The sequence below is a fragment of the Bos taurus genome, chromosome 21, assembly GCF_002263795.3.
Source record: "Bos taurus isolate L1 Dominette 01449 registration number 42190680 breed Hereford chromosome 21, ARS-UCD2.0, whole genome shotgun sequence".
Lineage (NCBI taxonomy): Eukaryota > Metazoa > Chordata > Mammalia > Artiodactyla > Bovidae > Bos > Bos taurus.
In genome coordinates, this window is record NC_037348.1 from 25144237 (window position 1) to 25215906 (window position 71670).

Genomic DNA, 71670 nt, shown 5'->3' on the forward strand with positions numbered 1-71670 from the left:
CCTTCAGGAAACGTCCAGAGAAGAATATTGCAGACAAAAATATAAACACAATTGACTTTCAAAAAATCAACTAAACTTGTAAATTTTCCTCACAACCATGAAGGAGAAAAAAACAATCTCACAGGACAGGATGCTGAGCATCCCTAATTACTACAGGAGGAATGCCAACCAAAATGACAATGAGAAATCAAATATCACCAGAATGGCCATCCTTACAAGTCTACAAACAATAAATGCAAGCTAAACCTACCATCTGACATTCCCACACCTGGGCCTGTATCCCAGGAAAACCATCTTTCAAGAAGCCCCGTGCACCCCAATGTTCACTTCAGCACTAGTTAAAGCAGCTGAACACAGACCCAGCAAAATGTCCACCTTCAGATTAAAGCTTAAAAACAATGTAGTACATATAGAAAATGAACTATTACTCAGGCATGAAATACTACTACTGAAATCATGAAATTATGCCCCTGGTAGTCACAGGGATAGACCTTAGAGGATCAAACACTAAGTGAAGTCAGCCAGACAGAGGAAGACTAGCATGCGATGTCCCTTCTAGGTAAAAGAAAAAAAAGAGATACAAAGGAATTCAATTACAACATAAAAAGAAACTCAGAGAATTCAAACACAAAGAATTCCAATAAATAAATAAATCAAACCAAAGGGCCAGGGATGAATTAGGAAGTCAGGACTAACATATACACAAAAACGTGTATGTTAGTAGATAATCCACAAGGATTATCCCCTTCCTTTCTTTCTTCCTTCCACAGCAATCTGTATCTCTATCATATCCACAGAAATCTGTACCTCTACCATATCCACAGAAACCTGTACATGTTAACAGATACTCTGCAAGGACGTGATGTTCAGCCCAGGGAACTTTGCTCCACTTTCTGCAATAACTTCTACAGCAGATGAATCTGAAAAAGAAACATATGCTTTACATACATGACATAGGTCAACCAGGTGGCTGGATACTGACAACAGGCGCAACACTGCACACCGACCATACTGCAGCATACCACAGGCATGAAATGAAAGAAGAAAGAAGAAAAGCCTTGCCCAGTTTATTCCTGCTGACATCCTGACCCAGGCTGCTATCCCATCACTGCAGCCTGAACAGGCTTTGGTCCAAAGGCTGGACTGGGGTCGGGTTGAAACCACCAGGCAGGGTGCCCTTAATTGAGCCCCTCTTAAACTTACACCTTCCGGTTTGCTCTGACAGGGACCATAGTCCCCAGTGCACCAAGGGATGTTGTGACGACCGTCTGCCCTCAAGGACCTTGGAAATGCCACCTAGCTTTCAGTTCTCCTGGGGCTGGGGTTCACAGCTTAAGCCTCCTCCTTGAGAGTGCAACCTCCTAGCACCTCAGCAGGGTGCTGTGGCCCCCATTGGGATAAGGAAATTCTGAGGAAAGGGGTGAAGCTTTAGGGGGAACGAGTAGTGAGACACGGGCCCTTGGGTGTTTGCTCAGGCACATTCCACTCCAGTTCACAGCCTAGGAAGCCAAGTCTTCCTTAGGTTCTGGTTGCCCCAAGAACCAGAGTTGGGAATGAAAACTGCTGCCACCATGTGGACATTTTCTGTAACTACAACTTGACCCCCCGTGCTTACCTGCCAGGCCCGTCTGAACATGGGATTTCCCAGGCAAGAACATTGGATTGGGTTGCCATTCCCCTCTTCAGGGGATCTTCCTGACCCAGGGATCAAACCTGGGTCTCCTTCATTTCAGGCAGATTCTTTACCATCTGAGCCACCAGGGAAGCCTGAACTGTGCTTACTGGCGCCTCTAATTCACAAGGCCTTGGGGCCGTTAATGACAGTTACCCTCAGGAAAAGTCCTAGGGAGAATACTCCAGAAACAAATTACAAATACAACCCACTATCAAAGAGTTAACTGCAACAGGTATATTTTCTTTGCAACCATGAAATAGGGGAAAAAAAGAAAAAGAAAAAACCATACCTTCACAGGACACGATGCTCAGCATCCCGAATTATTACAGGAGGAATGCCAATCAAAACAACAAGAAATCAAATTACACCAGTTAGAATGACCACCCTCACAAGTCTACAAACAGTAAAGGGGGGAGAGGGCCAGGAGGAGAGGGAACTCCCTACACGGTTGGTGGGAAGGGACACTGGCAACAGCCACTGGAAAAGACAGTCTTCACATGCCAAAAAAAAAACTTTCAAGGGAACTATGCCTAGGATCTGACATTCCCACACCTGGGCCTGGTATCCTGATAAAACCATCATTCAAAATGACACACACACCCCAACGTTCACTGAAGCACTACTTACAAAAGCCGAGACAAACACCTGACCAAAATGCCCACTGACAGGTCAAAGCTGTAAGGAGACGTGCGGTACCTCCAGGCATGTGGAACCTTGCTCACCCTTCTGCAGTAAATTCTATAGTAAAAGAATCTAGAGAAGAACAGACATCCCGTATGCATATGTCAATACTGAATCAAGTGTTGTACACTGACAGTAAGCACAAAACTACAAATTGACCATACTCCAACGTGGGATCGGCATGAGGAAAAGAAAAGGAAAAAAAAAAATCAGTGCCTAGTTTATTCCTTGCAACCTCCCTCTCTTTGGCTGCTATCCCATCCCTGGAGCCTGAGCAGGCTGTGTCTCATATCTGAACTGGGATGGGGTCAAGAAAGCTAGGTGAAGACAACCAAAATTTTAAAAGAAATGGGTCACCCTGCGATTTTGGCCCCACTATATACCACAGCCAAGACAGTGAATAAAATTACTTGCAGAAGAACAGATGAATGGATACAGACAATGGGGTACATACATAATACAATATTTCTCAATAAGAAAGAAGTAGGAAATAAAGCCATGTTCAGCCAAGGGAAAGAAAGTAGAGATGATCATTCCAAGTGAATTAAGGCAGATGGGGAGAGACAAGTATCATATGATGTCACTCCTAGGTGGAATCTAAAGATGCATAAAAATGAATTTCTTACCTGGAGACACTGCCTCACAGACTTAGAAATTTCCAGCCACCAAGATATAAAGATGTGGGGCATGGAGAAATGAGCAACTTCAGACTAATATATGCCCAATACTGTTTATAAAATAAATGACCAGGACCCACTGTATAACACAAGGAACCTTACTCCACACTCTGTAATAACCTATATGAAAAAATATATATATACACATTTATGTGTTAGATATATACACATTTGAAACAAGTTGTGGTACAAGGAAAAGGAACAAAAAACACTCACAAGATAGTAATTCAGCTACATACTCCAGTTCAAATGGTGGAAAAAAACAGAAATAACAAAAAAGAAATGCTGACTCTGATCAGAGACATCGATGTAAAGAACAGACTTTTGGACTCATTTGGGAGAAAGGTGAGGGTGGGATGATTTGAGAGAGAGAATAGCAATGAAACATGTATATTACCGTATATAAAATAGATGACCAGAGCAAATTCAATGAAGCAGGGCACCCAAAGCTGGCACTCTGGGACAACTCAGAGGGATAGGATGGGGAGGGAGGTGAGGAGTGTTCAGGATGTGGGGGACACATGTATACCTGTGCCAATTCATGTTGATGTATGGCAAAAACCATGACAATATTGTAAAGTACTTATTCTCCAACTAAAATGAAATTAATTTAAAAAAATAAAAATTTTTAAAAAGAAAAAAAAAAAGACTTTAAGTAGGACAGGGTCAAAAAAAAAAAAAAGGCTGGTGTCACATCCCTGGAGCCTGATTGGCTTGGGTCCCAAGGCTGCAGTGTCCTGGGGCTGAGAGAGCTGGGAGCATGTGGCAGGCTGTGTGCCTCCACAATGGATCTGGAGTGCCTGTGGTCCTCCAGATGCAGGCGGGATAATTTAAGGGATTGGAATTAACATATACACATTAATGTACATCAAATAGATGATCAACAAGTACCTATTGAATAGCATAGGGAAGTTTATTGAACACACTCTAATCACCTATATGAAAAAAGAATCCAGATAAGAATAGATTAATATTATGTATTAATATTAACTGTGGAAAATTCTGAAAGAGATGGGAATACCAGACCACCTGACCTGCCTCTTGAGAAATCTGTATGCAGGTCAGGAAGCAACAGTTAGAACTGGACATGGAACAACAGACTGGTTCCAAATAAGAAAAGGAGTACGTCAAGGCTGTATATTGTCACCCTGCTTATTTAACTTATATGCAGAGTACATCATGAGAAACGCTGGACTGGAAGAAGCACAAGCTGGAATCAAGATTGCCGGGAGAAATATCAATAACCTCAGATATGCAGATGACACCACCCTTATGGCAGAAAGTGAAGAACTAAAGAGCCTCTTGATGAAAGTGAAAGAGGAGAGTGAAAAAGTTGGTTTAAAGCTCAACATTCAGAAAACTAAGATCATAACATCTAGTCCCATCACTTCATGGCAAATAGATGGGGAAACAATGGAAACAGTGGTTGACTTTATTTTTGGGGGGTTCCAAAATCACTGCAGATGGTGATTGCAGCCATGAAATTAAAAGACGCTTACTCCTTGGAAGGAAAGTTATGACCAACCTATTAAAAAGCAGAGACAGAGGTTCTCTTACATCGACCGCCTAAGAGTCGCGCTGTAAGAAGTAACAACCTCTTCTCCTCCTCTCCGCCATCTGCTCGGCAGCTGCAAAACAGCAGCTGCGTGTGAGTGCATCTCCAGGCTGGTGTCCAGATCAGCAATGCCTGCTGGGAGCTCTACTGCCTGGAACACGGCATTCAGCCTGATGGCCAGATGCCAAGTGACAAGATTATTGGGGGAGGAGACGACTCCTTCAACACCTTCTTCAGTGAGACAGGGGCTGGCAAGCATGTGCCCAGGGCAGTGTTTGTCGACCTGGAACCCACAGTCATTGATGAGGTTCGCACCGGCACCTACCACCAGCTCTTCCACCCTGAACAGCTCATCACAGGCAAAGAAGATGCCACCAATAATTAGGCCCGAGGTCACTACACCATTGGCAAGGAGATCATTGACCTCGTCTTGGACCGAATTTGGAAACTGGCTGACCAGTGCACAGGTCTTCAGGGCTTCTTGGTTTTCCAGAGCTTTGGTGGGGGAACTGGTTCTGGGTTTACCTCCCTGCTGATGGAATGTCTTTCAGTCGATTATGGCAAGAAGTCCAAGCTGGAGTTCTCCATTTACCCAGCCCCCCAGGTTTCCACAGCTGTCGTTGAGCCCTACAACTCCATCCTCACCACCCACACCACCCTGGAGCACTCTGATTGTGCCTTCATGGTAGACAATGAGGCCATCTATGACATCTGTCGTAGAAACCTTGACATTGAGCGCCTGACATATACTAACTTGAATAGGTTGATAGGTCAAATTGTGTCCTCCACCACTGCTTCCCTGAGGTTTGATGGCACCCTGAATGTGGATCTGACAGAGTTCCAGACCAACCTGGTGCCCTATCCCCGCATCCACTTCCCTCTGGCCACATACGCCCCCGTCATCTCTGCTGAGAAAGCCTACCATGAACAGCTTTCTGTAGCAGAGATCACCAATGCTTGCTTTGAGCCAGCCAACCAGATGGTGAAATGTGACCCTCGCCATGGTAAATACATGGCCTGCTGCCTGTTGTACTGTGGTCACATGGTTCCCAAAGATGTCAGTGCTGCCATTGCCACCATCAAGACCAAGCGTACCATCCAGTTTGTGGACTGGTGCCCCACTGGCTTCAAGGTTGGCATTAACTACCAGCCTCCCACTGTGGTACCTGGTGGAGACCTGGCCAAAGTACAGCGAGCTGTGTGCATGCTAAGCAACACCACAGCCATCACTGAGGCCTGGGCTCGCCTGGACCACAAGTTGGACCTGATGTATGCCAAGCGTGCCTTTGTTCACTGGTACGTGGGTGAGGGCATGGAGGAAGGAGAGTTTTCTGAGGCCCGTGAAGACATGGTTGCCCTTGAGAAGGATTATGAGGAGGTTGGTGTGGATTCTGTGGAAAGAGAAGGAGAGGAAGAAGGAGAGGAATACTAAAGTTAAAATGTCACAAAGGTGCTGCTTTTACAGGGAAGCTTATTCTGTTTCAAACATTGAAAAGTTGTGGTCTGATCAGTTAATTTGTATGTTGCAGTGTATACGCTCATATACAATTACTGACCTACGCTTTAAAACATGATGCTTTGTTACAGACCCAAGCTATCCATTTCTCTGATGGGTTTGAATAAAGTATTCCCTGTCTTAAATGAAAATATAAATAAATAAATAAAAAATAAAAAGCAGAGACATTACTTTGCCAACAAAGATCTGTCTAGTCAAGGCTATGGTTTTTCCAGTAGTCACGAATGGATGTGAGAGTTGGACTGTAAAGAAAGCTGAGCGCTGAAGAACTGATGCTTTTGAACTGTGGTGTTGGAGAAGACTCTTGAGAGTCCCTTGGACTGCAAGGAGATCCAACCAGTCCATCCTAAAGGAGATCAGTCCTAAGTGTTCATTGGAAGGACTTATGTTGAAGCTGAAACTCCAATACTTTGGCCACCTGATGCGAAGAGCTGACTCATTGGAAAAGACCCTGATGCTGGGAAAGATTGAGGGCAGGAGGAGAAGGGGATGACAGAGGATGAAATGGTTGGATGGCATCACTGACACAGTGGACATGAGTTTGGGTAGACTCCGGGAGTTGGTGATGGATGGTGGGCCTAGAGTGCTACAGTCCATGGGGTTGCAAAGAGTCAGACACAACTGAATGACTGAACTGAAGTATTAATATAACTGAACCAAGTTCCTGTACACTTGAAACAAATACAAATCACTAGTACAGCTAAATATGAACAACAACAAAAAAAACTCAATAAAAAAATCGCTCAAAGATCTAAATGCACGTTTCTCCAGAGAGGTCATAAAGATGGCCATAAAGCACACAAATAGATTCTCAGCATCCTGAGTTCTTAGAGTAAAATAAATATTTAATGAGGTGTCACCTCACACTGATCAGAATGGACCCATCAAAAAACCTACAACAATGAATCCTGCAGAGGGTGTGAAGAGAAGGCAACCCTCCTACACTGTTGATAAGAATATAAAATGGTACACTCACTAGGGAATACATTATAGAGGGTCTTAAAAAACTAAACACAGAAGTACCAAGTGATGCAGCAATTTCATACCGAGCCTTACACCTAGAGAAAACCAAAATTTAAAAACACACCTGCACCCCAAAGATCATCGCGGCACAGGATACAATATCCAAGACAAGGAAGCAACTCCAGTATGCTAGGACAGATGGATCGATACAGGAAACGGGGTACATATACCCAGTGCAGTATTACTCAGACACACATAAGGATGAAACAATGCCGTTTCCAGTTACAGGGAAGAAACCAGAGGTGATCATACTACATGAAGTGAGTGAGAAGGGGAAAGACAGATAATCATAGAATAGCCCTTCTGGTGGAATCTAAAAATGGATACAAATGAACTTCATTACAAAAGAGAAACAGATTCACAGGCTTAGGAAAGAAAGTTATTGTTGCCAAAATGGAAAGGAGGGAGCAGGGAATAATTAGCTGGTTCAGATCAATACATAAACCTTAAAACAGGTGCTGTTGCCCTTTAGTCGCTCAGTTGTGTCTGACTATTTGTGACTCCATGTTCTGCAGCCCATCAGGTGCCTCTGTCCATGGAATTCTCCAGGCAAGAATACTGGGGTGAGTTACCATTTCCTTCTCCAGGGGATCTTCCCAACCCAGGGATCGAATCCATGTCTCCTGCAAGTCTATATACCTAAAACAAACAAAACACCAGAAATCAACTCTGCTCCAATATAAAATAACAAATTAAATTACCCGAGTTCAGTCTAGTGGACACCAAACAGTGGTTATCCCTCTGATTAGATATGGGATAGGCTATGATACTAATATGACACCATCAAAGATTTTCACTCAGCATAACACAGAGCAGCAACCCATCCAAAGGTGCCTGACCCCATATGAATGCAACAAGGTGAAGGGAAGAAAAAGGAACACAGGTTAATCAGGGCAACACCCTCAATTCAGACGTTGGGAATCTCCAAGGGGACAAAACACACTGCAGGTAAGAGCAGATATGGGGTCTCCGGGTTCAGGATTCTGACCCATGTGGATGGAGTGAGACCCACACAATCCCCAGACCTGGGACCACACGACCCTTGGTTAGGACACCAGGTCTCTGCTGCTTGGGCAGCTAAAGTGGAAGTGAATGGGTTTCTGTAACCCTCTGTGATGGTAGAAAGAAGTGTAGGGCTGGTCTCCTCTCCCCACACTGTCCCAGAGAAGTCTTCCTCTTCTCCCTTTGGGTCTGTATGATATTAACTGTTTTTACAGCTGTCGTGATAATGTTGAACATACTACCTTGGTTCTCGCAGGCTCAGTCCTTTCTTGGTTCACTGATGTGCTGAGAAAACACACCAGACACAGGGCTGGGAGACGAGGGGCAGGTCTGGTCTCTGCTGAGTAGGGAAGGTCGACTGGAATGAGATCACAGCAGCAACCTCACCTGCTGCCCATTGGGCTTTTGCCTGATCCATGTGCACTGCAATCAACTCACCAGGTGAACCTGCCTCCCTTCTCGCCATGCTTGTCCTGGTAAACTGGAATAATTACCAGGTAGCCACCTGAGAAGTCCCCAGGAGCCCCAGGGAGGGTGAACCTCCCAGGGGTAAAGAGGCAAACAGGCACAGGCCTGTATAAAGTGAATACCATAAAGTATTAATTCCTAACACAAGTGAAGCTCTCATGTATTCTTCCTTTTTTCTTATTTTTTTGTGTGTGGTCTCCCCGCACACATAATCCTGACCCATGCAGATGGGATAAGACTCACAAAGTCCCCAGAGCCCCCACCTGGGGTCACACATCCCTTCAGTCAGGACACCATGGCTATGGTCAGAGGGCCACCAATGTGTAAACAAGTCAGTTCTCTGGGACCCCCTGGGATCCTAAAAAGAAGTGTAGGGACCATCTCCTCTCCCCTCAATTGTCTCTGAGAAGTCAGGCCCCTCCTGTTTTCACTTTGATTCTCTGTGATTTTTTTACTGGTTTGAAACTCATGCTAGAGTTGAACACACTACCTTGGTTCTGGCAGGCTCTGTCTTTCTTGTTCCGCTGAGGTGCTGAGAAAACAGGAGAGCTGGGCTGAAAGATGAGGGGCAGCTCTGTTCTCTTCAGAGGAGAGTCGACTGGAAGGAGGTCACAGCAGCAACCTCACCTGCTGCCCATTGACTTTATGCCCGATCACTGTGCCCTGGAATCAATTCACCAGGTGAACCTGCCTCCCTACTCAACCTGAATGTGCTGGAAAATTGCAATAATTACCAGGTAGCCCACCTGAGGAGTCTTCAGGAGCCCAGGAAGGTGAACCTAGCAGGGAGAAAAGGCTAAGAGCTCTACCGTAGCATTGACCCCTGGGAGGGCCATGGAACCCCACTCAGAGAAGAGCACGGTTCCCCAGAGAAGCCCACCTCAGCCCCAGACCTCAGACATCTGAGCACTGACATTCAGAAGCAGGCATGGAGTTTTCCAGACAGAGGCCAGGCCAGGTCTCCACCCGGGTCTCCATGTTTTAGTGCACACAGAACACTGTCAGGTCTAAATGTTATTGAAGAAAGCACACGGTCTCGTTAAACATAATCAATGTGTACAGAGAACTTGAAAAGTGAAATGAAAGTGTTATCATATCTGACACTTGTGACCCCATGGATGGTAGCCTGCCAGGCTCCTCTATGCATGGAATTCCCCAGGCAACAATATTGGTAGTGGGTAGCCATTCACTTCTCCAGGAGATCCTCCCAACCCAGGGCTCCTGCATTGCAGTCAGATTCTTTACCATCTGAGCCACAAGGGAACCCCTAGACAGGACTCGGAGAGATGTAAATCCACCATGTAGACAGAACTTGGTCAGGTTTAAACTAGCTGGAAAATGCTCTCCTAGGAGGTACAGGCCACACACATGCAGGGTCTATCATTGCTGGTCAGAGGAATCACCCTTATGTGGCAACTTAAAGAAATCATCACTGGGCTCCACACTTCAGCCACATCAGGAATTGAAAGAACCTTTGTCATTAAACATTTCAACAGGCAAAACAAAACTGGTACCAATTTCTGTGGCCCCTTGATGGTCCAGATCCTAGGGAGAGCCAAAATATTCTTAGAGTGCAGCCCAGTGTCTTGTAAAGACAGACAGGAAGTCGCCTGATTCCAGCATCCCAGGCCTCCAGCAGGAGGTGGACACTGGAAGCCTTCTGGAAAAGCTTATTATTTATCAGAGTAAAAATATACTCTCGGAAAAACAAGCATGCTGCTGCTACTGCTGCTAAGTCGCTTCAGTCGTGTCCGACTCTGTGCGACCCCATAGACGGCTGCCCACCAGGCTCCCCCGTCCCTGGGATTCTCCAGGCAAGAACACTGGAGTGGGTTGCCATTTCCTCTTCCAATGAATGAAGGTGAAAAGAGAAAGTGAAGTTGCTCAGTTATGTCTGACTCTTAGCGACCTCATGGACTGCAGCCTACCAGGCTCCTCCGTCCATGGGACTTTCCAGGCAAGAATACTGGAGTGGGGTGCCATTGCCTTCTCCAAACATACTAGTTATTATTTGCAAACCGAAAATATTCTTAAAAGCTTGGCATCCTGATCTTTGCGGTTTTCATTGGTTCCTTTGTGTTCAGATTTTCTGAGTAGAAGCAAGCCATCTTTTCAAATTAGTTTCTTCAAATTCTGTTATTTGTTATTATAGGAATGAAAGATCACACTTGAAAAAAAGACAAGAAAATTCCTGCAAACAATGAGTGACTCAAAGAGCCCACAAGCTGCATGTACTTTGTCTTCTAACAGATTCCTTTCTCTCCCTAAAGAAACCTGAAAAACTTGGCCCCCTCACTTTTTTGCTTCTCTGTTCAAATTGAACTAAAATGAAATTGATAATCATAACAACAAGTAAGAGTTTCTGAATTTTGAGATGTCATACCAAAGTAACAGGAGCTAGAGAAAATGGAACATTCCTATGCTGCTGGTAGGCAAACCACATCCTTAAAATAAAACTTTGTTTCTAATAGTATTTAATTACCACACTACATGGTTACATGGAGTATGAACCAAGAGTCTAAAAATAGCAGAAAATGTGTGAAGACAAATTTGAGAGTAAAAGCTACTTGTTTTTCCAACAGTCATATATGGATGTGAGAGTTGGACCAAAAAGAAGGTTGAGCAGTGAAGAATTGATGCTTTCGAATTGTGGTGCTAGAAGACTCTTGAGTCCTTTAGACTGCAAAGTGATCAAACCAGTCAATATTAAAGGAAATCAACCCTGTATATTTATTGGAAGGTCTGATGCTGAAAATAAAGCTCCAATATTTTGGCCACCTGAGGCAAGAGCCGACTCAATGGAAAAGACCCTGATGCTGGGAAAGACTGAGGGCAAGAGGAGAAGGGGACAACAGAGGATTAGATGGTTGGATGGCATCACTGACTCAATGAACATGAGTTTGAGCAAACTGGGAGATGGTAAAGGAAAGGAAAGCCTGGCATGCTGCAGTCCATGAGTTCACAAAGAGTCAGACATGACTGAACAGCTGAAGAAACGTTTGTCATAGCTTGTCTTCCAAGGAGCAAGTGTCTGTTAATTTTATGGCTGCAGTCATCATCTGCAGTGATTTTGGAGTTCAAGAAAATAAAGTCTGTCACTGTTTCCATTTTTTCCCCATCTATTTGCCATGAAGTTATGGGACCAGATGCCATGATTTTAGTTTTTTGAATGCTGAGTTTTAAGCCAACTTTTTCACTCTCCTCATTTTAGTTCCTCTTCACTTTCTGCCATTAGAGTGGTATCATCTGCATATCTGAGGTTGTTGATATTTCTCCTGGCAATCTTGATTCCAGCTTGTGATTCATCCAGCCCGGCCTTTCTCATGATGTACTCTGCACATAAGTTAAATAAAGCAGAGTGACAATAAACAGCTTTGACGTACTCATTTCCCAATTTGGAACCAGTCCATTGTTCCATGTCCAGTTCTAACTGTTGCTTTTGACCTGCATACAGGCTTCTCAGGAGGTGTAAGTAAGATCATCTGGTATTCCCATTATTTAAGAATTTTTCACAATTTGTTTTGATCCGCACAGTCAAAGGCTTTAGTGCTGTCAATGAAGCAGAAGTAGATGTTCTTCTGGAATTCCCTTGTTTTCTCTATGATCCAACGAATGTTGGCAATCTCTAGTTCCTCTGCCTTTTCTAAATCCAGCTTGTACTTCTGGAAGTTCTTGGTTCGCATACTGCTGAAGCCTAGCTTGAAGGCTTTTGAGCATTACACTGCTAGTATGTGAAATGAGTGCAATTGTGCAGGAGTTTGAACTTTCTTTGGCAATGTCTTTCTTTGGAATTGGAATGAAAATAGACATGTTCCACTCCTGCAGCCACTGCTGAGATTTCCAAATTTACTGGTATATTGAATGTAGCATTTTAACAGCATTATCTTTTAGAATTCAAAATGGCTTAGCTGGAATTCCATCACCTCCACTAGTTTTGTTCATAATAATCCTTCCTAAGGCCCACCTGATTTTGCACTCCAGGATGTCTGGCACTCAATTCAGTTCAGTTCAGTTGCTCAGTCGTGTCCGACTCTTTGCGGCCCCATGAATCGTAGCATGCCAGGCCTCCCTGTCCATCACCAACTCCCAGAGTTCACTCAGACTCATGTCCATCGAGTCAGTGATGCCATCCAGCCATCTCATCCTCTGTCGTCCCCTTCTCCTCCTGCCCCCAATCCCTCTCAGCATCAGAGTCTTAGGTGAGTGACAATACCATCATAGTTATCCACATCATTAAGACCTTTTTTGTATAGTTCTGTGTATTCTTGCCACCTCTTCTTAATATCTTCTGCTTCTGTTAGATCCTTGACATTTCTTCCTTTATTGTGCCCATCTTTGCATAGAACGTTCCCTTGGCATCTCCAGTTTTCTGAAAGAGATATTTAGTCTTTCCCATTCTTTTGTTTTCCTCTATTTCTTTGTATTGTTCACTAATGAAGACCTTCTTATCTCTCCTTGCTATTCCCTGGAACTCTGCATTCAGTTAAGTGTATCTTACCCTTTCTCCTTTGCCTTTCGCTTCTCTTCTTTTCTCAGCTATTTGTAAGGCCTCCTCAGACAACCATGTTGATTTGTTGCATTTCTTTTTCCTTGGGGATGGTTTTGATCACGGCCTCCTATACAGTCTTACAACCCTCCATGCATAGTTCTTCAGGCACTCTATCAGCTCCAATCCCTTGCATCTATTTGTCACTTCCACTGTATAACCATAAGGGATTTGATTTAGGTCATACCTGAATTGTCTAGTGGTTTTGCCTACTTTCTCCAATGTAAGTCTGAATTTGGCAATAAGGAGCTCATGGTCTTGCTTTTGTTGACTATATAGAGCTTCTCCATCTTCAGCTGCAAAGAATATAATTAATCTGATTCAATATTGACCATCTGGTGATGTCCATGTGTAGACTTGTCTCTTGTGTTGTTGGAAGAGGATGTTTGCTACGACCAGTGTGTTCTCTTAACAAAACTTTGTTAGCCTTTGCCCTGCTTCATTTTGTACTTCAAGGTCAAACTTACCTGTAACTCCAGGTATTTCTTGACTTTTGACTTTTTCATTTCAACCCCCTATGATGAAAAGGACCTCTTTTTTCTGCTGTTGGTTCTAGAAAGTCTTGTAGGTCTTTACAGAACCATTCAACTTAGCTTCTTTGGCATCAGTGGTTGGGACATAGACTTGGATTACTATGATGTTGAATGGTTTGCCTTGAAAATGAAATGAGATCATTCTGTCATTTTTCACAGAATATCAAATTTTTGACCCTTTAAAAAGAATCTCATGAAAAGATGTCAACATTGTTAAATATTAAATATCACCTCACACCAGTTAGAGTGGCCATTCTCAAGAAACTCTGCAAAAAATAACCGCCGGTGAAGGTGTGGAGAAAAGGGAATATCCTCCCTTGATGCTGGCAATATAAATTGGTAACAGACACTGTGAAGGATGGTGTGGTGGTTACTGAGGCAAAGAAAATGAGGTTAGAATACTCCCTAACATCATACACAAAATAAACTCCAAAGAATATAAAGATCTAAATGTGAGGATGGATACTGTGAAAGCTTAAGGAAAACAAAGGCAGGACACATATAGACATAAATCACAGCGAGGTTTTTATGGATACACTTCTTAGATGAATGAAAAATAAACTAAAAGTAAGAAAATGGGACCTAATTAACCATAAAACATTTGTACAGCAAAGGAAACCCTAAAGGAAAGACAATCACAACCCAGAATGGGAAGAAACATTTGCAAACGAAGATACCCACAAGGAATTCATCTCTGAAACACACAGACAGCTCATACAACTCAATATCGAAAACAAAAACAACCCAAGACACAAATGGGCCAAACATAGAAATGGGTATTTCTTAGAGGAAGACATACAAACTGTGATTAGGCGCATGAGAACATGCTCAGCATCACTAATTCTTCACTTCAGGTCAGTCGCTCAGTCGTGTCTGACTCTTTGTGACCCCATGAGTCGCAGCATGCCAGGCCTCCCTGTCCATCACCAACTCCCGGAGTTCACTCAGACTCACATCCATCGAGTCAGTGATGCCATCCAGCCATCTCATCCTCTGTCATCCCCTTCTCCTCCTGCCCCCAATCCCTCCCAGTATCAGAGTCTTTTCCAATGAGTCAACTCTTCGCATGAGGTGGCCAAAGTATTGGAGTTTCAGCTTTACCATCATTCCTTCCAAAGAAATCCCAGGGCTGATCTCTTTCAGAATGGACTGGTTGGATCTCCTTGCAGTCCAAGGGACTCTCAAGAGTCTTCTCCAACACCACAGTTCAAAAGCATCAATTCTTCGGCGCTCAGCCTTCTTCACAGTCCAACTCTCACATCCATACATGACCACAGGAAAAACCATAGCCTTGACTAGGTGGACCTTTGTTGGCAAAGTAATGTCTCTGCTTTTGAATATGCTATCTAGGTTGGTCATAACTTTCCTTCCAAGGAGTAAGCGTCTTTTAATTTCCTGGCTGCAGTCACCATCTGCAGTGATTTTGGAGCCCAGAAAAATAAAGTCTGACACTGTTTCCACTGTTTCCCCATCTATTTCCCATGAAGTGATGGGATCGGATGCCATGATCTTCGTTTTCTGAATGTTGAGCTTTAAGCCAACTTTTTCACTCTCCACTTTCACTTTCATCAAGAGGCTTTTTAGTTCCTCTTCAATTTCTGCCATAAGGGTGGTGTCATCTGCATATCTGAGGTTATTGATATTTCTCCCAGCAATCTTGATTCCAGCTTGTGCTTCTTCCAGCCCAGCGTTTCTCATGATGTACCCTGCATAGAAGTTAAATAAGCAGGGTGACAATATACAGCCTTGACGTACTCCTTTTCCTATTTGGAACCCGTCTGTTGTTCCATGTCCAGTTCTAACTATTGCTTCCTGACCTGCATACAGATTTCTCAAGAGGCAGGTCAGGTGGTCTGGTATTCCCATCTCTTTCAGAATTTTCCACAGTTTATTGTGATCCACACAGTCAAAGGCTTTGGCATAGTCAATAAAGCAGAAATAGATGTTTTTCTGGGACTCTCTTGCTTTTTCGATGATCCAGCGGATGTTGGCAATTTGATATCTGGTTTCTCTGCCTTTTCTAAAACCAGCTTGAACGTCAGGAAGTTCACGATTCATGTATTGCTGAAGCCTGGCTTGGAGAATTTTGAGCATTACTTTACTAGCGTGTGAGATGAGTGCAATTGTGCGGTAGTTTGAGCATTCTTTGGCATTGCCTTTCTTTGGGATTGGAATGAAAACTGACCTTTTCCAGTCCTGTGGCCACTGCTGAGTTTTCCAAATTTGCTGGCAGATTGAGTGCAGCACTTTCACAGCATCATCTTTCAGGATTTGAAGTAGCTCAACTGGAATTCCATCACCTCCACTAGCTTTGTTTGTAGTGATGCTTTCTAAGGCCCACTTGACTTCACATTCCAGGGAGAACAGTATGGAGGTTCTTAAAAAACAAAATAGAAGAGTACCTTCAGACCTAGCAATCCTATGACTGGGCAAAGACACGGAGCAACCTAGGTACAGAAGGACAGATGAACAGATAAGGCAGATGGGGTACAGAGACACAAAGCAACGTCACTCAGCCATGAAGAAGCAGAGCGTAATGCTATGTCCAGCCTCAGAGAAGAAAGTAGAGATGACCATACTAACTGAAGTGAGGGATACAGGGAGACATATTAGCATATATTACTGAAATCTAAAAATGGATACAAATGAACTTCTTTACCAATGAGAATCAGTCTCACAGACTTAGAAAAGAAACTATGGTCCCCAGAAAATAAAGGTGTGGATCAGGGAGAAAAGAGCTGTTTTAGTCTAACATAGGGAGGCTAATATTATAAAATGAAGCCACCAGGAACCACTGTGTAACACAGGAATCCTATTCAACACTCTGTAATATCCTGTACCGGACAAGAACACAGAAAAGAACATATGTACATCTATGTGTAAGTGAATCTAGTTGCTGTAGATCCAAAATGGAAGAAAAAAAAAACCCCACAACCTTGTCATTCAGCTATATATTCCATTTCAAATTAGAGAAGAAAAACACAAAAAAGAAAAGAAATAAAGAATGCTGACTCTTGCCCTCACACCATATGACCTGGCCTGGTGTCACATTCCTGGAGCTTGAGCAGGCTTTGGTTTCAAAACTGGAGGGTCTCGGGGCAGACAGAGCTGGGAGCATGTGGCAGGAAACGTGCTCCCTATGATGGACCTGGAGGGCGTCTTGCTATCTGCATGAGCGCCCAATCTACAGATCCAGGTGGGCTCAGCTGCAGAGAAACCACACCTACTTCACCCCAAAAATGGTGGAGCCTCTGGGCTGGAAAAGCTTCGCATGGTCCCCTGGGCACCGTGTGTCCCCTATTTCCCAACTCCAGCCTCCGTCCTTAGGGCTGCCCCACTGACAGATGATAGCACCCTCTGCAGAGTGGTGTTCCAAAAATTGGTGTGTTCTGGGGATAAAGGGTAAGGGGGAAGAGAAAAGAAACCCAAGCCTTGGGTATTTCTTCCGGCACATTCTCCTTAGTGGATGATCCAGTAGCAGAGTTTTCCATAAGACTCATTGCCTGAGGACCAGAGTTGTGCAGGAAGTAATGCTGTTTCCTCAGGACCACTTTTCGGACAACTTTAAAATTGGTGCTTTTAGGCTGTTAATATTCACAAGGCCTGGAGGTCTGTAAATGACACCTGCCCTTCAGTTATGTCTTGGGATAAATCATCGTAAAGGAATTCAAACAGGGCCAACTTTCAAGAAGAGAATTTCAAGAGGCAAACTGTACTCATGCTGTACAAGATCAAAAAACACCAGGAAAGGTACTCTGCTCACTAACTACTAAGCCCAGGCAAATTAAAACTACCATGAGAAGTCCCCTCAATAGGTCAGAATGGCCACCATCTAAAACATCTAGAGAGAATCCGACTGGCAGAGCTTGGGCAAAAGGGAATACTCCTACACTCTTGGTGTGGATGTAAACGGGTGCAGGAACGATAAAAACCAGCAAGGAGGTTCCTTATAAACTAAACATCCAGAAACCATATGGTCTGACAATCCCACGTCTGGGCTTAGACCCAGAGAAGATCAGAATTCACAATGACCCGCGCACCCTTCTTTTCAGGCAGCACGGTTGACAATGGCCAAGAACGAGAATTGCTGCTGGCCAAAATCTTGAGTTTCTCTGCCAGGTGAAGCCAAATAAAAAATATGGAGACAGAGTTTGGAGGAAATAGAAAGTGGCTTTAATTCTCAGCTGGTGAAGCGGGGAACACAGTAGGCTCGTGCCTCAAGAACTGTGCCCCCCATGAGGAGTTTGTAAGAGGAGGTCTCACAGTCAGTGATGAGGAACAAAGGTGACAGGATCTTGATTTCCTCCTCTTGCATCGTTTCAAAGACAGTCATAAACTGGTGTCAGTAACTCACTGATTGAGTCTGGCAGTTTGGTGGCCTTTCTGATGTGTAACTACAAGGGGAAGGGTGTTGTAAGAGTAAACACCAGATAGGGGATGTATTTGGTGTAGAGTCAGATGCCGTACAGACAAATGGGTGGGGGGAACACAGCAAGATGACTGGCCTGAGGGAAGGCAAAGACCGTGAGAACTACCCCCTTAGAAAGGATTTAAACTTTTAAAGGCATGCCTCTTTCTCTGAGCTCACTCGTGCACCTTTCTGTCCGTAGCTTTCTTTTCAATAAACTTTTTACTTTACTTTTTACCTTCTGGCATAGAGCTGCTTAGGATGCAGATTAAAATCAGCTGAGGGCAGAGGTCAAGCGCAAGGTCGGGGTCCCTCCGGTGTGGACACGCAGAAGTCCAAGCTTGCTTTGCTCCCTGCATGACACAAGGTGTGGAGGCAAGGAATAGGACTGCATTCTGAGGGCTGGCTGACAAAGAAGATGGCCAATTAATGTCTCCAAATAACCATTTTGTCAGGGTCTGGATGCCAGGTTCTTTCATGAATTAAAGATGGAGGAGGTGAGGAAACAAACTAAAAAGGCCGTTAATCATATCTTATAGAACAACAGCAAGCCTCAGGCAGAGGATGTGTTAATTTCTCCTGAACAAAGGCACTTTATTTTAATAGTCAAGCAGAGGGGCAGGATTCTCTGAGGCGAGCCATTATGTGAGATTATAGTAACAAAATTAACAGAGAGCAAGTCAAAGAAACAGTTCCAACATGGAATCAGAACTGGCTTATTCCTGAACATCCTAAAATGCAGGGTTTATCGAGGCCCTCCCATCGCCCTTCCCCTCCCCCAGTGCCTAGCACCACTCACCCACCTCTTTGGGTTTGCCTGTTCTGGATGTTTCTTGTAAATGGAATCATATAGTTTGTGGTTATTCTGGGCTGAATGTTGGTGTCCCTCCAAAATTCACATGGTGAAACCTAACCTCCAAGGTGATGGTGGGAGGAGGGGGGGTGGCTTGAGGAGGTGATGAGGTCATATGAGTACAGACCCCATGAATGTGATTAATGCTCTTATAAAAGAGACTTCCAAGGAGCCCCCTCAGCCCTTCCTCCATGTGAGGATGCAGTGAAGACCCCGGCCCCCCACCAAGAACAGAACTTCACCAGAACCTGACCATCCAGACACTCTCATCTCAGACCTCCAGAGCTGTAGGAAACTCATTTCTGTTGCTGAAGCCCCAGCCTTCTATTTCGCTAAGGCTGCCCAATCAGGCTAAGACAGTGTGTCCTTTTGTGTCTGCTTCTCTCACTAAGCATTGTGTGTTCAAAGAGCATCCACGTTGTAGCCTGTGTCAGAGTTTCACTCCTTTTCATGGCTGTGTCATATTCCACTGTGAGCACGGACCACACATTCTGCTTATCCATTTTTCCACCCATCCCATCTCAGCCTTAGCCTCCCCTCTCTCACTCTCATCTCGTCTTTCCCCCCCACCTCATATTTTGTAGAAGAAGAAACATAGACCAGCACCATGGAGGTGACTTACAATAGAGGGTAAAGTTCCAAAGGAACTTCCTCCAAAGATTACACGTAGAATTACCATGTGATCCAGTAATTCCGTTTCTGGACAGACACCCAAAGGAACTGAAAGCAGGGAATCGACTGGATATCCGTACACCACTTTCAGAGCAACAGGATTCACAGAAGTCAAAGGTGGAAGCAGGGAACTTCCCTGGTGTCCAGCGGCTAAGACTACGTACTGCCAACACAGGGAGCCAGGGTTTGACCCCTGGTCAGAAACATGCCAGAAACAAAGATGGAAGATCCTGCGTTTCTTGACTAAGACCTGGAACAGCCAGATAGGTGGTGGTGGTTTTACTTGCTCAGTTGTGCCCGACTCATTGGGATCCCGTGGAATGTAGCTCACCAAATTTCTCTATCCATGAGATTCTCCAAGCAAGAATACCGGAGTAGATTGCCATTTCCTTCTCCAGCGGATCTTCCTGATCCAGGGATCAAATCCAGGTTTCCCACATTGCAGGCAGATTCTTTACCGCTGAGCCACCAGGGAAGCCCCTGGTGCAGCCAAATAAATAAATATTAAAAAAATAGAATGGTGGTGGCCAGGGGCAGAGGGGGAATAAGGAGTTATTTAATGGGTGATGGTGGTGGTGGTTTTAGTCGCTCAGTCCTGTCCAACTATTTTTGACCCCATGGACTGTAGCCTCCCGGACTCCTCTGTCCATGGGATTCGCCAGGCAAGAATCCTGGAGTGAGTTGCCATTTCCTTCTCCAGGGGATCTTCCTGACTCAGGGATGGAACCTGGGTCTCCTACATTGCAGGCAGATTCTTTACTACTGAGCCACCAAGGGAGCCCTGTTTAATGGGTACAGAGTTCCAATTTGGGAAGATGAAATAGTTCTGGAGTTGAGCTGGAAGGTGGTGATGGTTGCACAACAATGTGAATATACTAATGCCCCTGAACTATGCACTTAAAAATGGTTAAAATGGTAAATTTTGTTTTATTTATTTTACCATAATGTAAACAAAGGAACACATAGACAATACAGAATGGTATCTGACCCAAGATCACCTATTGCATCTGATTATTATGGCCACTCTCTTTTAACTTAGAAGATAGTTTTAGAAAATACAGTACTTACTTGTTGAAGACACCTGGTTGGTTGTCCTGCAGAATTTCCCACTTTCTGATTTTTTTGCTCTTGCTTCCTTGTGCTGTTGTTCATTTGGTTTCTCATCTCTCTTTATTTCCTATAACTGGAATTAATATCTAATGGTTGATGGATCCACATAAAACATTTTTTGGCTAGCATAAATAATTACCATTGGGCTTGTGTACTTTGTTATATCACCACTAAAGACACACAATCTCATTGAAGATTAGCAAACCATTGGCAAAACCTTTTTGGCACCAGGGACTGGTTTTGTGGAAGACAATTTTTCCATGGTCAGGGGTCAAGGGGATGGTTTTGGGATGATTCAAGTGCATTAATGTTTACTATGCACTTTATTTCTATCCTCATCGCATCAACTCAGCTCAGATTATCCGGCATGAGATCCCAGAGGTTGGGGACCCTGGTCTAGGAAGTAACCTGTGTAGTGTTGCTTTGACCCTGCCTGAACCTTATCGACTAATTGAGGGTTTAACCTCAATGGATAATCCTGGGATTTGCCAATTTATGCTTTTTCTAATCCTACATTCCCCCTACCCTAAAAGTAGAGCACTCCCTCATCAACTGGGTCTGTTTGATTACTGGAAACTGCAGTTCCTACTGAAAAAGCAGAATAAATGTCTAATTTTTTTTCATTTTAGTGGAGAGAGGTTTGGAATAATGGTCCCTTCCCACACACTATAGGATAAATGTCTTTACCTTTTATTAATTAGCTCTATGTGTGAGCAACCATCATAATTAATTCAATTTATTTCTGAGATTTCATTAGCTTTTTTTTTTTTTAATGTTTGGTACTTCTGTTTGTTTTCCCCTAAATACTGGATTATAGCAATGCCTTTTTTAAAAATTAATTTTTATTGGAGTATAGTTGCTATACAATGTTGTGTTAGTTTCTGCTGTACAGCAGAGTGAATCAGCTATATGTATATACGAGGTGGTTTTAGTCACTAAGTCCTGTCCAACTCTTTGCGACCCCTTGGACTGTAGCTGTCAGGCTCCTCTGTCCATGGGATTTCCCAGGCAAGAATACTGGAATGGGCTGCCATTTCCTCTTCCAGGAGATCTTCCAACCCAGGAACCCACATTTCCTGCATTGGCAGACAGGTTCCTTACCACTGAGCCACCAAACAAGCCCCCATATGCATACATGTATCTTCTCTTTTTTAGAGTTCTCCTCTCTCCCATTTAAGTAACCACAGAACATTGAATAGAGCTGTCTGTGCTGTGCAGTAGGTCTTCATTAGTTGTGTATTTTATATATAGTAGTGTATACATGTCAATCACAGTCTCTCAGTTTATCATTTTTAATAATCTTCTTATATGTGAACAATGAGGCATAGCTTCATGAAACCACCTCCTGCGACAGAAAAATTCCAGAAATCACAAAGCCACTCAGGGCCTAGAGAGGCCAGCCCGCTCTGCAGCTGTGTTTTGTATTCTGATCTTTTCTAGAAAGTGGAAAAGATCGGTTCTCCTGGCAGTAGTTCAGAATTGCCTGCATCAGCCGGCTTCACCACTGACCACTAGAGGCCTGCTTACATACTTTATTAAACAATAAAAGTTTATGTGCACAGAATCAGAAATGAAACACAATTCTGAGAGTAGTAAAAACTGTACCCAAAAAATTATGAGAAAAAAAGTTAAATGGAAAATATAAGTCTTGGAACAAGTTAAACTGACCTTATTACTTGGAGAAGACATAGGAAAAGGACCATTTTTAGCTCCTTGGCTAGCTCAGTCAGTAGAGTGTTGAACTCTTAATCCCAGGGTTGAGGGTTTGAGTCCCACTTTGGGTGGTTGTTCTCCCAAACTTTTCAAATTCACTATCAATTCTCATCCTTCATAATAATTGATCTCAATCCAGAGGATCTTATTTTCAAACAACTCAACATATAACTGATTTCAGTTCAGAGTTTTTTATTTTCACACAATTCAGTGCATTAAAAACTACTACAACTGAACAAGTTAAAACAGGGAACAATGAAGCTAGTAAACAATTTCATATGATATATACACAGTTAAAGATTATCTGTGTAGGAAAATATTTGTTATGGAGTGGCCTATTCCAAGGGCAGCGGAATGCCAAAGATTAGGAGACAGAAGACATGAAAGAGTAATGAAATTGAAAGGGTTCATAAATATTTCTGAAGTGATTTTTGTCAAAATGTTTGAAACGCATAATTTTAACTTTATGCTCTCAATACTGAAAATTAGTTCAGAGATCAACTCTAATTCACAGGGTTTATACTGTGCATATTTACTTCATATCCTTGAATTCCTCTAAGTAAATCAATTTACTTTATGCCTTTGGGAAGGGATAGTGACTATTATAGGCTGTTTAAATCACTGTGAGATTATTTCAGTGTTTCAGTGATTAATCAGGGAGCTATTAAGAACAGACACAGGGCATTCTTAATTCTTTTTTTTTTTCCCTAAGTTTTTAACCCAAACTGAACATATTTCCAGCAGCAGTACTGGAGTCTCAAAGCATATCTCATTCAATATCCTGTGATGAACCATAATGGAAAAGAGCATAAGAAAGAATATATATATATATATATATATGTATAACTGAATTGCTGTAGAACAGAAATTAATACGTTATAAATCAACTAGGCAAATAGATGGGGAAACAGTGAGAGACTTTATTTTTGGGGGCTCCAAAATCACCGCAGATGGTGACTGCACCCATGAAATTAAAAGACGCTTACTCCTTGGAAGGAAAGTTATGACCAACCTAGACAGCATATTAAAAAGCAGAGACATTACTTTGTCAACAAAGGTCCATCTTGTCAAGGCTATGGTTTTTCCAGTGGTCATGTATGGATGTGAGAGTTGGACCGTAAAGAAAGCTGAGCATTGAAGAATTGATGCTTTTGAACTGTGGTGTTGGAGAAGACTCTTGAGAGTCCCTTTGACTGCAAGGAGATCCAACCAGTCCAATCTAAAGGAGATCAGTCCTAGGTGTTCATTGGAAGGACTGATGCTGAAGCTGAAACTCCAATACTTTGGCTACCTTATATGAAGAGCTGACTCATTGGAAAAGACCCTGACGCTGGGAAAGATTGAGGGCAGAAGGAGAAGGGGATGACAGAGGATGAGATGGTTGGATGGCATCACCGACTCAATGGACATGAGTTTGGGTGGACTCCGGGAGTTGGTGTTGGACAGGGAGGCCTGCTGCTGCTAAGTCGCTTCAGTCATGTCCGACTCCATACGACCCCACAGACGGCAGCCCACCAGGCTCCCCCGACCGTGGGATTCTCCAGGCAAGAACACTGGAGTGGGTTGCTATTTCCTTCTCCAATGCATGAAAGTGAAAGTGAAGTTGCTCAGCCGTGTCTGACTCTTAGCCACCCCATGGACTGCAGCCGACCAGGATCCTCTGTCCATGGGATTTTCCAGGCAAGAATCCTGCAGTGGGGTGCCATCGCCTTCTCCAGCCTGGCCTGCTGCAATTCATGGGGTTGCAAAGAGTCAGACACAACTGAGCAACTGAACTGAACTGAACTGAACTAAGACTTCAACTAAAAAAAAAAAACATATCTCAAAACATGCTTCCACGGTGTCTCAGTGGTAAAGAATCTGTCTGCCAATGCAAGAGACCCGAGAGACTTGGGTATTACTCCTGCTTTTATGTTCAGAACGATAAATTCTTTTCTTATCTGAAATATTTTCTGTCATTCCCAGTAATTATCAAACATTCTCCAAAATTATCATGTTATTATCAGCAGTTCAAGATACAATTTCAGACTTTGAAAGTAACACATGGAAAAATTTGCAATTGAAAATGAAGATCCCTAAGTACTTCTATTATTACAAAAGAACCCTCCGTCTCTAGGTGATGCGAAGTAAGGTACAATTTTTCAAAAGGCAAACTCTGTCAGAGAAAAACCAAGCTGGTAAACTGATGAGAAGTCAATGAAGATAATATATTACTTTTAAGTATACATCTATTTTAAATTGAAGATCAGTGATATGGGTTGAATTTGTGTTCTCCTGATATTCATTCATTGAAGTCCTAACCCCTAATATTTCAGAATGTGACCTCATTTGGCAATAGAGTTGTTGCAGATGTAATAAGAAGAAGGCATATCAGAATAGAATGTACACTTAATCCAATATGACTAGTGTCTTTATAAAAGAGGGAAATGACACAGGCATGCCCCTAGAAATGCACGTTTGGACACATAGGAGAGTGCCATATGAAATGAAGGCAGAGATCAGGGTGATGAGTTTATAAACCAAGACATGATAATGATTGCTAGCAAAAAAACACAAAAGCTGAAAAAAAAAAAAAAACACAAAAGCTGGAACTTCCCTGGTGGCTCAGTAGCTAAGACTCCGAGTTCCCAATGCAAGGGGCCCGGGATTCCATTCCTGGCTGGGGAACTAAATGCCAAATGCTGCAACTAAGGATTCTTCATTCCACAACTAAGATCCAGCACAACAAAAATAACTAAATAAATATTTTTTAAAAATAAAAAAGCTGAGGGAAAATGCTGGGACAGATTCTCCCTCAGGGCCTCCTGAAAGAAGCAACCCTACCAACACCTGGCTCTTGAACTTCTATCCTCCAGAACTGTGAGACAATACATGTGTTGTTTAAGCCATCCAGCGTGGTATTCTGTTATGGTAGCCCCAGGAAGCAAATGCAGTCAGTGTTCTACTGGGGAGGTGATTTTTATTTTAAATTTATTTTAGGATACCTTGCATTAAGTAGTTGTCATTAATTTCAGCTTCCCAGGTGGCTCAGTGATAAAGAATTTGCCTGCCAAGCAGGAGACTCTGGTTCCATCCCTGGGTCGGGAAGATCCCCTAGAAGAGGAAATGGCAACCCACTCCAGTATTCTTGCCTGCGAAATTGCATGGATAGAGGAACCTGGAGGGCTATAGGGGTTGAAAAGAGTTGAACAGAACTCAGCATGCACAGGCAAGATCTAGTAACTTTAGTAATTTCAAAACAATGATAACTGTAAATAATATCTCTGAGATATATGCAAGAACTAAAGTGATAATGAAAAAAACCTATTTTTATTGTGATAAAAACACAGGTGCTGCTGATTTTATCATGGTTTGTTACCTTTATTTATAATGAAAAGAAATGCTAAATTTCACCTTGAATTTGATGACAATAAAATGTAATTTTTTTTCCCATCCAAGTTCATGGACCTTTTGATGGTATCCATGGACTCCTACATTAAGAACTTTCTGTCTAGATTAAAAGATTTAAGAAATTTAACAGCCAAATGCAATACACTGTCATTTAATAGATCCTGTTTTGGAAAAAAAAAGCAACAAGCAAAGAAACATAAAAAATTTTAGGAACAGGTGAGGAAATGTGAAACAGGAATTACCTAATTTTAGGGAATTATGGTTAATTGGGTTGGGTGTGATAATGGTATTGTGGTATGCAGGAGAATGCCTTTCTATTTCAGAAGTACACACCAAAGAAATCCGGCATAATAGGCCCTGATGTCTTTATACACACACACAACACACACACACATATATAAAGCAAATATGGGAAAATACGCACAGTTGTTGAATTAAAATGATATGTAATATCTTGTTCTATTTTTTTGTACATTTGACATTTTCATAATAAAATCTAAAGGTGATTTTTTAAGGTATTTTTATGGTATGATATAGGTGTGGTTTTCCTCTATTTCTTTGCATTGATCGCTGTGGAAGGCTTTCTTATCTCTCCTTGCTATTCTTTGTAACTCTGCATTCAGATGCTTATATCTTTCCTTTTCTCATTTGCTTTTCACTTGTCTTCTTTTCACAGCTATTTGTAAGGCCTCCTCAGACAGCCATTTTGCTTTTTTGCATTTCTTTTTCTTGGGGATGCTCTTGATTCCTGTCTCCTGTACAATGTCACAAACCTCCATCCATAGTTCATCAGGCACTCTGTCTATCAGATCTAGTCCCTTAAATCTATTTCTCACTTCCACTGTATAGTCATAAGCTATTTGATTTAGGTCATACCTGAATGGTCTAGTGGTTTCTTCAATTTAAGTCTGAATTTGGCAATAAGGAGTTCATGATCTGAGCCACAGTCAGCTCCCCATCTTGTTTTTGCTGACTGTGTAGAGCTTCTCCATCTTTGGCTGCAAAGAATATAATCAATCTGATTTTGGTGTTGACCATCAGGTGATGTCCATGTGTAGAGTCTTCTCTTGTGTTGTTGGAAGAGGGTGTTTGCTATGACCAGTACTTTCTCTTGGCAGAACTCTATGAGCCTTTGCCCTGCTTCATTCTGTACTCCAAGGCCAAATTTGCCTGTTACTCCAGGTGTTTCTTGACTTCCTACTTTTGCATTCCAGTCCCTTATAATGAAAAGGACATCTTTTTTGGGTGTTAGTTCTAGAAGGTCTTGTAGGTCTTCATAGAACCATTCAACTTCAGCTTCTTCAGCATTACTGGTTGGGGCATAGACTTAGATTAGACTGTGATATTGAATAGTTTGCCTTGAAAATGAACAGAGATCATCTGTCGTTTTTGATATTGCATCCAAGTACTGCATTTCAGACTCTTTTGTTGACTACAATGGCTACTCCATTTCTTCTAAGGGATTCCTGCCCGCAGAAGTAGGTATAATGGTCATCTGAGTTAAATTCACCCATTCCAGTCCATTTTAGTTCACTGATTCCTAGAATGTCGACGATCACTCTTGCCATCTCCTGTTTGACTCCTTCCAATTTACCTTGATTCATGGACCTAACATTCCAGGTTCCTATGCAAGGCAATATTGCTCTTTACAACATTGAACCTTGCTTCTATCACCAGTCCCATCCACAACTGGCTTTGGCCCCATCCCTTCATTCTTTCTGGAGTTATTTCTCCACTGATCTCCAGTAGCATATTGGGCACCTACCGACCTGGGGAGTTCATCTTTCAGTGTCCTATCTTTTTGCCTTCTCATACGGTTCATGGGGTTCTCAAGGCAAGAATACTGAAGTGGTTTGCCATTCCCTTATTCAGTGGACAACATTATGTCACATACCAAGGGAACATTTCATGCAAAAATGGGCTCGATAAAGGACAGAAATGGTATGGACCTAACAGAAGCAGAAGATATTAAGAAGAGGTGGCAAGAATACACAGAAGAACTGTACAAAAAAGATCTTCACAACCCAGATAATCATGATGGTGTGATCACTGACCTAGAGCCAGACATCCCGGAATGTGAAGTCAAGTGGGCCTTAGAAAGCATCACTACAAACAAAGCTAGTGGAGGTGATGGAATTCCAGTTGAGCTACTTCAAATCCTGAAAGATGATGCTGTGAAAGTGCTACACTCAATATGCCAGCAAATTTGGAAAACTCAGCAGTGGCCACAGGACTGGAAAAGGTCAGTTTTCATTCCAATCCCAAAGAAAGGCAATGCCAAAGAATGCTCAAACTACCGCACAATTGCACTCATCTCACATGCTAGTAAAGTAATGCTCAAAATTCTCCAAGCCAGGCTTCAGCAATATGTGAACCGTGAACTTCCTGATGTTCAAGCTGGTTTTAGAAAAGGCAGAGGAACCCGAGATCAAATTGCCAACATCCACTGGATCATCGAAAAAGCAAGAGAGTTCCAGAAAAACATCTATTTCTGCTGTATTGACTATGCCAAAGCCTTTGACTGTGTGGATCACAAGAAACTGAAAAATTCTGAAAGAGATGGGAGTACCAGACCACTTGACCTGCCTCTTGAGAAACCTGTATACAGGTCAGGAAGCACCTGTTAGAACTGGACATGGAACAACAGACTGGTTACAAATAGGAAAAGGAGTACGTCAAGGCTGTATATTGTCACCCTGCTTATTTAACTTCTATGCAGAGTACATCATGAGAAACGCTGGGCTGGAGGAAGCACAAGCTGGAATCAAGATTGCTGGGAGAAATATCAATAACCTCAGATATGCAGATGACACCATCCTTATGGCAGAAAGTGAAGAAGAACTAAAAAGCCTCTTGATGAATGTGAAAGAGAAAAAAGAAAAAAAGAAAGTGAAAGAGGAGAGTAAAACAGTTGGCTTAAAGTTCAACATTCAGAAAACTAAGATCATGGCATCCGGTCCTATCACTTCATGGCAAATAGATGTGGAAACAGTGGAAACAGTGGCTGGCTTTATTTTGGGGGGCTCCAAAATCACTGCGGATGGTGATTGCAGCCATGAAATTAAAAGATGCTTACTCCTTGGAAGGAAAGTTATGACCAACCTAGACAGCATATTAAAAAGCAGAGACATTACTTTGTCAAAAAAGGTCCGTCTTTTCAAGGCTATGGTTTTTCCAGTGGTCATGTATGGATGTGAGAGTTGGACCATAAAGAAAGCTGAGCATTGAAGAATTGATGCTTTTGAACTGTGGTGTTGGAAAAGACTCTTGAGAGTCCTTGGACTGCAAGGAGATCCAACCAGTCCATCCTAAAGGAGATCAGTCCTGGGTATTCATTGGAAGGACTGATGTTGAAGCTGAAGCTCCAATACTTTGGCCACCTGATGTGAAGAGCTGACTCATTGGAAAAGACCCTGATGCTGGGAAAGATTGAGGGCAGAAGGAGAAGGGGATGACAGAGGATGAGATGGTTGGATGGCATCACCGACTCAATGGACATGGGTTTGGGTGAACTCCGGGAGTTGGTGATGGACAGGGAGGCCTGGCGTACTGTGGTTCATGTGGTCACAAAGAGTCTGACACGACTGAGCGACTGAAGTGAACCGATAGGTGTTGTATTAAAGCGCATTACTAGTGAGTGTACAACTTGAAAAATTTTTTCATGTGTAAACACCCATGGAACCACACCAGATTAAGGTCATAGAACATTTCTAGCACCCTGAAGTTCCCTAATGCTCCTTTCTAGTCAGTTCCCCCTTCCAACCCAGCTAACCAATATCCAGACTTCTAACGCCATCGTTGAAGTATATTGTCTTTGATGTCTGGCTTCCTGTGCACATGACTTCCTCTTTTATTAAAACACGTTTTGAGAGACAGATAATACCATGTTTGGCAAGGATGTGGGGATCAGGTCCTCTTTTAAATTGTTGTTTGAAATGTAAGTTGATGAAGACTTTGACAAATTTAAATTTATTTTTTATTATGTATTCATTAAATTTAAGTTTAGGACCCTACATCTAGGGTCCTGAAAGTGTAAAAACAACAGGCACAAAGATTTAGGTTGAAAGGCATACATTTCTAACAGTGAAAAAGCTACAGGCAACAGAACCAAGGTTGGGTAAATATAGTCTACTTATACTACATCACAATCAAAAATGTGAGACGGACACATGTAATTTCAGTAACTCCCTAGCCATATTATGAAGTTAAAAAAGAAGACAGAGAACAATACATACAGTCCATTTATGGTAAAGAGAAAAAAACAATTAGAGAGAAAAATGTCCCTGCAAAATGATGGGGAGGAAAATGAGGAAAAATAAAAGGTTCCTCAAATTTTGCCCTATATTTTATGTCTCTAAATTGTTGCACTGTGGGAGACTCAAACAGTAAATATTATTTTTATAATTAAAACATAAAGGCAAAAAGATTAACTTTAAAAAATTTGGAGAAAGAAGGCAATGAGGCTGCTAGGATACTAAACAACTTTTAATAGCTTTACCTTTGTTGGAGGTAGGAACAGATAAGGGACTGAGGTGGGAAAGGGTCTTTTTTCTATCTTCACTTTATTGTTTTTAAAGCTTCAAGCATAGTACCTGATTTTTAAGCCAACGAGGTATATTTTGCAGATAAGTAAAGAACATAAGGGGCGGGGGGGGGGGGGGGGGGAGAACATAGGGCTTCCCTGGTGGCTCAGATGGTAAAGAATCTACCTGTAGTACAGGAGACTTCAGTTCAATCCCTCCAAGAGGCAGATCCCGTGGAGCATGGAAGGGCAACCCACTCCAGTATTCCTACCTGGAGAATTCCATGAACAGAAGAGCCTAGAGCCTAGAGCAATAGCTGACTAGTCCATAGCCTTGTTTTGTTTTTCTGCTTTTTGTTTGCTTGTTTTTTGGTTACCTAGGGTGGCCTGCAGGATCTTATTTCCTTGACTAGAGATTCAGCCTGGGTCCCTTGCCCTGGAAGCACAGACCCAGGGCAAGTCTCACTGTCCTCATTTTTATATTAAACGTGTTTTGAATTATTGAATAATTTAAAAATATTTTGTATTCAAAACGTTAAAACAAGTCGTGTACTTCAGAGTTTTGGTGTGGTGGTGGCGTCGGCAGGAGGCTCCTACCCCTTTCTTCGATATTTTCAGGAGTAGTGCAGAGCAGATGCTATACAGACAAATGGAGTGAGGGTTCTTTGTGGGTTTCTGTGGTTAGAGAAGGGGCTGTGTTAAGGGAAGGTTGAAGGAGAAACTGGAGTCAGATAAATGGAGAGGGGTCTGGAACTCATTGGGTACACCGTCTGTTCACGGGGGGGGGGGGGGGCAGAATTTAGAAAGGCATGGGGACAAGTATAAAGTCTGGAGGGACGGTTGGGGGCTATTTGTGCAAGGACTTCAAATGCCAAGGTAAGAACTTTGGTATGTATCCTCCTTAACTGTGTGTTGAGCACCAGTTCACCATTCAGCCTGTGCAATTCTCACAGGGAACCCATGGGAAGGTGGTCTTATTCTCCCCGTTTTGCAGCTAAGCACACGACAGACTTTTTGAACAGGTGAACCACGGGAGAAAATTCCTTTAAATCCTGTGTATATTCAATAGTTAGTGCTCAGTCTCTCAGTCTTTGGGACCCCATGGTCTGGAGCCCACCAGGCTCCTCTGTCCGTGGTATTTTCCAGGCAAGAATACTGGGGTGGGTTGCTATTTCCTTCTCCATGGGATCTTCCCGACTCAGGGATCGAATCTGCGCCCTCCGCATCTCCTGCATTGCAGGCGGACTCGTGTATATTCAGTAACAGCAACTAACTGTGCCCTAATAACAACTAGATGACAAAAAATTGCACAAGTAGGGTAGGTGCAGAACCCCGACGTCGGTACGGTGTACGTGTAGTGTTATTCACGGTCGCCTCTTTCGGCGGCAAGCCGAGCTCCAGCATCTCTAAAAGCCAGAGGTCGACCCCTCAGCCTGCCCAGTGTCGCCCGCTTCGTCCCATTTCCGCAGGTCTCGGGTGGGGAAGGGGAGGCCCAGGACCCCACAGATGGCCGTCAGCACCATCAAACAAACTGTTAGTGAGCTTGCTGAACGAGGAAACATCCAGACGCAGACTCCATGACCTACCCCGTTTCTGGCCAAGATTGCTGGACCTGAAGCTTCCCTGTGCAGAAACTGCTCAAGATGCTACTGGAAAGGGGTTTCAGAGGCCGCCATTTCTCTCTGGCCATTCCCAAGCCCATATCGTTGCGGCCCTATATTGCCCATGGACCTCCGCAACTGAGCCTTTCCCAACTTCTTTTGTGTGGGTTAGGCAAAGCCTTGCTGTCCCTCGCTAAGACAAGAACTTAAAATCAAATCTAGGAGAAAAAAAAACGCCGCCGCCCCTGGGATGGGGGTGGGGCAGGGCGTTAAGGGTGGGGGAGGGGAGGAGGCCACCGCCCCGCCCCCGCCCCCGCCCCTCGGCGCCTCCAACGCCTCGGAACTACCAATCCCGGCGTGCCCCGGGGCGGCGCGGGCGCAGGGGCGCGTGCGCGGCGGGCAGCCGTTGGCTGGAGTGGCAGTTGCGCCGGTCGCGGTGCTGGGCGGTCTGTGGGCGCTGGCAAATCGGGCCCAGGATGTAGAGTTGGCGGTGCCTGACGGCGCGTCTGACGCGGAGCTGGGTGGGGTAGAGAGTAGGGGGCGGTAGTCAGGGGTGGTGGGAGAAGGAGGAGGCGGCGGCGGCGGTGGTAAATCTTTTATAAATGGCGCCGAAGCAGGACCCGAAGCCTAAATTCCAGGAGGGTGAGTTTGATCCCCTGGGGACAAAGCATGTAACGGCCCGGAGAGGGAGGCGGTCTCGGGACGGTTGAGATTTGGGGACCGGGGATGGCGAGGGCCGTGCCTCGAGGCGGCGGCGGGCAGGACTTTGTGCGGAGAAAGCGCATTGCGGCGAGGTTTTTCTGTGCTTCGTGAGGATAAAAACCCTTTGGGAGACGAAATCGTTAGGCAGGCGTTAGAGTGCGAGAGGGAGCCGTTGCCTCGTGGCACAGCCTTGGCGCTGTGTTTGTTGTCGTTGAGAGGAAGAGGGCGCTGAGAAAGTAGCCTATTGTAGGGAGGCGGCGGGCGCGCCATGGCGGCCGTTAGGGGAAGTGATGTGGCGTGGGGGAGGGGAGGCGGCGGCGGCCGTTCCGGCTCCCCCGTCCGCGTGGGCGTCCGAGGGTTGGCGCTCCGGGGCGACCTCGAGCCGCGAGCGGGTAGCTCGCGGTGGAGCCGCGGAGCCGCGGCAGGAGGGGGTTGGCTTCGTGTCTCGGGGCGGGAGAACTGCGTTGTAAGATGGCCGCTGCAAGATGGCGGGCGCATCATGGCCGCCGGCGCCCGGATTCCCGGCTCGCGGCCGCAGACGCCGCTTTAGGGCAGAGGAGCGCCCCCTTCTTCCCCCGCCGCTGATCGGGAACCGGTTTTTCGGCGCTGGCCCCGGGGAGGTGGGTGGGGACAAGAGGAAAAAGCGCTAGCGTCCTGGTCGGCTTTGTGTCGCCCGAAGGCATCCCTTTGATCTCGGAAAAGCGGAGTGTCGGTGTCCTATGGGAACGTGAACGCGCTTTGGCTGTGCGATGGCTTGTAAAGCGATAATTAAAAACTGCCTTAATGCGGTGTTACGTCCTCATTTATGTGAAGACCCGTTGCCTTGATGTCAGCCTTTTAAGTACGGCAGTGGTTTAATTGCAATAATTGATTAACAGTGATTTGAAAGTTGAGTTTTTATTGTCTCTGATCAACGTGAAGGCTGACTGTAGAGAGCTTGATTTCCAGAGGAAGACAGCTCTGTAATTTTCACAATTACTGCATCTATTAATTTATATAGTGGAGGTTTAACAGTAAACTAGAGTGGACATAAAATTATGTAAGGCAAGCAAGAACACTTTAAAATCCTCATTCACATTATTGTGGTTGTACGTGATACCACGGATGTCGAGACGTCTGCAAAAAATTGTAGGGATGTTCAAACTTTGATGTGCGTTAGAATTACTTTGAGTCATACAAAACCCAAGCGTATTGTAACAGTATGGAATATTTAAAAGATTGCCGCGGAAGTTTTCCCTGTAACTGGCCCTTAATACCTGCTTTCTCTCACTCTGAGAAGCTACGTGACGACTACTGTGGATTGCTTTTTTTTAAACTAGATGTTTTAGAGCAAGGATTCTTGATCTGGGGTGTTTATAATTCAGATCACCCCTTGTACTTGGACAGGAAAAAGGTTCTTCTATTTTCTAACTAAAATTAAATCTACAGTTATGATTACAGATTTCCTCCCCCACAGAAAAGCAAAACAAGACCCTCCCACAGTAGTATTAGCTGTATGTTTTCACATCCCAGCATTAAAGTTGTAGAAGATACATTCAGATGTAATGTACGCTTTTCGTTGTTTCAGAATTGTGGTAGTTCCCTGGATCAGCAGCTAAATGTTGATTGTATCAATTAAGGAGCTCGTATAATACCATAACACATGATGTTTTAAATGTTTTTATAACTGTCTCAGTATAGTTCGTTTCTTTTGTAGTACGGTTTTACATGTTTGTAGAAACATTCTGAGAAAAGGCCCAAAGACTTAACCAGACTGAAGGGTCCATTGCACAAAAAAATTAATCCTCACTGTAGGACATCAAAGGAAAATGACACAGACTTGGAACAGTTAAGGATGGCTTTCTGGAGGAAGTGCTTTAGTTCTAAACTGGATGGGATGGTAGAGTGAGGGACAATCCATATGCTGCTGTAGCAGTGAATTGGAGAAGAGGGCGGCCGAGGATGAGTTGGTTAGTTAGCATCACAGACTTAAGTGGACATGAATTTGCGCAAACTGTGGGAGATGGTGAAGAACAGGGAAGCCTGACGGTGCTGCAGTCGATGGGGTCGCAGAGTCGGACACGACCTAGCGACTGAACAACAAAAGGAGCCAATGTAGCTCTATGGTTTTGAAAGCTACCTAAGAGTCTTTGCACTTTGCAGACATGTTTTCTACTCTTGTGTCAAAGTTGGGTTGTATAACCATCTTTTAAGACATTATTATTATTTTGGGGCTTCCCAGGTGACCCTAGTGATAGAGAATCCATCTGCCAGTGCAGGAGACGGGAGAGCTGAGGGTTCTCTGCGTGGGTAGAGACGCTCCCCTGGAGAAGGAAAGGCTCCACTCCAGTGTTCTTGTCTGTGGAAAATCTCCATGGACAGAGGAATCTGGTGGGCTACAGTCCATGGGATTGCAAAGAGTTGGACAGGACTGAGTTATTTAGAAGAGAATATCTTGTAAGGAGAAAGGAATATTCTGTTGGCACTAGCAGAATTATATTAAAACACTGCAGAAGAATTGAGCTTCTGTAATGGTAAAAATACGAATGATGGGAAAGTTTTTTTTCCTGATTCTCTTTTAAACTGGAAAATTTCTCTTGTTAAATAATGGTGCAACATATGTTACAAGCATTTTTTCAGCACAGTGGCTGTTCTGCACAGCACTTGGTCTTCCACTTGAAATGTTAAAGCAAAAAGTAAAGAAAACTATCGGGCACCTAATAATGGGGGCAGGGGAGGGGAAGGGAAGACCTTTGGGCTTGTCAGGAGGGTGGCTGATGCTGGAATTTGAGTAGTATTTCTAGTAAGAAAACCAATGAGAGGATGAGGAATTGGAATCTCATCACCGTTGAATTTGAGAGCATTGGGCAAAATTAGCTTTGCATTTTGAATACTATTAAGGATGGAAAAGTTCAAAAAAAGTGAGACAGTGGTTTGCTCCTTCCCCAATTAACAGTCTTTCCACTTCCAGGAGAAATTAAGCACTTGTTTTGTTGGGTCATATTCCTCAACTTACTGTATATTTTTTTCAGCGGGATATTAGGGATAGATGGCTAGAATGGATGTCAAAGGGCTGTAGCCTCAGTGTGGTTGTCTTTGGTGGCAGCAACCAAAAGGAGGGAGACACTGGTAAGGCTATTTTCAGGGTGCCTTTTAAAGAAAGACTAAAATTAGGCACACAGGTCTCCCATCTTTGGTGCTTCGGAGTAGGCTGTATACCTTCCTCTGTCCTTGTGGTCTCATTCTTGTCCACGGTATTCAGCAGTGGCTCCAGCCCAGCTTTCTCTTGATATGTGTACTCAACTGCTTACTAGATGGCTCCATTTTGGGTGTCCTGTAGCTACTGTAACTTACTCCAGAATTGATCTGAAACCCCCTCTTCATTTCCTTTTCTGGATAATACTTCCACCATGCTGGAAGTCAAGTTTAAACTGTTTCTACTTTGGCTTAGTTGTCCTTCTCACTGCCTTTGTTTCATACCTATTTCTGTTATTATTCCTGACTTTGAGCGGAGTCACTGGTTTCCCTGTTGCTTGTCTTCACTTAAGCTCGGCATAGACTTAGCGTCAGGCAGTGGTTCCTCACAGTGGACCACTGCACAAGAATTTATGTGTTTCATCTGTGCTTTTGTATTGTTTTCCTCAGCTTGGGCCCTTGAAAAATAAATCAACCCTGTCAGTAGATAGCTATAGTAGATTTTATTTGCTTAGCAGGTGATAGATGATTTGATGATTTAAATAGATTGATATCTTAATTGTTTTTGTTTCCATCAAATGCTGAGGTGTTTTTTTGTCTTGAAATTTGATCTGAAGTGTTGATGTATACATTCCCTTATCCACTCGCTTATTAGTTTTTTGAGGAACACCATAGTACAAAGGTGATGGCTCTCCTAGATGTGAATATTCTTATATATGAAGAGAAATCACAACTAACAGTGCTTTTCCCCCGTTTTTTCCTTTTACAGGTGAGAGAGTGCTGTGCTTTCATGGGCCTCTTCTTTATGAAGCAAAGGTACAAAACCCGTTTTCTTTTAAGAAGTTAGTTGAAACTACTGGTTTGATAGTTGAAACTACTGGTTTGATAATTAGATTTCAATGATGGGTAGCTTTAGTGAGAGCTACCTTTTTCGTAGATTTTCAGGTTCATAGTTCCTCATCTCTTTTATTGTTGTCTTACTGCTTGCTCAGTGGTTCACATAAAGCATCCTGCCATTCGTGTTTCCCATCTGCTAAAGGCAAGTAGTTGGAAAATGTTTGAACGGAAAGGTAGAGGTTTGACTATGGAAGCAAAATAGCATTATTAGTTAATGACTTATGAGAAAATACTGCCAAAGTCAATTTTATTGGCAAATATAATATGCTGAGTAAGCACTGAGTAAAATTACGTCGAGGGTAAAGCTAACATTTCAAATGAGTACATTTAACTTTTATTTGTTAGATTGGCAAAGTTTGAATCCTGGGGCATTCCTTTTCTGTGTATCAGTGTTGCGCAGAGGTTATAAAAACTGATTTTACATTTAACCAAAGATAAATTGGATGATGCATTAATGTTTTTAGTGTTTTGTTTCTGTTAACTTTTAGCACAAATATTTAAGCCGTGTCAACTATTTTTGATAATTGTTTTTAAGAAAATAAACGGTAAAGCCAATTTCTGTGTATGTTCTTGGTGAATAGTTTTTGTCTGTGAAAAAGTCGTAACAGTTGTAAAGTGTCAGTGTTACTAACCATTTTACTTATTTTGAATACATAATAGGTGTATGTTTTTAAAGCTCTAAAATGACTGAAATTGGATTTATGGGATGGTCAAGAACTTCATGTATGTGTACATAGATCTTAATGGTATAATACCAATACAGTTATAAATGCGTTTTAAGTCCCAGTGATCATTTCTGTCATTGAATGTTGTTTCTGTTGTTAACTAGCTTCTAGCAGGCTCTTCTAAACTGGCAGCTTTTTCTGCTCTGGCAGCAGAAACACACCAGGGAACAATTTTAAATGGCAATTGGAGTAACTTCAACTATTGTGGTTCTCTTGGTTTGCCTCTGATAAAAATTTTTAAAATCCAAAACCAGATAGTCATCGCTTTTTCATGGTTAATGACTTCCACTAATCAGTTTTAATTTGTTTGGCTGCTTTTAAGAAGAACACGGGGCTTCCCAGGTACCACTAGTAGTAAAGAAGCTGCCTGCCAATACAGGACAGATAACGTTTGATCCCTGGGTTGAGAAGACCCCCTGGAGAAGGGCATGACGACCCACTCAGTATTCCTCCATGGAGAATCCCATAGACAGAGAAGCCTGGGGGGCTGTGATCCCCAGGGTTGCGAAGAGTTGGACACGACTGAAGCAGCTTAGCACACAAGATGACAAGATGTTTTTCATCTGTCACTTTGTTGCTGATAATCAGAATAGCTTATTGCCTTGTGTAAACTAGTGAGCTTTTAAAATAATGTGGTGTAAATATTTTTCTTGAGCTGAATTTGTTTTTCCAAATGTAGCTTTTGACTAGCTGGACTTTGAGAAAGCACAACTACAGCTTTCATTAGCTGTTCTTAGATAGCCTGTGTAGCCCACTGATTTAAGGTTTAGGGTAACCTCCAGTGCTTACTGTTCTTTAGATTTGTTGGACTAACTCCCAACAAATGACACTATGACTGTTTGGCAGTATAACTTTGAATACTAGTCTAAAGGCTTAAATAGTGTTCTTTTCAAGAGTCTCATTAGGTTTATTTTGGCCACCAAAGAGTTACAGTGTTGGATAGTTCAAAATTAACCAGGTAGTCTTTTTTTTTTTTCCTCCATTATTTCTGAATAAATTTTTTTCTTTTTTATTTCAGTGTGTAAAAGTTGCCATAAAGGATAAACAAGTCAAATACTTCATCCATTACAGTGGTTGGAATAAAAAGTGAGTATTAGATTTTTTTAAAGCAATTTTTATTTATAATTAACAAGTTGGCTTTGTGTCATAAACGGATAGAAGCCTGTGCTTTTTAATTTTTGTGCAGTTTTACTGTAAGTACATACTGGGGCAGAGGTGAACTTTGTAGTATGTTGAAATATAGAAATTAGGGTTTACTGCCATTTTGTTTTACATTCTGTGGCCTATTTCTTGTGTTCTGGTATAACGTCTAATAGTCATTAACCAGATTATTTTCTAGTTTTGGTACATTTTAGGGCAGCTTGAGTTTTTTTTCTTATTAACAGACTTAGCGACTACAAATGATATTTCAAGCAGTTACACTCAAAACTAGTTGGGTTTTTCTACTAAGGAAGGGGAAAAAGATTTAAAAATTGCTTTATTTGGTTGGATGTATTGACCAAATCATGTTTTGAACTTTGAAAGCATAATTAATAACAGTGAATTCATGTGGTTCACTTTTAGCATATGGTTTATAACACAGGTACAGAAATAGAATTACAGAACCTAGTTTTCCACTCTGAAGAGCTATTAAAAAAAAAACAAACAGTGATGTATTGATGTTGCTGGGAATGGACAGTGGTTGTAGACTGAACACATTCTAGAATATTCAGCTTGTGGAGCTCTGTCAGTGATGGGTCTTTCTTGGATCTCACAAATACCACATCTGACAATTGACTCATTTTTGGTGCTTGTAATTGAATAGCTTGTAATATTTACTCTGAGAGGTTTTTAATTTTACTAATGGTGTTTTGTCCTTCAAAGATAGCACTTACCAAAAAAAGTAGTTCTTGAGGGTTTTTTTTTTTTTTTTTTAAGCTTTATGTCAGCTCAGCCATGCCATCCGATTTGATGTATACTTTTGTTTTGGAAGGGTTTTTTTTTTTTTTTTTTTTTTGACATTTACTGATCTGTTTCTGTGGTCTTTCACACAGTCCCTTAGCCAGTGAGTTAGTTTTATTAGAAGATTTTTTCACAAGATAGTTCTAGCTAAGAAATAGTATCAGTTTCTTCCATTAGTATAATTGTAGAAAAGTGGAAATCTGAAATGTGTAGAAGCACATTCAATAAGTTGCTTTTTCTTCCAGTTAATAATTAAAATATTCCTAGTAATGACAGTAATATAGTAACTCAAAGTGACCCTGTGAGCTTTGAATCCCTTTGGTCTTAACAGAAGTAAACTTGTCTCTGATTTTAAATGGGATTTCAGGATTAATACTAAATTGAAATATCCAGGAACATTTATCTTCTGGAACTCCATTTTACAGCTTTCCCTTCCCCTTTAAAAAAAATGTTGAAACTGTGTCTTTCATTCGGAGAAGGCAGTGGCACCCCACTCCAGTACTCTTTGCCTGGAAAATCCTATGGACGGAGGAGCCTGGTAGGCTGCAGTCCATGGGGTCACTAGGAGTCAGACACGACTGAGCGACTTCACTTTCACTTTTCACTTTCATGCATTGGAGAAGGAAATGGCAATCCACTCCAGTGTTCTTGCCTGGAGAATCCCAGGGACGGGGGAGCCTGGTGGGCTGCCGTCTATGGGGTCGCACAGAGTCGTACACGACTGAAGTGACTTAGCAGCAGTGTCTTTCATTACACTTAGGTTTTATATAAAAATACTCTGGTAAAGTTGAGAGTGTATTAGGTATCATGAAAATCTTAATTCTGTATAGGAAAGCAAATATTTATGCATATCATGAATGGGAACTTTAAAGGAAATAAAAGAAAAACAGATAGCAGATTCATGGACTAGGTCTGTGCCCCATCTCCAGGTACACTTTAAAATAATTTAGGATTACATCTTAATAGCTGTGAACACAACTTTTGTGCTTTCATGTATAGTATTTTCTGTTAAATTCCATGTAGATGTGTATAACTTCAAGACTGGGTTTTAAGTGACATTTCCAACTTAAATTGTAGAAATACATAAAAAGTTTGTATTTTTTGATAGTATTGCCTGAAAATGTTTTTTCCTTTGTTACAGTATCTAGTAACACAAATAAATGATAGGCTGCATAGTTTTTTGTATCTTTGTAGAGGATGTGTTTTTTGTAGTTGTCTTGTTATGTAGATAAATATATGTAATTTGTAATATTGATCGTTAATAATTATTTAGAGGGGCCTTTAAATTTGTACAGAATGTTTTTTATTTAGTGCTGTGTAAGTGAAAGCCGTAGATCATTGTGACTTTGGGAATTAATGACAAGCTACCTTTAGAAAGTTCTGAAATTCTTTTGTTTGAGTTGCATGGAAAAATTTCTGGATGTTTGGCCTTCAGATACTACCCCAATAGTGATGTTCCTCAGAGCAAAAGACATCATTTCATTTTCCTGTGGGTTAGCAACTGTTTTCAGCGCCTGGCATTTAAAAGAAACTTTGTTTTTAGATCAATGTCCTTATTTAGATGCATTTTTTATGAGAGGAAAGGAATTTTCAAGGTTCTCATGTGGAACTTTCTAGTAAATAAAAGTTTGCTAATTCCCTTTAGAGAGAATTGGAACAGATATAAGTAGCAGTAGGAATAAGATCCTCATTTTGCAAATGGTTTATAAGATACCATACTTTTAGAAAAGACTACACTGGAAGCCCAATCTCCAAATTGGAACTTTCTTAAACTTCAGTAAATATATACTTCTTCAAAAGCACAGTAGATACTCTATTTGTTGACACAGACATTTAAATATTCCATTTGTAAATAAATCTTAATAAAGCGTAAGCAGAATTCTACACCTAGTTACTGAGATTACTTTGTACTATGCTGTCTGTATCAGAAGTGCTGTGAGGCCCAGGCGCTCTGAAAAAACTTTGAAGACACGTGAGGATATTGTAGCCCTTTTTCCTGTTCCTGAAGGAGCTCCCTCAGTACACCACCCCTTCCTGACCTCTAGGTAAATGCATGTTTTAAAGTTTTCTCTAGGAAATCATGTTGAGGGTTGCTTTTTATTATTTATTATTCTTTTGGCTACCTTATATAAGAGGTCAAAGGTGGGAAGTCATTAAATAAAAGACTTTGAGGATACAGTCTAATTGTGTCACTAAAGGAGCTCCATCAGCAGGAGGAAAAAAAACTTTGCACAAAAAGTTCAGCACTGCCTAGGAAATATTCTTTTTCTCTTTGGGGAAAAAAGCCACATCAGAAGTCTTGTTTTGAACAAGATCCTACTGTATAGCACAGGGAACTAACTATATTCAATATCTCATGATAAACCATAATGGAAAAGATTATGAAAGGAGTGTGTGTGTGTGTAATCTATTATAGAATCAGTTTGCTGTATAGTAATTAACACAATATAAGTCAGTTTCATATCAAAATAATTTTTTTTTGAAATCTTGTTTTGAAACTTTTCTGAGTGCCAGAATGCTTTATTTAGCAGAATAGTTTTTTTTTGAAATCTTGTTTTGAAGCTTTTCTGAGTGCCAACTAGATATTTTTAAGAGAGTGGTTGGTTCTACCTTTTGATGTTTAGGAAGCCAAGAATATTTTGCCTTGGAAATTGGTAAATTCATTTGTGAATGAGTGATAACCATTGTAACACTTTAGTCTTAAGTGAGTTGATGTAGGTGGTATTGAGTTTTGTAGACCTCCTATTATGTTTCTCACGGAGCTTGAGTGTTTATCTTCTATGCATCAAAACTCTCAAGTGTTTTTTTTATATCTATTATTTAATTCTCTTAACAGTCCTGTGAGATAGATAATGTTTATCCCATTATACAGGTGAAACTACGGCACAGTGAGTTCTGAAATTTTGTATCGGAGATAACCAGCTGGTTTTAGTTCTTTAAGAAGTCATTATGGATTCCTGTCCTTTTTTTTTTTTTTAAGTTTTTCAGGTGCCTTTATTCTGCAAGGATAATTACTTAGGGGCTCTTAGGTTATGTGCTGTTATATGCTGTACTCTTATGCCATTTTAAACAAACGATTTGGATAATCTTTTAGACTCTGGCACTTTGGATTTGGGGTATTGCTTCTGAGAATGTTTATATTACCATTTTATAGTACAGATTTTCTCTAGACTTTCAGTCTAGTTGAGAATGGATTTGTAATGCCAGTTCATCACCTTAGTTTAGAGAAGTCCAAACTCTTGCCTCTTGGATTTAAAAGAAAAAATTGTAGAACAGAGTCTGAATACTAATGAAATATTTTTGAATGATATTTTAACTTTTCTCTTTTTCAGTTGGGATGAGTGGGTTCCAGAAAGCAGAGTACTCAAGTATGTGGATACCAACTTACAGAAACAGAGGGAACTTCAGAAAGCCAATCAGTAAGTTTGTTTGCAACATGAATAGGAGAAATGCCTGTAAGTTAATTTATGGAAATGGAATCCACAGCAGAAATCATGTTGGCTGCCTGCTTTTAAAATGATTCTTGATATCTGTCAGCTGCTGTTACGATTTTGATCTCAAGTGATCAGAGAGGCCTTTTGTAGCCTTTTTACTCTAACTTTCTTGAATTGATTTTTGTAAATGTGTTATCTCTTTGTCCAACTTAATAAAAATTTTGTACCAGAATATGTATAGCCTTGGAACTTCAATTTGAATATAAATTTCAAAATGGAATCAAGCTATCAATTCTATATAAATATTTTATGATGATATATCATTGAAATTATTTTTGAAGGGAGCAGTATGCAGAGGGGAAGATGCGAGGGGCTGCCCCTGGAAAGAAAACTGCTGGGCTGCAGCAGAAAAATCTTGACGTGTAAGAAGCTCTTTGTTTTAATTTTATACACTGTGAAATTCAAGCTTGATACACTTAGAATTTGTTGAAAGTGGAAACTGGAACATTGTTGTGATTTGAAAAATGCCAATGAGAACTTCATTGGCGTTGGGTAATTGAAACTACATACTGATTACATATTGATTCCTTAATTTTCCTTAGCAATTTTTTTTTTGCCACTTAACTCATTTTTAAGTGTACAGTTGGGTGGCGTTAAGTACATACACAACCCCTCCTTTGTTTAATCTTTACTTTTTTGGCCGTACTGGGTGGCATGTGGGATCTTAGTTCCCTGACCAGGTATCAAACTCTTGCCCTGTACAGTTGAAGTGCTGAGTCTTAACAACTGAACCACCAGGGAAGTCCCTTACAATCATTCAAGTTAGAACAAACATGTGTGCACATAATGTGTTTTTCTTTTACAAGCATTAGCATTGGATTCTCAAGGTACAAGTTTTGAGATTTGAGGGGTAGATTTGCTTTTTAAGTATCTTTTTCCTTGAGATTAGATTCTATTGCTTTTAGACCTTAACTAGTGTGACTTTACTACCTAAAAATTAAAGATAGTATTGAAGATAACTATGCATTTTGAAATGTTTGCAGTTTTATTTTTGGAGGTAAGAAGATAATTAGGCAAGGATTAATGGATTTGGTAAGATATTTGATTTGGTTAAGATAATTGATCGGTTTGGCCAGGATTACTATTTGAGATTGATTCATAGCTTTATTTGTTAATAAGTGGTAACATATTTCCATGATCTGGATCTTTGAAAAACTTAGAGTAAACACAGGTAATTAACATTTATAAATACTAAAAGTAGAAAAGCAAACACATTCAGATGTAATATGATGGTCCCTCCAGGCATAATCTATAATCATGGCTTTATAAACTTTTTTCCTTTGCTCCAGAAATAATTAGATATTATGTCAGGATTAGTAATTTACTGTCGGTGCATATATAAATAGCCATGAGATAAATTACTGTTAGACATAATAGTCTAGACACAGGCTTTGTTCTGTGGATGAGCAGAGTGTTTAGTGTTGTAAAGAAAGGAATGTAGTTTCGAGAAGAAATAAAGTGAAACAATTTGACCAGTGAGAGTGTGAAACATAAGTCTAATGTCAAATTATGCTGGTTCCAAAGTAATTGGGGAAAATATTTTAATCTTTGGAGCTTTTTTGTGTTTGTTGATCTAATAGTTTTATGAAGCAGGTTCTTTTTAATATAATTTACATGCTATAAACTTATTAATAGACATAAATAATAAAACCCTGGGAGAAGATCTCATGATATGGTTTTGATTTTTCTGCTGTCTAGAGGGAGATGTGGATTGAGCCAACTATCAGTAAAAAAGTCCTTGAGTCTTGAGTAGTAAATAAGAATATGCAGGAAATAAGATCAGGCAAAGATCCCTGATCTTACCATCAAGGCAGTATTTCTCTGTGGACTCAGTCTAGTAGAAGGGAATTTAAACCAGAGACGATAGTGATAATTAGCTTTTTTCTTTTTTCCTTTCAGGAAGACAAAAAAGAACAAACAGAAGAGTAAGTATATTAACTGTTTGAATTAATTAATTTGTGTTTATAACATTTGCATTTTGAATTCATTGTTAAATTTTAAGTTACGAAGTTTTAGAGTAAGCATATGTTGATGGTCTCATGAGTCACAGCAGTGTTACAGAATTAGGTACATAGCCATAGAGAACTGACATCCTTTCTACTGTAGAGAAACATAAGCATTTATTGTTTTTGTTTTCTTTAATGACTGACCCTGAGATAACTATATTTTAGAAATAGATGGTAATATTAAATATTGCTTTGTACTAGATGTTTGGTTGAGCTGTTCATGAGAGGTATATTTTTGGTAGGAATATGATTCTTCAATGTAGATTTAAGTAATCTATATAATGGACGGGTCAAGGAGTAAAGAGTTACTCATTAAGCTAACAATCTCCCTTCCTTACCCCCAAATTTTTACAGCACCTGGAAATGGAGATGGTGGCAGCACCAGCGAGACACCTCAGCCTCCTCGCAAGAAAAGGGCTCGAGTAGATCCTACTGTTGAAAATGTGAGTCTTTCTTAAATTTATGTTAATAATAGCATGTTAGAATTTTTAGTCTGTCCTGTTACAGTACGGATAAAATAATCATAGAACTATTGACTCTCTCAGAAGCATTGCTATAGCATGCTTTAATTACTGAAGTGAAAATATTCTTTTTTAGATAAAGGATATATTTGTATACATCTTTATTTCACGTGTTGCACTAGATGTATTCCTTCAGGTTTTATCCCTAACTCATCACATGTTTGTTTTAAGCCCTGTGTTCTTGTACAAGACTAAATAGTTCTTTGGTATTAAGATTGAATTGACTTACTAGGTCACATTAAATTGATTTACTGATTTAATAAATCCACAGAAAAATGCCAAGAAAGCCTATCAGTTACACGTGTATGTGTGTGGGTATAATAGTTTAGGATTTTTACATAAGTGAATTAAATGTCTATAATTTATTATATTTATAATCTCCAGAGTTATGAATTTGAAAAGAGGTTTTAAAAGTGTAACTGACCGTTTACATTTCTGAAGCTGAGATTAAAACACCAGTATGTTCTGAAAATTAGACACTTTTAGGCAGTTACTGATAGATTAGAAGATACGTTTAATCTTAAACATTAAAGATGTAACTTTAAGATAGTCGTGTTTGGGCTTCATCATTGAAGATGTGGTTATTTGAAATTAATAAGTTTTGAAAATACTAAGTTAAAATGCATCAAGTTGGAGAGGTCATTTATAGAAGAAGGGAAATTTGCTTTAAAATAAAAAGCCTTCACATGAAGTAGACTATCAAGATTTTTTTCTCCCAGGAGTTAGCTGTATGATCTTAATTCATTTCACTATTTCCAAGTCACAGTTCCATCTGTCTGTTTGAGTAAGAATTTATCCCAAGGGCATGTAAAAGTTCAGAAAAGCTTTTAGAAACTATTCCTTTTTGTTTAGGAAGAGACATTCATGAGCAGGGTTGAAGTAAAAGTCAAGATTCCCGAAGAACTGAAGCCATGGCTTGTCGATGACTGGGACTTAATTACCCGGCAAAAACAGGTAACTTGGTGTTACATAGATTGTAATCTATATGATAATGGTCTTGCTAGTGTAAAATTTTTTTTCTAAAGGAAAAGGCTGTAGACTTGGACATCGAAGGTATGACTGATGGGAATTTTAATTCAGGGACTAGACTGAGCACTTTTATTATCAGAAAGGACTGGGAGAGGAATAAGCAAGGTACCTGTACAAAAGACCATGCATTTACAGTTAGTTTTACAAAGGTTTAGATAACTGTTGGCAGTGGCTAGGACACGAATACATCATTCTGAAAATTGATTTAAAAAAAGAACCATATTATTTCTTGTTTAATATCATTGAAAGTGGGACATCATTACATACAGTGCTGCTAATGGAAAGTAGAAATAGGAAGCACACAGTACTTCCTGCAGGTATTTGTGATTTCCAAAGGAACCTGAAGCTGATCAAGCTCCTAGGACAGAAGAATCAATTTCTTAAAATAGAAAAACAGGGGTAGGGGAGAAATGGGGACTGTGTGGGATGGGCATCAGTCATAGGCTGTGCAATATGTGGACTTTGAGTCTTGATCTGTCTCTGAAGCTAAATGGCTAGGTTTAGCTCCCTTCTCCCACTTACTGTGTTTGGCAGCTTTTTGTGTTTTAGTTTTTATGTTTAATGGAACACTGGGTCCCAACCTTGATGTGAAGATAAAGAGTGTATTAAGCTAAGTGTTACAGGCAGAATGATGCGTAGTGACTTGATAACACGTCAGAGGTGAATTTATGTGCAGGTGTACTCCACATGTAGTGAGAGTTTATCTGTCCATTGTGGCAGCCACTAGCTACATTTGGCTGTTGAATTAAATTTTTAGTTCCTCAGCCACATGATCCATGTTTTAAGTGCTGAACAGTGCCCTTTTCTTTTTGGTAATACTATTAGGTGATCTTTCATTGCATTAAAACTTTTCCAGTGTACTTTTTCTTTGAAAAAGAAGGTTAGTATTCAAGTGTATTTTTGTTTTCAAAGCTCTTCTATCTTCCTGCCAAGAAGAACGTGGATTCTATTCTAGAGGATTATGCAAATTACAAGAAATCTCGAGGAAACACAGATAATAAGTAAGAAAATACATACATCTTTGAAGTATACCAAAGACATTTTAAACATTATTTCTGAATAAATTATCTGAAATATGTACTTTAAAACAATACCATCAGAAACTAGCAAAATAGAATTTCATTGGTTACAGATAAGGTTTAGCTGGTAAACATTTATTAAAGGGCCAAGTCAGTAAATGTTCCAGGTGACATTGAAAAAGCTAATCTATATAACTATGTGTATAACCATTTAAAATACAACTGTTTGTAAATGTGAAAACTAAAATCCATCCCTACCTGTGTGTTGTAGTGTGCTCACCAGTAGTTTGTTTTTTTGAATTGATTTCTTACCTCTTATTAAATCTCTCTGTTTAGCAGAGGTTCATTGTCATTGGTTTAGCATTTAATTTCTTACCCTCATGTTGGTTGACTGAATTTTCATCTCTCAATTCATTCAGTGACCTGCTCTGAAGGTAGATACTTTTGTTCCCTTGTCAGGGAGTATGCAGTCAATGAGGTTGTGGCTGGGATAAAGGAGTACTTCAATGTGATGCTGGGCACTCAACTGCTCTACAAATTTGAGAGGCCGCAGTACGCTGAGATCCTTGCGGACCACCCTGATGCACCCATGTCCCAGGTGTACGGGGCGCCACATCTCCTGAGACTGTTTGGTAATGATCCCTTTTAGAAAATAGTTTTACTTTTTCGCCTGGGGCCTTTGATATTTTTGTCTTTCCTGATTTATATTAAGAGGTAACGCAAAATAACATTCTAAAAGACTGTTTAATTCGAATTTGAACTTCTATTTCATATATATTAAAATCTAAAGTCAGTTTCTAAAATCATATGCCTTAAGGAAATTAGTGATGGTTGCATTTGCTTACATAATTAAAGTATATTCTCATAATGCTACCTTGGATGTAACTTTGACTTCATTCTTTTTAAATAGTACGAATTGGAGCAATGTTGGCCTATACACCTCTGGATGAGAAGAGTCTTGCTTTATTACTGAATTATCTTCACGATTTCCTAAAGTAAGTCTAAAAATTAATGCTTGAAATTAAAAACATGAATTTATTTAGTGTACTGCAAATTACTCTTGATAGATTAGCACTGTAGATACTATAATAGAACTAAAGTAAAACAGAATATATGTTTAGCGTATTTAAAATGTCTCGTTATTTTGGGGATGAACTAGGGATGGCTTATATTTTTGGGAAAATGGAAAGTGCAATCCTGATTTTTACAGTTTGCTGGAGGGCACTTTGGTAATATATATAAACATTTTAAATGATCAGCAGTTAGGCTTCTGGGAACTTGTCCTATAGAAATACTTTATATGCACAAAGATCTCCAAGCATGTTTATTAAATTGCTATTCATGGATAAGGTAGGTTTACATATACTGATCAAGAAAGATGTCCAAGGTGTGTCAATTTAAAAAAATTAGATTGCAATAGAGGTTGGTATGAGTACTCTTTTTTGTAGAGAAACATTTTCAGTCTTTGGAAAAGATTTGGAAAAATATGTATCATACTTAACAGGGAGTTATTTCTTGGACATAGGATTGGGAGAAGAGTTTTCTGTTTTTACTTTATATATAGTTCTGTATTTTAATTTTCTTAAAATGGCGCCATGTATTGTATATTAATTTTAAAATCAGTGTGAACTTGGAAATTAACTAGCTTTTATAGTCTTCTACCAGTGATGAATATTCTCTCCCTCCAATTTCTTTATGAAATAAAAGTGCTCTACTACTTGACATTTTAGGGCCCTTTGATTTTTATGGTGTTACTTTCAAGTTGAGATTTACTTGTCAACTTCTGAATCTGTAATATGATGGATTTCAAAGAGCTAAAGAAGACACCCTAGCTGTTAACTCTTTCAGGGTAATGGCACCTGTTAAGGGTGGTCCAAGCACTCAGGTTGGTATTCTAGTGACTCCTGTTTTTTGCTTCTTTGAAATAAGGGGAGTAACTCTAGACTTCCATCTTTTTTATGCATTGTTGTCTGGTATGTAACCCTATTTGAGTTAATTAAATGGTTGTGATATGTATTTTAAAGTGCTTTGTGTGGCTTCTGTATGTAATTGATAAGAGATTAGGATCAAAATACAATTCTTCTTCATACTTGTAATGAATAACATTTCATTTTTAGGTACCTGGCAAAGAACTCTGCAACTTTGTTTAGTGCCAGTGATTATGAAGTGGCTCCCCCTGAGTACCATCGGAAAGCTGTGTGAGGCGCGTGTACCCACCCATGTTTGATCTCTGTAAACACCTTTTTGTTTCTTAGTCCTTCTCTTGTACAAATGTACTTTGGAAATGTTCGTGTATAACAAAATTGATGTTTGTTTTCTGTTTGATTTTAAACAGAGAAAATAAAAGGAGTTACAGCTCCTTTTTTCTTTCCTTTTTTTCATTTCAAAGTTGCTACCAGTGTATTCAGTGATGGACAACAGAGAGACATACTGTAGAGTGTTTTATTGCTTAGTTGACAAAGCTGCTTTTGAACGCTGGTGGTTTCTATTCCTTTGACACTACGCACTTTTATAATATGTGTTAATGCTATATGACAGAATGCTCTGATTACTAGTGCCAAAGGTTCAATTCAGTGTATATAACTGAACACTCATACATTTGTGCTCCCCCCCTTTTTTTTATGGTGCTTAAAGTAAAGAGCCCATCCTTTGCGAGTCATCCATCCATGTTGTTCCTTAGGCATTTTATCTTTGCTCAGATTGTTGAAGAACGGTGGCTTGTTTCATGGTTTTTGTATTTGTGTCTAATGCACGTTTTAACATGATAGACGCAATGCATTGTGTAGCTACAGTTTTCTGGAAAAGTTAATCTTTTAGAAATTGTTTTTCAGATCTTCAATAAATTTTTCTTTAAATTTCAAGGAGCAGTGTACTTGTGTGGATGCATTACAGAACCTTTGTGTATTGTGTGTGTCTTCTTGTGTTCAGACAGTGATTTTTCTTTGAGGTGAGTGATTGTCTTGTTTTCTGTGGGATGCGAAGTTTGGCTTCCTGATCTGTCTTCAGTATCTACCTTCATCCGCCAGAGCAGCTTTGGTTGTCTGCTGTCTTGAATTCTGGCTGAAAAGTCAGAAGTTTGTATGACTATTTCTCTACTTTTCATGGAATGTAAATTTTGAGCGTTGAGGGAGTTTTTAGCTGTGTGACAGGTAGCCTTTTGCTAATTGTTTGAGGTGTTTACCAACATTATTCACAGTGCCTAAAATTTGAGCTCCTTCCCCCAACTTAAATACAGACCTCCTTGAGAGGGTTTGACGTGTGTTTCCTTGACCTCCCTCACCTTTGTTCTGTGGAAGTTCTTGAAGTCTCATCTCTGCTTCTAGGAGCATCCCATGATTTCCTTTCTGTTCCCCTGTACAGTCCAACCTGCCCCAGTGCCCAGGTATTCTTGGGAATGGTTACAAACCATAGAATCTACTGGCCAGAAGCTGGGCTTAAGCAGAGAGCTAGGCTCAGAGCTGTTTTTGTTCTTCCCCAGCTGTGTGACCGTCACTCACTGTCTGAGGCTTAGTCTGTTTTTGTCTGAGAAATGAGGTTAACACAACAATACCAGATAGTGGTTATGTACTGTTGACAGGTGAGTTGTCATTGTGATGAAGGAGCATGCTGTACTAAGTTGATCAGGCATGTTTGACTCTGTGACCTCATGGACTGTAGCCTGCCAAACTCCTCTGTCCATGGATTCTCCATACAGAAACACTGGAGAGGGCTGCCATGCTCTCCTTGATGAAGAATAGCTCTCATTTTACCCTGGTTGTCCTGGGACAGAATCAGTCAGCTCTGGGATCTTTTTCCCTCTTTGTGGCTTGGCAAAAAGATGGCTCAGCAGATGTGACTTTGCTCAAAGGAAGAACAGGCTGAGACTGGAGGCTGAATTGCAGAGGTTCCCCCACTGCTGACAAGGCCACCTCGTCAGCCTGGAAGCACCACTGTCAGCACAGACACCTCGAGGTTCCCTGCGCCGCCCCATCTGCATGGAACCTCTCGGCGTTCACCCTCAGCGTCCCCTGGTGAGTCAGGAAACCTTAGAAGGTTTGCACCTTTGCTGGTTTGAGGTTTTCCTGTCACCTATGCAGGTTAGAGGTGTGTGTGGGTGTCCAGAATGCCTCTGCATGGGAGCTTTCAACTGTCACTTGCACAGTAACCTCACGTGTTCTTTTACTCGTCGGAGACTTCATTGTCCAGGGGATTGGTGAGGTTCTCTGCCAGCAGGCTCAGCGTGGGGTTCACACATCCGTCTTCAAAGTTTTAGCAACTTCTTCAAATTCAATCCCACAAGAAAGGTCCCAGAGTAGTAGATGAGTACTTCCTTGTGTGCTCTTCACCTCTCAGATTTACCTCTTGTGTCTTTGTCACATTTTTGTGCACACATGCACTCTCCACAGAAAATCACTTTTATTTCTCTGAATCATTTGAAAGTAAAAATAATTGCATTTTTAAGTCTCAGTGCAAGATCCTGTGTGAGAAAAGCTGGACTAGAGATTTCATTATACACTAATTTATTGGAGGGGGCAGCAGATGGAGAGGGTTAACAGTATTCTCTGTCCAGAAATAGGGCACTGTTTTGAAAAAGGTAGGCCAGGTCAAGTTCACACTGATCTAGGAGCCAAATATTAAGCTAATTGGTTGAACTCAAGAGGGTTTTAAATGGCTCATGTGCAGTGAAGAGTATTGGGGAGCCTCCCTTCTCTCTTTCTCTGGCAAACCCTCAGAATAAGGAGAGGGGAGCAGGACCTCTTCAGGGGGCTCACAGGAGGGCGACAGATACACAGGTCATGTAGACTTCCTAAACAGCTTTGGGGAAAAAACACAACTCCTTAAATTCAATTCTAAGGGGAAGCTTCTTTATCCATAGAACGTAAGAGGTATTGCCAACTGGTATGACCCACTTGGGCAGTTTTGGGCAGAAGAGCTGTGCCTCCCTCACCCCTCAGTCTCCTGTGACACATGATCATGTCTTTCATGTTTGTCTTGATTTGTCCAAAGTGGCAAGAAGGTCATTATTCCAGCTGGCTCTGGCCCTCTCTTAAACCCCTCCATCATGCTCAGGTAGCTCGGAAGTCCACTGTGCGCCCTGACCTCCCGCACCCCTGCGTTTGTAGTGCAGCCTGGGGGGAAGGCAGGTGGGTAAAGTGCCCCCTTGGCTGTGAGGTCTGGCAATAAAGCAGATACTGTATCTTAGTCCCTACAATGCCTTTGCTTATTTCTTAGCTCAACACCGGAATTGGAGAGGGATGCAATTAACAGCCCCAGGACTTTAGTTACAAAGATGTATGTGCCTTGCTGAAAGAAAGTCGACCCAGATTGACAGTTTTGATTCTTCTTCACAACCATTCCAAGTTAAATGCTGTTAGCCATGTGGTGCAGGTCCTCCTGTATCTTTTCTTGTGTACAGACAGACACGACTTGTTTCACTGGGGCCAGGGCCGAGGGGACAGATGAGCCCCGAGGGGCCCTGCCGTCCTGTGGTCTCGATAAGCCAGTTGTCAGATGGCTGGGCTGGTCCCAGCACCCTCAGGAGAATCTGGTTTGGGAAAGGTGCAAAAAAACCAAACTGAAATAGTCTTAAGTATTGCTTTATTCATGTTGCAACACTTAAATGTTGAGAATAAATAGAAAAGTAGGAATTGAAAATGAGGAAGAAGAAATGAAAGATGGGTGGATGGTCTCAGAAGAAGAGATGGATGTGCTTTGTCATGCAGTCTTGGGGGAGACTGGAGGGCAGCTGAGCCTGGGGGGATGTCTCCTGCCTCTGGGAGGGGTTGGGGTGGAGGTGGGCCTCAGGGTGTTGGGTCTGGGAGTGATGGAGGTTAGACAAACCTGAGGGCTTGGTGTGTCCTTTATCTGATGTTCTCTAGCGTGTAGTTAACCATGGGCAGAACCGTAGCTCTGATCTGAGCTTGTCCTGTGGGTCTGGCAATGGTGGCATTAGGGTGGCATTGATGTCCCCACCCCGTCCCACCCCTTTTGTAAGCATACACAGGAAAGACCACATGCTTTCCACCATGTGCATGGGTAGGAGACTGCGCTGTGCTCTTATTCAGGGACCAGATCATCCTACCTTTCCTGGTGCCAGAGCTGGAGACACAAAGATGCCCCTATGGGCGTGTTGGTCTGGGACCCCAGAAGTTCCTGGTAGGACCTGTGTCACTAGCTTGGGACATGCTCTTTCATCTTTACTTTTCCAGTGATGCTCAGGCCTTTATGTCCATAAGTGATGAATCTTACATCAATGCCTTCCTCTTTGATCACCCATCCCCTAAATGTCAAGAGAATTCCAAAGGTCAGTTTTTCCCAAGCTGGACTGGGACACCACACTAATTGTGGTGATCACAGTGTTGCTGACGCAAGTCCGTTGGCCTGCCTGCGCTCTGGGGACACATGCATAGGGCTGTGGGGCCACCCCACTCGGCCCTGGAACTGCTCCCCTTGGCTGTCCCTTGTTCAGCCTGCCTTCCCTGGAGCAGGACATCTGCCAGGATCCTTGCAGGCTTCTGTCAGCTGTTCCCTTGAACCTTTTGATTCTAATCTGGGCCAGCCACCAGGGTCTCTCTGCCTTTCTGCAGGGGGCGGGGTGGTGTCCCCTTCAGGGTCTTTCCTGCCATGTGCCTGCTTCAGGGCCATCCCAGACTACCCCCATGGCTGTCCCCAATTTCATCCTCTGGTTTCCTGTGCAGACTGGTCCACCCTGCCCCCTGGAATCCAGAGAGAGGCAGTCTTTGCTGAACCTCACAGTCTCTGCTAAAGCTCACACAGTAAACCCCTTTCCCCACCTGGAATAGCTTGCTGCTCTTAATCTCACATAGTCATAGCCAAGGGTTTCTCCTGTAATAGTGAACATCCGTTCTCTGTCTCTAGCTTAGACTCAAATTCTCTATCACTTGATGTTAGAATAGTTACTTTAATATGTTAAAAATATATATACCAAGAATCATAGAAAGTAGATGGTGCTACCCTTCAGATACCCCCTTGTATTAATACCAGCCAGCATCCCTGCATGAGAAAAGGGCCACTCCGTGGGGTAGTTGGAGGAGAGTTTACGAAAGGCTTGTCTGCCAAGGAGGGAGGAACTGAGTGGAGTTGGGTGACTGAAGCCCCAGCACGGAGCCTGGCCTGCAGCGGGTGCTTAATAATCACGAGGTGATCTGCACAGGTGGAACCTTCACAACAGTTGCACGTGAGAACTGGTGGGGTGGTTCTTGGCTGTCTTCAGAGAGGCGAAAAGATGACTTGGTTGGAAGCCTGTGGGCTTGTGAATGTAGCTCCTAGACCTGACTTGCACGCTTGGGGATATGAGCGGAGATAACCCTCTTCTGAGCACTAAGAGCCAGATGTGACACTGGCTCCTACAAATGCCACCTGAGTTATCTCACTCATCAACAGGCCTGTTCTTGGAGGGAGAGGCCTTGTTTACTTAATGTTGATGGTGGCAAGCGTGGGCCCTGGTGTTCCACAGTTCACGTGTCTTGCCGTTTCTAGGTCTTGAGTACACACAGCTATATTTGTCTGAACATAGCCTACTGCATTCATCAGGGTGGTTTTAGTTGGAAATGATAGTTGTAACTCAGAAGTAGCTCAGAGTTCATTGGCTTATGTAACAGAACTCTGTGGAAAGGCTTTAGGCATTGATCCAGATGCTTAAACTGTGTTCTCTGGAATATTTCATCTCTTGACCCTGCTTTCCTCTATTTTGGCTTCATTTTCAATTTTGGCATTTTCACATTTCAGCAGAGTGGCCAAACAGGAGGCTGTAAGCTATGTCTTAGTAACTTGGTCACCCAGGGAAGATGCCCCACTCTGCCCTGCCCCCTTTTTTGGCTTAAGGCGCCACACACACATTCATTATTGACAGTTTGGGAGGTCACTCTCACTGAAACTAAAATCAGTCTTCAGCAGGCTGCATTCATTCTGGCGGCTCTAGGGAAGAATCCATTTCTAAACCCTCTTGGTTTTTAACTTAAAGTATAACTGACCTGTATTAGACTAACACTGTGTTAGTTCCAGATGTACAGCAGGCTGCTGTAATATTTTTATATGTTACAAAGTGATCACCCAGAAGAGCCTTTCTGATGCTTCCCACAAAATCCCACGTTCACTGCTTCTGACTGACCCATCTTGAGCCCTGTGCTGATCCCTGGATCAGTCACCATGGCTGGGAGGGTGAAGCGTGTCATCCACAGGCCTAGGTCACATGGTCCTGGGGAGGGGGCGTGGGTGAACATAAGTATCCTTCCAGTAAAACCTCAGGGACTCATAGGGGTACAGGAGGGCGTACAGGAGCCTGTCACTCTCTAGGTTTTCCAGATTCACTGGTGTGGTGTTTCCCTCCTCTTACTTCCCAGACTCCACTCCCTGCCACATACGGCCTCCACACAGAGCTGCCCCGCCATGCTCTCTGCCTCTCCTGAGCTCTTGACATCTTCTGCCCTTTACGTGGAATGCCTTCACTGTTCCTCATTAAATAAGCCCATTCAGCTCAGTGCAGAACTCTCATCTCTGAAGGGCCTGGTTTCTTGGGTGCAGAGCCAGTACCTAGCTACATGGGTCGCCTCCCTTGGAAGTACCACACAACACACAACCCTAGACAGGCTTTTCTTAAGAAGAAACAATTCAGGGACTTCCTTGGTGGTCCAGTGGTTAGAACTCTGCACTTCCACTGCAGGGGGCACTGGTTTAATCCCTGGTTGGGGAACTAAGATCCCACATTCCACTTGGTGCAGCCAAAAAAAAAAAAAATTCACCCTGTGAAAGTATAAAACTCAGTGCATTTAAGTATATTCATTGGGTTGTGCAAGCCACCACCGTCGATAACTGCAGAATATTTTCAAGGCCCCCAAAAGCAAGCCCAGACCCATAAGCAGTGTCTCCATCCTCCTCCTCAGCTGTTGGCAATCACCAGTCTGCCTTCTGATTCTGTGGGTTTACCAGCTTTGGACATCGTAGGTGGATGGAATTACACAACCTGTGTTCTCTCACTGACACACTGTAGTGTTTCTGGAGTTTATCCGTGTGATAGCCTATATCAGAACTTCCTTCCCTTTTATGTCTGAACAACATTCCGTCATATGCATAGACCACATTTTCTTCATTTCTGTCATATGATGAACGTGGTTATTTCCACATTTGGGTAATTATGAATACAGCTGCTGTAAATGACATGAAAGCTTTTTTTTTTTTTTCCGCTCTCCAGGCAGCATGGGGGATCTTTGTTCCCCCACCAGGGCTTGAACTCACGACTCTGCATTGGGAGTGCAGTCTTAATCACTGAACTGCCAGGGAAGTCTGGAAAGCTTTTCTTGTTAGGAAAGTGTGTCCTATAGGACAAACAGCACCAACTCATGCTGCAGACCCTGCTCCCCAGGGGCCAGAGGCTCCACAGACACACGTTGGGATGGTGGATGTGGCAGGAGGATCAGGGGAAGGAAGGGGCTGGTAAGGGAGACATAGGGGCCATCCCAAGGGGTGGGGCAGGTGAGCCGGGAGCAGGAAGCTGAGCATGGGAAAGCCACAAGGAGAGTAAGGCTTCCTAACCGATGTGGGTTGAGGTCACTCTCTGCCAGAGCCTGGTGTATTTCCTCCTCCCTCCCCACATGCTCAAAACATCAAGCAAACCTGCTCTTTCATCCAGGGCCCCCCACCTGGGAGATAGCTGCACCAGCACGCTTGCATGCCATCCTTCCAGCCAGAGAGCCAGCCACCCCCGGGTGCCTGTGTCTTAGGAGACGGCCTGGAGACAGACCCAGACCCCAGCCCACAGCACAGACCTGGCTCAGGAGGTGCCCACTGCAGGTTTATTAAAGAGCACAGAAGAGACAGTGGAGCTTCTCCCCAATGTGAAATGCAGCCCTTCTGGGAAGAAAGAATATTCCTTGTCCACAAGGGGTTGATCAATGAGAAACCACATGTAAGGCACGTGGCTGGTGGTGACCTCTGCAGCAGAAGACGTGGGCAGGCTTGTTGCTCCGTGGGATTCACCTCCCAGTTTTCTCTGGGTTTCCAGGCAGAGTGCAGGGCCACGGGTTAGGGGTGGTCTCCCAACACGTCCTCCAGGGCAGGATCTTCGGCCCCCGACTGCCTGGTCCTCGCTTTCTCCACTGACCCGTCATTGCCGCCGGGGCTCACACCAGGGGGATAGGGAAGGAGGCACAGGCCGCAAGGCCGCACATGTTCTTCCCGCGCTCAATGAGGAAGTACCTGGGCAGAGGGAGGGGCTGAGGCCTGGCCAAGATCTGACTCCAGGGGCTAGGCCCTCCCATTTATTCACAAAAGAGTAGCGCTGGGTTTTCTGGTCTCCAGGAAACCTGACTTGGCCACCACATGAACTCTGTCCCATTATTCTATCCCTGCTTTACTTCTCTCCAGAATCTCCTGAGGGCCCCCTTTCAGCCTCACCTAGTTGGCCTCATGTTGGGGACCCCTCCTCAGATGAGGACATCAAGTCTGAGACTTAGAGAGACACAAAGTCACATTGAGATATGTCCCCAGGCCACCTGACTGAAGCCCCTTCTAGAAGGAGGGGCTGTCCACCATCGGTAAACTTGTTCCTTTCGTTTCTCTCCCTCAGGGCCTCCCAGACATGGCTGAGTCCCAGCTGGGCCCTGTGTTGTGGACTGTCTCCTAGCGGTGGTCACAGAACCCACTGAACCAAACGGCCTCCTGTGCCTGGATAGACAGTCATTATAATCTGGGGTCTGGGATGGGAGAGGGTCTGCTGGAGGGTTCTTGAGGGTGTGAAGGTTATATCCTCAAATTCCCCTCTTTTTGGCCTGGGCTAAGGCTGTTGAGCAGCCCCTTCTCGGAAGCCACACTGAGGCGGAAGAGACACACACACTCCCTCCCACCGAGGGCCCCCCAGACCTAGGCACTCACGCCTCCCTCTCAGTACATGGGACCTAGAAGCTGCTTACCCCTTCATTCCCCAGTTAGGGCCCCAAGAATTCTTCACGATCCAGTAAGGTATCCCTTTCTCTTCTCCGTACCCAACAGCCAGCACTGCGTGGTTTACTTTATCTGGAGTCTTATGACAGGAAGTACTGGAAAAGGAAAATAAAGGCTTGAAAATACGGAAAGGGTGGGATTTCTCTGGTAGTCCAGTGGTTGAGATGCTGTGCTTCCAGTGCAAGGGGTGTGGGTTTGATCCCTGATCGGGAACCTAAGATCCCACATGCCACGTGGCCAAAAAAAGGATGAAAGGATAAAATATGATTCAGTCACACCCAGCAAGTGATTTACAGCATTGTTTTCCAGAGTGGGGACTGGGAGGCACTGAAGGTGGTGAATTAACGTTGGTTTAGTCACAGGGCAAGAGAAGTGTTCAAGCAGACGAGCTACAGTGGCCATGCAATCATTCAACCAGTGTGTAACTGAGCTGTTGATACGTGTCAGGCCTGGGGAAGGCAAGGTGTGGGACACCATCAGCATGCCCAACTGTGCTCCTGGATCTAGGAAGCTCCCTTTGGCAGGGAGCAGGCAGGCAAAGAGGCTGGTTCTATACAGTGACAACTAGGGGGCTGACAAGAGCCCAAGGGAAGCGGACCCGACCAAGTGGGAACAGAATGGGCAGGGTGTGGGGACAAGGAAGGCTTCCCTGGGAAGGTGGGTGCTCAGTGGAGTAGAAAATGACACCCTGCTCTGGTATTCTTCCCTGGGAAATTCCATGGGCAGAGGAGCAGGGTGGAACAGGGAGGACGTGGGTGTCTTTGATGGGATTTGAACTTGGAGAAAGAAGGACAGATGATAGAGGCTCCCCGAGCCAAGCTAAGACATGGGACAGTGGGTGTGTGTGTGCAGAAGTGGTGCGGTGAGAAGGGTGTTCAGAAGCTGACTGGCTGTGGGTGGAGGATGGACCATTAGCGGGGGCACAAGAACAAAGCAGTAAGGAGGCGATGGTGAGGAGAGATGCAGTGGGAGAGAGGACAACATGTTTCTGAGCAGCGATCATGGGGCAGCATCTGATAAGGGGGAGGAGACAGGCAGGATCTGAGGTCCCTGTGGGCCGTCCAGCTTCATGTGGTAGGGAGGCCCTTGCCTCTCGGTCTAATGCTCAAGAGGCCCGCTGGCGGAAGGGGGCTTGGAGACTCAGCAAACAGTTGGCCGTGGAGTTCAAGGCATATGTGAGAAGAGGGCAGAGGAGCAAGTCCTGGAACACGCTCGCATTTAGGACTGGCCAGACTGCAATCGAGGCCATTGAGGAGATGGCGGGCAGCGACCGGAAGTGGCTGCACTGACTTTCATTGTAAAACAGGCAAGAGGAATGGATGAGAGGAAGCCCACCCTAGAGAACTCCTCGATGACCCTTCAGCACAGGATTCTGCATCTGGGAGCAGCTGGTTTCCCTTCCCTGTTTCATATCTTCACAGCTTTGACCATGGGTGTTTATCACCAGAGGCGGCTCTTTGGCTGAGCAAGGGGGAGCTCTGGGCTCAAACAGGGGCCCCGGACCCACTGTGTGACTCCTCTCCTCCTCCTCAACTCGGGGACTGGGGATCCTGACCCTCAGGGCTGCAGGGCGATGTGATAGGTCAGCAAACGTGGCATGGGTGGAGAAACGGTCAGACCCGGACTGAGTCCCGGGCCCGGCCATGGGGAACCCACATGCCCCTTCTCCCCTGAGGATGCTGGGGTCCTGCTCACCTGGAGTAGATGCCCTTTCTGTACATCATAAAGTCAGCAGTCACCTCGAAGGCGAAGCTCACGGGGTTGTGTAGGGCCACGGCCTCTACCATCGCCTCCTCATCGTTCTGTGGACAGAGGGGCAGACAGGTGGACACACTGGCCCCTGCCACTTCCCCACCCCACGGGAGAAATGTGGTCCTTTGCTCCAAAGTAGGTAACAGGCACAGAGGAGGGAAGAGAAGGGTGTTTTAGACCAAAAAGCTGCCACCAAAGGGGAACTGCCCTTCCTTATAAGCAGAGCCTGCCCTGGACACTGGGAGCTGGTGTGGGTCCCCTGCCAGGTGGTGCAGTGGTAGAAAACCTGCCTGCCAATGCAGGAGATGAAAGAAACATGGGTTTGATCTGAGTTGGGAAGATTCCCTGTGGAGGAATTGGCAACCCACACCAGTACTCTTGTCTGGAAAATCCCATGGACAGAGGAGCCTGGTGGGCTATAGTCCATATGGTTGCAGAGTCAGACACGACAATGATTAAGCACAGCACAGCCCTCTTGTGAGTGAATGGCCAGGATCCTTTGTGTTTTCTATTTGCTTACGGCCCCTCCCCTGAAACCCTGCCTCCCTTTATGACCTCCCTGGACCTTGCTGGGCCTCCCTGCTTCGCTCCAAGAGAATCCTGCACCCTTTGGGTTTGAGCACAGGGTGCAGTGGGGACTCATTCACTCTCTCACTCACAACCACATGGCACAGCCCTCCCGTGAGCTCCCAGGGGTGCAGAGGTGAGTGGGACTCCCCTGTTCCCATCCCCAGGACCCCTGCACCCACAAATCTAGTCTAAGGAGCTTTCATTGCTGTTTTTGGTAGAACACCAGGGTTAGAAGTCCGTGAGCAGACAAGGCTCAGATGGCGGTAGAAACAAGAAGACCCGGCAAAGGACTGTGTGCCTAAGAAAGACTCAGCCCCGCCAGCTTGGGGTCGGGGTGGGGCAGTGGGAGGAAGTCCGGGGCTTCCTAGGGGCAGACAGCAGCAGTTGGAACCAGCTGTGCTTGTGCTCAGTCTCAGTCGCATCGGACTCTTTGCGACCCCATGGACTGTAACCCATGCTGGTGTGGGTAACCATTTCCTCCTCCAGGGGATCTTCCTGACCCAGGGATCGAAACAGAGTCTCCTGCACTGGCAGGCGAATTCTTTACCACTGCACCACCTGGGAAGCCCCTAGAATTACCTGGGGGGCTTTAAAAAAAATCCCAATGCCCAAGCTGCACCCCAGACAATAATGTTAGCATCTCTGGGGTGGGTCCAAGGCAGGATTTCTTAAAGCATCTGTGCTGGGAACCACTGGGTTACCATGAGCTGAGGAGGCCATTCCCCTGGCTAGAGACCTTGGGGAGTTGAAATAAGGAAGAGCTGAGGCCAGGGCTCTGCTGAAGGAGGGGCAGGCTGAAGAGGTCAGGGCACCAGCCTTCCTCAGTCCTCTCTCCCTGGAGAAGGGGCAGAGACCTGGCTGCAAAGGGCAAATGACTGCCTGGAAAGCAAGCTGCTTCCTTCCTTGTGCTCAGCAAAGGCCTTGTCAGGGCTGGTGAGACCACATGCCCCTCCTCCCCTGAGGATGCTGGGGTCCTGCTCACCTGGAGTAGCCTGCCCACCAAGAGGTGGTGGGTGTCATGGGGCTGGCCATTCTCATGGCCAAGGAGGGCTGGATGCCCATGCTGGCCTGCTCCTCAGGGCCTGCATGTGTCACAGACAAGTTTCTCTTGGGCACCAGGCAAAAGGGATTGGATTGACCCCCAATCCACCTCTTAATGGGCTTCAAATGGGCCAGAGTGGGTCAGCCCCTGGTGAGTGTGTCTAAGAGAAACCAGCTGTTTTCTCAAGATAAATGTATCATAGTCAGAAACATCCCAATTAAAGGTTCTGGAATGCCATGATCTCTGTTTCAGTCCAGCTTACACTTCTAGTTCTGCAGCCCTGGTCAAGTTACTTAACCACTCTGAACCTTTCTTCATCTATAAAATGAAGGCAATAATGACCCTTATCTCCTAAGGTTGTCTTGAGTCTAAAGGAGATAACACAAGTTAAGTGGTTAGTACACTCCTTATGGCAGAAAGCAAAGAGGAACTAAAGAGCATCTTGATGAAAGTGAAAGAGGAGACTGAAAAAGCTGGCTTAAAACTCAACATTCAAAAAATGAAGATCATGGCATCTGATCCCATCACTTCATGGCAAATAGATGGGGAAACAACGGAAACAGTGACAGGCTTTATTTTCTTGGACTCCAAAGTCACTGCAGATGGTGACTACAACCATGAAATTAAAAGACACTTGCTCCTTGGAAAAAAGCTATGACCAATTTGGACAGCATATTGAAAACCAGAGACATAATTTGTCAACAAAGGTCCATCTAGTCAAAGCTATGGTTTTTCCAGTAGTCATGTAGGCATGTGAGAGTTGGACTATAAAGAAAGCTGATTGCTGAAGAATTGATGCTTTTGAACTGTGGTGTTGGAGAAGACTCTTGAGAGTCCCTTGGACTGCAAGAAGATCAAACCAGTCAATCCTAAAGGAAATCAACTCTGAATATCCATTGGAAGGACTGATGCTGAGGCTGAAACTCCAATACTTTGGCCACCTGATGTGAAGAATTGACTCATTGGCAAAGACCCTGATGCTTGGAAAGATTGAGGGCAGGAGGAGAAGGGAACAACAGAGGATGAGATGGCTGGATGGCATCACTGGTTCGAAGGAAATGAGTTTAAGCAAGCTCCAGGAGTTGGTGATGGACAGGGAATCCTGGCACGCTGTAGTCCATGGGGTCGCAGAGTTGGACACGACTGAGTGACTGAACTGAAGTGAACACTCCATAAGCTCTTGCCACTAGTGCCGAGTGCATGCACGTACTTCGATTAGATGGAAGCTACTGTGGGACTCCCTAGTGGCCCAGTGGTTAATCCACCTGCCAATGCAGGGGACATGGGTTCAATCCCTGGTTCAGGAAGATACCACATGTGATGGAGCAATTAAGCCCAATGCACCACAACTACTGAGTTTGTGTTCTGCAACTGCTGAAGCTCGTGCACCTAGAGCCTGTGCTGCATAACAAGAGAAGCCACTGCAATGAGAAGCCCGTGCACCACAACAAAGAGTAGCCCCCGGTCGCTGAAACTGGAGAAAGCCCGCGCACAGCAATGAAGACGCAGCGCAGCCAAACAAGTGAATTTGAAAAAAAAGTGAACCAAACTCATAGCCACAGATCCATGTATATCATTTCACTGTTAAGTACAAGTAATCTTTGAGTGACTGTAATTTAAAGTGTTTAATATTGGGACTTCCTTGGTCATCCAGTAGTTAAGAATCTGCCTAATAACACAGGGGATACAAGTCCAATCCATGGTCCCACGTGCCATGGAGCAACGAAAACTAAGCCCGAGCACCACAACTGCTGAGCCCACATGCTGCAACTACTGAAGCCCATGCTCTGCAATAAGAGAAGCCACTGCAATGAGAATCCCACACACTGCAACTGGAGAAAGCCAGTGCAGCAATGAAGACCCAGTGCAGCCAAAAATTAAAGATAAGAAAGAATGAAGACTTGTGCAGACTTGGGCCAGGACCAGAGCATCTGACTGCCGACTCCTGCTCTATCCCTTCCGTCCTACACCCTGCTGCCATCACGGTGACTAACATTCACTGATAGTCAAAAACTTTTCAATCAAAGGGATGTGCTGCCCAGAAAGGCTGCCGTGCTATGCCCCTTGGCCATCCGACGGCAGTGGAGGCTGCCTCCTGATCAGAATGTGTTCCCCATCGCAAGGAAGGGTTGGTACTCACCAGTGTGATGTTGGCTACGTCCTTGACAAAAGCAATGGCCTTACTGGGCTGGTACTTGCAGTCACCATCCTGTTCAGGGGGCAAAGGTCATGGGATACAGGTTGGGGATGCTTACCCTGCCCTCGCCACCCTGTGCAATTTGATAACATTGACAAAGCAAAAGCTACAGGTACCAGGACTTGGGTGAGGGGGATCACTTAGGAGAGAATCAGAGGCATCCTTGTCCCTGAGGACGTTACAGTCCAGTGGGAGGAGACCATGCTGGCTTTGGCAGAGGTGGGCTCGAGTAGCCCCTGGTGGGAGCACGAGGAAGGGGCCTGACCCAGTCCAAGGAGGCTTGCCGAGAAAAGGAACCCAGTAAGAGCCTGCACGGCAGGGGAGGGAGGCCCAGTCTCAGTCCAGGGAAGATGACCAACAAGAGGCAGGACACATGCAGGGAAGAGCAAGCCCCTCTGAGACGGAGAGACAGGCAAGATGACAATGCAGGACCTGAAGTTTAGGAAGCAGCAAGCGGCTGGGCAGGAGCGGAAGGTTTCCAAGGACAGAGTGAAGTCAAAGACAAGACTGGGCAGACAGATTCGGGCAGAGGGACTTGGAAGGCAGGCCGGAGAGTCTGGAGTTTATCTTGCAGGCCCTGGGAAGCCTTTGAAGAGTTCTGAACTGAGTGTACCCAGAGCTTGGTCTGAGAGGCCTCTCTGGCAGCCCCTGGGGGAGAGTGGCCCCAGGACAGACCACCCTCAGGGATCCAGGATGAAGGGGGACCAAGGGCTGAATGGGGGAAGGGACATAGGACAGACCAAGGAGCAGAAGGAAGAAGGTCTCTGGCGGGGGAGGGTCTGGGCAGGGGGACTGCCCTGAGAAAGGGACACAGGTAGCCAAGAGGTTTTCGGGAAAGGTGGTGCCTCCCATTTCTAGGAGGGGCAACACTGGAAGAGAGTCCTGGGTTTGGGGGAAAGTCAAGGTGCCCAGCCATGCACAGGCGGGGCTGAGGTGAGAGGGGAGGCCCTGGGCCCAGGAGCACTGTCTGCATGGACACGGAGTGTAGAAGCCCATAGATGGCATTCTTGTGCACCCTCGGCAGGAGGTGCGGGCCAGGCCACGAGCAGAGATGGTGCTGCCATGGACAGGGCGAAGAGGCCCCAGGACAGCTGAGCACCAGGGCTCAGACAAACAGAGGAGGCGAAGGAGTGAACATGAAGAGACAACACAGAATTCAGGAGGGAGTAGGAGTCCTCAAGAGGGTGCAGGGGAAGGGTGTGTCCTGAGGCTGGGAGAAGAAGAGAAATGGGGGCCCTGCAGACTAAGAAGATGGAGCCCAGGTTAGGAGAACAAAGATGGGGGAAGCCCAGGAGGCCCTGCAGACCAAGAAGATGGAGCCCAGGCGGGGAGAACAGAGATGTGGCACCCTGCAGACCAGGAAGACAGAGCCCAGGCTGGGAGAATAGAGATGGAGCGCCCTGCAGACCAAGAAGACGGAGCCCAGGCTGCCCGAGTTACCTGGCCCCTGTAGGGGTAGGTGTCTTCACCCATGATGCCCTTGTTGTACCGGATGTACTCGAAGGCCTGGCTGGGGAGACCCCTGCAAGAAGCACACACAGCTGTGCCCACCTGGGACTGGCCCCAATAGAGGCAGGGCCTGCCGAGGCTGGGGCGTGCCAGACGTCTGCCCTGGCGGGGCTGGGGGGCCGTGACTTCAGCCCTGAGTCCCAGGATGAGCCTGAGCGTGGTTCCCTGCAGGAGACTCCTGTGCTGGCTGCTGCTGAAGCAGGACTTGCCTGGGAGAGGGCTGGGCCGCTGGGAGGGGGCGGGAGGCAAGGCTGGGAGCCTGCTCTGGGGGGACACGAGAGGCCTGGCTTTATACCTGTGTGCTCAGGAAAGGTCTTAGAGCACTGCATGTGAGGAGGAGATGAGGGCTGGAGACACTGGGAACTGTGAGTCAATCCCTAACAACCCGTTTGAAGAACAGGCCAGGAGGTAGGTAGACAGACTGGGAGTTTGGGGTTAGCAGATGCAAACTGGTCTATCTAGAATGGATAAACAACAAGGTCCTACTGTATATTCAATATCCTGTGATAAAACCATAATGGAAAAGAATATGGAAAAGAATGTATGTATGTGTATATAACTGTTGCTGTTCAGTCGCTAAGTCATATTTGACTCTCTGTGACCCCATGGACGGCAGCACGCTAGGCTTCCCTGTCCTTCACTGTTTCTCGGAGTTTGTTCAAAGTCACGTCCATCGAGTCGATGCTATCTAACCATCTCATCCTCTGCTGCCCTCTTCTCCTCCTGCCTTCCGTTTTTTCCAGCATCAGTGTTTTTTCCAATGAATCAGCTCTTCGCATCAGGTGGCCAGAGTATTGGAGTTTCAGCTTTAGCATCAGTCCTTCCAATGAGTATTTCGGGTTGATTTCCTTTAGGATTGACTGCTTTGATCTCCTTCCTGTCCAAGGGACTCTCAAGAGGCTTCCCCAGCACCACAGTTCAAAGGCATCAATTCTTGGTGCTAAGCCTTCTTTATGGTCCAACTCTCACATTGGTACATGACTACTGGAAAAACCATAGCTTTGGCTATACGGACCTTTGTCAGCAAAGTGATGTCTCTGCTTTTTAATATGTGTATTACTATGCGGTTGCAAAGAGTCAGACACGACTTACCGACTGAACAACAATGATGTGTATAATTGAGTCACTTTGCTGTATGGCAGTAATTAACACAACACTGTAGTTAAACTAGACCTCAATAAATAAAGGGGCCAAGAGAGCAGGCCTGGCAAAATACAGTGTTTCTGCCTGAACATGGCACCTCATCTATAGAAAAGCTCCTTCACACAGCCTGCAGAGCTGGGGCAGCCAGAGCTTTAGAGTAGGGGACCCCGGTCTCCCGGCCACAGACCGGTACCTCCTGTCATCATCAACATTAGATTAGAATAAAAGCACAATAAATGTACTGTACTTGAATCATCCTGAAACCATCCCCACTCCATCTCCCTCCCCATACCCCAAGTCCATGGGAAAATCGTCTTCCATGAAACCAGCCCCTGGTGCCAAAAAGGTTGGGGACTGCTGCCCTAGAGAATTCGCAGACAGCCGACCAGACACCGGTGTGTGGATCTTGCTTCTGCAGGACAACGTGCTTCTCATTCTGTGAATTCTTTTGGCCACTCACACAGAGGCCCGGGTGGTGGATGAGGCCAAATGTGCTGAGGGGTGACAGCCAGGTGACAACAGGGAAAGAGGACAGATTCTGGGAGCAGACAGGCCCGGGCCTGGCTTATAGCTCTGCCCACTCCAGCTGATGGACCTCGGGTATGTGGGGTGACCATCCTCCTCTTTAAGTGGGGCCAATTTTGCTTCCACCCAGGACAGAGTCTCGGCCCATCCTAGACCCAACAGAAGTAACCCCGGGAAATGAGAAGGGGCTCCAGGCCTCCCCACCCTGGTCTGGGACGTACCCTTGGCAGCCGTGGTTGTTGAAGTTCTGGGCGCAGTCCACCAGCTGCTGCTCAGCCTGGAGAAGGAACACATACCCAGTGAGCTAGGTGTTCACCGGGAGAGCCCCCAGCTCAGGGCCCCCTGAGCTGACCACACCCGTGGCCCCGCCAGCTCTGGGTCAGGAGGATCAGGTTATACTCCCCCAGGGCGAGGTCCATCTCTGTGTCCAGGGGGCCAGCCCAGAGCCAGCGCCTTTTGGGGAAGAGCTCAGTGATGACCTGGCAGCCAAGCCGGCATGTGAGAGGGTGAGGAGGGGCCTGAAGGGTGCACATAGGTGGGCCCCCATGGTGGCATGTGGGAGGGAGGGGACAGGCCTTCCCTACTCCTGGGCCCTGGTGGCCCTCGCCAGTCTAGCCCTCTCTTCCCCTGCTTCCCTATGCAGGACGCCGTGGTCTGACAGTCACCCCTTGCTCTGGGGGCTCCAGAGGTGAATACACGGGTCCTAGCTCTCCCCTGCAGGAAGACGACCAGCCTGGGAGGGGGTGCAGCTCCTACAGGGCTGCCTCCCAGGCAGGCTCTGCTCCCTGAAGGCCCTGGGTTCCCAGACCGAGGAACACCCAGACCCACTCAGGAATGAGCCTCAGTCCTTCCAAACTGTCAGGGGAGGTTTGTATGCCAAATATCCATGAGACTGGGACACAAAGTCCAGCTGACATGGCCACTCTCATCTAATGCCCTGAAGAAGCCTGAAGGCCTGGCCTGCCCCACCAAGTCAGGGCTCAGAGCCAAGCTGTGACCCCTGCAGGAGACCCTGATCCCACACTCCCCACATCCCACCCCGCCCCGCAGCTGGTCACTCACCAGGAAGGGCAACTTCCCTGTTGCTATGGCGACAGCAGACTCCAGGGCCCCGGTGGTGGAGAAGGTCCAGCAACTGCCGCAGCTGCCCTGGAGGCCAGAGTGGAGAAAGGGAGTCAGAACCTGGGCCCCTCAGGCTCCCGAGAACCTCAGTGGACCAAGCCCCAACTCACATCTATCCGTGCTGATCCTCACAAGCCCCAAGTGGCCGGCATCCTTCTCCGCATGTTACAGATGAGAAGACTGAGGCTTGTAAAAGGGCAGCAGCAGCTGCCTCCCCATCCGGCCCCTCGCTGACCAACCCCCAATGTCCTGCAAGGGCCAGAGTTCCTCCCGACTCCATTCTGTGCTGTTCTACATGTCCTTCTACTTTTTTTCTTTCCTTGCTGCACCACGAGGCACAAGGGATCTTAATTCCCCAACCAGCATCGACCCACACCCTCTGCAGTGGAAGTTCAGAGTCTTAACCACTGGACTGCCTGGGAAGTCTCTCTGCTTCTGAATCTCCTGCTGGATTCTCTTCTTCCCACTGCTCCCAACAGAAGGACTCACCAGAGTCCTGTTTCCAGAATTTTCTCTCTCACTTTTCCCCCTCCAATCTCACCCACAGTCCTTTTAAACTAACAACTTCCCAGACCCCACTTCAGCTCTGACCTCTGCCCAGACCCAGACCACCTGTCTCCCAGAGGACCCCACCAGTATACACCCCAGACACCATAGACCCTGTGTGTCCTGCCCCAGCCATCCATCTCCCCGTCCTCTACCATGATTATGGCCACTGACCAGTCTCCTGACACCTCATTGGGGCCAGGTGTTGGGTGCTGGAGCCTGCCTGCCTACTTCAGATCACAGTCCTGCCCCCACCCACTATGTGAGCTGGGCAAGGGGTGTCTCCCCATCCCCCAGTTTCATCACTTGTAAAATGGGAACCACCGTGCTTGCCCCACAGAACTGTCAGAAGCGCAGATAAGATCCTGCCAGTCATGCAGTTACCCCACGGGTTCAGTAACACCAGCTGCTGTCAGCATCTTTCTCTTATCCCCATCTTTGTCTCTTTTCCGCCCTTCACTGGCTCAACCGTCCATAGACTACTTCTGAAACATCTCCTAAGATCCTTTCCTCACTGTTCTTGTCCACTCCTCCTCGCTTGTCTCCTGGAAAGAGCCTTCACCGTCCCCCCATCCCCAGTCTCTTCCTCTCAAATCCTTCCCTTGGCAGCGGGAGGGGAGGGCCTGATAAGAGTATCTCTGGTCAAGGAGGTGGGCTTGGCCACTGAGGAAAGAGACAGAGCAGGCCTTGAGCGGAGACCCACTTGCTTTGCACCTTCAGCCTCCCTTGAGGCTGCTGAGCTAATGTCAGATCCTGTCTTCACACCTGTAACCAAACTGTGGCTACAGTGAGAGCCCATACACACCCACAGGGGTGACCACCTTGTTCGGGCCCCTCTGCTCAGGGGTCTCTCTCCTGCCTGATAGCTAGCTAACGAGAGGACCCAGAACATCCTTGGCAGACCTCTGCTTCTTCCTTGCCAAGAGGGTGAGGGGGTTCAGGCTTCCACATTGAATACCTGTTGGGCTTTGAACTGTCCCGGGATTCTCAGATGGTTAAAAGCCACCTTGGGGTCTTGGGGGAGGGGACTGACTTCATCCTACCCCTCTGCTGAAGTGGAGGCTCGTTTTGGCTTCTGGGTTCTCGTTGAACCGTCTAGCTCACTAGGCAGGCTCTGGGAATTCAGTGAGCCTGGGGGCATCATGGCTGCGTCACGTGGATTTCAGGAAAAGGAGAAAATGTTTCTCATGGCGAGTTTCAGTGGAAAGCCAAGTGCTACCAGGAAGGCAACCTTCACCCTGTTTCCTGGGAGCAAGAGGTGGGAATGCTTCTGAAGATGGCCACTGCACTGTTGCTTCTGGGGACAGCAGGCCCAGACTCTCCAGGACCCAGCAGTGTGTGGGACCCTCAGCCCTCAGGGCAGGAACGTGCCACCACTTGCCTCGCCGGGCACACTGTGTCGTGCAGGAGGCGCTCTTCAGAGCATGTCTGCAATGCGGGGTTCCATGCTGTTCGTTGACCACCTGCAGCTCCCTTGAGGGAGGCAGAGGGCCAGGGAGGGGCTGGACCTGGTGCCTTGTGGAGTGGATGGAGGACAGGAAGAAAAGACGTGTAGGAATGGGGTCCCGTATCCAGTTACAGAAGGGCACAGATGTTTAGGGCCAGCGGGGAGCTTTAGACCGGGCAGTGGAGCGGGAGGGAAGGGGTACACTTCAGCCCAGACAGGAACTACATCCATAAAAACAACGACCTCCTGGCCTTTTGGAGGAAGGTAGCTAGAGAGATAATGAAAAAATAGTGGAGTTGGGGATATTACTCTTTGTGTTTTGGGATTCTCTTGAGTTTCTCTTCCTGGCATACTGTCTGAAAATGTGGCTGTTTTGGAGGAAAAACTGGGGACCATCATGCATACCTGATTTTTCACTGGTGTGACAAAATTTCCTTTTTTTCGCCAGTCCATGGAGGGTGGGTAGGGACCAGTACCTCGAAGGTAGTTACTTTTGGTGGCTGAGCAATTCTGAAATGACAAATTACAATTTTTTTCAGGGGGGAAAAAACCCATTTCTGATGGAAAAGTATGTAATTAAAATAGTCACCACAAAAGAATGAGAAAGATTATGGTTGTCAGGACCATCCTATCGCACCCTATTAGTTCCAAATGCTAAATGACAGGTCCTTTGGGGGACTCACGTTGGGGCAGTTAGGACAGGGAAGGCAGATTTAGCAAATAAACATACAGTTCACCCAGTTAAAGCTGAATTTTAGATCAATGATGAAAAAGTTGTAGTGTACATCCCATGCAATACTTTGGATATTACTTATGCTAAAATATTATTAGTTGGGACTTCTCTGGTGGTCCAGCGGTCAAGAATCTGCCTGCCAATGTAGGGGACCCGGGTTTGATCCCTCTTCCAGGAAGATCCCACATGCTCCGGAGCAACTAAGCCGAAGCGCCACAACTACTGAAGCCCACACACCTTAGAGTCTGCAACAAGAGAAGCCACTGCAAGGAGAAGGCTGTGAACCACAACCAGAGAGTAGCACCCACTCACTGCAACTTAAGAAAGTCCTCTGCAAACGAAGACCCAGCGCAGCGGAAAAAAAAAGCCAAACAGAAAAGACTCAGATTTGGTCCCAGTGAGTAATACCCACCTGAGGCTCTGACCAAAGATACTTGCGTTTTAATTCATCAAAGCTCATGTCTGAAAATTGATTCAGTCCCACTGAAAAAAGAGAAGGCAGAACAGTAAACAATCAAACAAAAAACAAAACAGAGGTGTTCAGTAGATCACTAATAAAGAAACAAAAAAATAATGAAATCTCACGTTCCCTCGTGTCCTATTTACAGGCCCTCAACTTGGCTTCTTTAAATTTTTAAATGGAATGGACACAGTTGAATTGTTTTAAAACAAATTTTTAAATTTATTTTTTTA

At 44.3% G+C, this 71670-nt stretch overlaps 2 protein-coding genes and 1 pseudogene across 5 annotated transcripts in view; 2 read left to right on the forward strand and 1 right to left on the reverse strand.

Moving 5' to 3' along the window:
* Positions 1–4575: 4575 nt before the first annotated feature.
* On the forward strand, positions 4576–6155 carry LOC784266 (tubulin alpha-1A chain-like; annotated as a pseudogene).
* A 26210-nt stretch (positions 6156–32365) lies between these two features.
* On the forward strand, positions 32366–50314 carry MORF4L1 (mortality factor 4 like 1). 4 transcript variants are annotated; one of them, XM_005221884.3, is made up of 13 exons: positions 32474–32587; positions 36591–36637; positions 38462–38529; positions 41313–41429; positions 42717–42803; positions 43160–43240; positions 44778–44803; positions 45239–45327; positions 46258–46359; positions 47347–47435; positions 47913–48085; positions 48364–48448; positions 49571–50314. In XM_005221884.3, exons 1-13 carry the CDS (start codon positions 32548–32550, stop codon positions 49653–49655), a joined length of 1089 nt encoding a protein of 362 aa, XP_005221941.1. In that variant the 5' UTR covers positions 32474–32547; the 3' UTR covers positions 49656–50314.
* A 6908-nt stretch (positions 50315–57222) lies between these two features.
* Positions 57223–71670, reverse strand: part of CTSH (cathepsin H) — a 20725-nt gene continuing 6277 nt past the window's right edge. The window contains 9 exon segments of the mRNA NM_001034385.2: positions 57223–57647; positions 58361–58486; positions 60087–60193; positions 63896–63964; positions 65393–65474; positions 67351–67406; positions 68192–68278; positions 70650–70754; positions 71390–71460. Coding sequence (NP_001029557.1) covers positions 57572–57647; positions 58361–58486; positions 60087–60193; positions 63896–63964; positions 65393–65474; positions 67351–67406; positions 68192–68278; positions 70650–70754; positions 71390–71460 — 779 coding nt within the window. The 3' untranslated portion in view covers positions 57223–57571.

Bases quoted from the DNA above. Each gene is read 5' to 3' on its own strand.
- MORF4L1 (XM_005221884.3), top strand. From the start codon at position 32,548: ATGGCGCCGAAGCAGGACCCGAAGCCTAAATTCCAGGAGG. The intron at 43,241-44,777 runs GTAAGAAGCTCT...TTTTCCTTTCAG, and splicing joins CAGCAGAAAAATCTTGACGT to GAAGACAAAAAAGAACAAAC. The intron at 48,086-48,363 runs GTAATGATCCCT...CTTTTTAAATAG, and splicing joins ACATCTCCTGAGACTGTTTG to TACGAATTGGAGCAATGTTG.